This window comes from Zingiber officinale, chromosome 11B, assembly GCF_018446385.1.
Source record: "Zingiber officinale cultivar Zhangliang chromosome 11B, Zo_v1.1, whole genome shotgun sequence".
NCBI lineage: Eukaryota > Viridiplantae > Streptophyta > Magnoliopsida > Zingiberales > Zingiberaceae > Zingiber > Zingiber officinale.
Window position 1 is genome coordinate 11,163,705 of NC_056007.1, and position 60,948 is coordinate 11,224,652.

The 60,948-nt window shown below is 42.0% G+C and overlaps 3 protein-coding genes across 3 annotated transcripts; 2 read left to right on the forward strand and 1 right to left on the reverse strand.

Moving 5' to 3' along the window:
* The first annotated feature begins 28,677 nt into the window (after positions 1–28,677).
* On the forward strand, positions 28,678–36,494 carry LOC122034314 (probable nucleoredoxin 1). Its single transcript, XM_042593511.1, has 4 exons — positions 28,678–28,909; positions 31,225–31,707; positions 31,787–32,266; positions 35,626–36,494. Exons 1-4 carry the CDS (start codon positions 28,784–28,786, stop codon positions 36,286–36,288), a joined length of 1,752 nt encoding a protein of 583 aa, XP_042449445.1. The 5' UTR covers positions 28,678–28,783; the 3' UTR covers positions 36,289–36,494.
* Positions 36,495–36,903: 409 nt separating this feature from the next.
* LOC122034770 lies at positions 36,904–37,575 on the forward strand. Its single transcript, XM_042594112.1, has one exon. It carries the CDS (start codon positions 36,933–36,935, stop codon positions 37,449–37,451), a length of 519 nt encoding a protein of 172 aa, XP_042450046.1. The 5' UTR covers positions 36,904–36,932; the 3' UTR covers positions 37,452–37,575.
* Positions 37,576–55,080: 17,505 nt separating this feature from the next.
* LOC122033772 (putative pectinesterase 63) lies at positions 55,081–56,316 on the reverse strand. The gene is made up of 4 exons (XM_042592934.1): positions 55,900–56,316; positions 55,612–55,818; positions 55,319–55,554; positions 55,081–55,246 (listed from the first exon to the last, which is right to left on the reverse strand). Exons 1-4 carry the CDS (start codon positions 56,314–56,316, stop codon positions 55,081–55,083), a joined length of 1,026 nt encoding a protein of 341 aa, XP_042448868.1.
* Between the last annotated feature and the right edge of the window lie 4,632 nt (positions 56,317–60,948).

A 60,948-nucleotide genomic window follows, 5' to 3' on the forward strand; every position in this document is an offset into this window, starting at 1 on the left:
GAAGAAGTGTTGTGGAGAAGAAGCTCGCCAACAGCTATATACTTCGCGCTTCTAGGGCTCCCAATCGATTGGACATGCTCCCAATTGATTGCCACGTCAGATCCACGCCATACCAGTCGTCCATCGCTCACTACCTACGCAACGGTCACATCCCAATCGATCGACTAATTGATTGGGGAGGCTAAATCGATCGGCTGATTGATTCAGCCTTCTTCTGTGCTCTCGTGTTTGTGCGAGAAAACTTGCCCCAATCGATTGGGGAGCCCAATCGATTGGTCGATCTATTGGGGAGCATTCTGACCTCGCGATTTCACTTCCCAATCGATCGATTAGGCCAGCCTTCTTCGCAGCACACCTTCAATCGATCGGTTGATCGATTGACTTCCCTTTGACTTATTTAAGTCAAGTCTAGGGTCCCCAATTCCAACATCTGGTCAACCGTAACCTATTGGAACTCCTCGTTCCTAGCATCCGGTTAACCTTGCTTGCTGGGACTTCTTCACCAAGTGTCCGGTCAATCCTTTGACCCACTTGGACTTTTCTCCTCATGCTAAGTGTCCAGTCAACCTTGACCCACTTGGACTTACCATCTCGTGCCAAGTGTCTGGTCCTTCATGACCCACTTGGACTTCCACCAGATGTCCAGTCACCCTTGACCCATCTGGATTTCCTCGTGTCAAGTATCCGATCAGTCCTTTGACCTACTTGGGCTTCCCAATACCAGGTGTCTAATTAACCTTGACCCACATAGATCTCCACATACCTGGCTTCACTCACCAGGTCTTTCCATCTGCCTAGTTTCACTCACCAGGACTTTCCATCTACTTGACTTCACTCAACAAGATTTTCTCAATACCCGGCTTCACTCACCGAGACTTTCATCTGCCTAGCTTCACTCACTAGGTCTTTCACCTGGCTTCACTCATCAGGATTTCCTAACTGCCTAGCTTCACTCACTAGATCTTTCACCTAGCTTCACTCACTAGGATTTCCAACTGCCTACCTCCAGTTAGGACTTTTCCAGTCAAGTATCCGATCAATCTTTACCTACTTGACTCTTCTTCACATCAAACTGGTCAGTCCTTGACTAAAGGGAAATTGTATCAACAATTTTTTCAATCGAACGATTACATCTGCAATCTCCATGTATTGTCAAACATCGAAACCCAAACATTAAGACTCAAGCTTGAGCCAACTCAAGCTTAGTCAACTTGGTCAACCTGACCCAGGGGATATTGCACCAACAATCTTTCCCTTTTTGATGTTTGACAATACCTTTAAGTTAAACTAATCTCATAGTTGTTAGGACCAAAAGTAGCTAGAGGGGGGGGGGGGGGGTGAATAGCTCATCGCGTTCGCTCGTTGCTCGGCGTTGCTTGGCGTTGCTTGTTTCTTCAAAGATGTGCAGCGGAAATACAAAGAAACAATCACACAACGCTAACACGGTTGGTTTACTTGGTATCCACCTCACAAGAGGTGACTAATCCAAGGATCCACACCAACACACACACCCTCCACTAAATAAAACTCTCCTTTATGGTAACTACCAAGGGCGGAGAAGCCCTACAAGACTCAATACAAGAAGAGAGGGAAAGGATACAAGAAATACAAGCTTACAAGCTTACAATGAGTATAAACCCTAACCCTAGCTTCTCTTCTTGGCTTTGATCCGCCTCTTGACTTGGAGAACTTCCAAGATCCTTCAAGAACTGGCGATCTGAGCTTTGTGAGTGCTGTGGAGGAGCTGGCGAGAGATCTGGAGTAAATCGGAGAAGAGATGCCGAAGGAAATCGCCTGCGGCCTTTATCGACGCCAGCGGTCGGATCCCGATCGATTCAATGTTATCGCGATCAGGAGCTTCCCAATCGATCCACTGATCGATTGGGACCTCTGGATCGATCGACTGATCGATCCAGCAGGCTACTATGCGCTCGCGATTGCCTCCTAATCGATCCACTGATCGATCGGGACGAAGGCTTCTCGCGGGGACACCCCAATCGATCCGATCGATTGGGCTCCAGCCAATCGATCGGCTGATCGATCCAGCTGCTGGGTTTTGCCCAAAACCAAGTCCCAAAGACCCCAAACCAACATCCGGTCAATCCATGACATGTTGGTTCATCATGCCTAGCATCCGGTCACCCTTGACCTGCTAGGACTCCCTCACCAAGTGTCCGGTCAATCCCTTTGACCCACTTGGACTTTTCTTTATTATGCCAAGTATCCGGTCACTCCCTTGACCTACTTGGACTTTTCTTCCTCTCACCAGATGTCTGATCAACCTTGACCTATCTGTATTTCCTCGTGCCAAGTATCCAGTCAATCCTTTGACCTACTTGGACTTCCCAACACCAGATGTCCGATCATCCTTGATCCATCTGGATTTTCCTTGCCTGGCTTCACTCACCAGGACTTTCACCTAGCTTCACTCACTAGGGTTTTCAATCTGCCTAGCTTCACTCATTAGGACTTTCCTTCTGCCTGGCTTCACTCACCAGGACTTTCACCTAGCTTCACTCGCTAGGGTTTTCCTTCTGCCTGGCTTCACTCACCAGGACTTTCACCTACCTAACATCCCAGTTAGGACTTCCCAGTCAAGTATCCGGTCAACCTTGACCTACTTGACTCTTCTTCAATCAATTTCTTATTGTCAAACATCTAAACTCAAACCAAGACTCAGCTTGGTCAACCAGGTCAACCTTGACCTGAGGGATGTTGCACCAACAATCTCCCCCTTTTTGATGTTTGACAATACCACAATAACACTTACAATACCACATGTAAGTTAGGCTAATCCTATAGCCTCAATCTTCATGCCACTAGGTAATGAACACATAAATTAAGCTCTTCATTCTCCTCCTAAGAGGGCACACTCCCTCTAGGTAATGAAAGCCTAACTTACACCCATTCACAGGTCCTTTCATTCTCCCCCTATTGGCACACATCAACCCATCTTTGGGCACACATCAACCCATCTTTAGGCACACATCAACCCATGCCCCAATTTTGGGTACACATCAACAAATCCATTTGTTGACGACTCTCCCCCTGAAGAGTTGCTCCTCGTTGTTCACAACATCACTCGTTGTGATCAACACGATAATGAAGGTCTCATACCCTTCATTTATCCTTAACTTCTCCCTCAATGTAGACAAATACCCAACCTTGAGCATTTTCTAACCACTTGAGTTTCCACTTGAAATAATGAGGATATCCACTCCCCATTTCAAGTTCAAAAGCTCATACATGAGCATTTTCTTTAAAGAAGGTTAACCACCTTCCAAGGTTCATGAAAAATAATTTTTCATGTCTTTAAAGAGTCTCTCCCCCTAAAGACATGGTGGTAACTTCTGTCATTGCACCAACAATGACTTGGAATCCCTAAACCTTTAGGAAACCCAAATTTAGAAGTTTTGAAGTTCAAATACTCAAAATTTGAAACAAACCTCAACCTAAACTTCAATGAAGCCTTCCTTAACCAATCCATCCTTGTTTTCACATGAAAACACCCTTTGTATGTATACAAATGTATTTTGGGGGGTTCGGAATGGTTATCTAGACTCAAAGGGGTTCAAAGATGTTGAAATCAGGCCTTCCCAGCCAAAATCAGCAACTTGGATCGATTGGAGTTGGGTTCCAATCGATTGAACCTTTCTGAATCGATCCACTGATCGATTCAGACTCCCTGGATCGATCGGCTGATCGATCCAGCGAGCTTCTGCTCGCGGGAGACTTGCCTTCCGAATCGATCCACGGATCGATTCAGGCACTCCAATCGATCCATGGATCGATCGGAGCTCTGATAGTTGCTGAAATTCCATTTCAGACAATTTCAGAAACCCCTAGAAAATTCTACAAAAATCTAAAAATCATGAAATTTTGTGTAGACATTATTTAGGGCATACTTAATCATGGAAAAATAGTTTTCTATGAAAATACATCATATTTTCAAAGATTGACACAAGCTTGAAAACTTACTAAACCTTTAGCGTTTTCTTCAAGTTTGTGTCTAACTATTCAATGGTGATTACTATCAAAAGATAGCCTTCACCAAGGTTTTCCAAAATCTCTTTGAAAACATTTTCAAAACCAATATCCCATCATGTTCCTTGGGCTTAATGCACATGACTTGTACATTAGCTTTCCCAATGATGGGAAAACACATAACTATGTGTTTTGATGAACTTAAAAACTCAGAAGAATGCACTAAATCAACATCTTGAGCTTTGTTCATCATCCTAACATCTTACTTGTATCTAATGTGCACTAAAACACATACAAGTCACCTTATAGTCTTTGTGAGATGTAGATTTTGGTTTTGCCCTAATTTAGGGATCATGCATATCTATCTAGGCATTTTAAAGATATTAGACATCCACCTAGGATGTCACTTGTTAATAAGTGTTGCTAAATGTCATTTGTCCTTAATTACAAGGAATTAAACTAATGCATGATAATGTTATGGCATACATCAAAATAAAATAACTTTCAAAAAAAAGATTCCTATAACTACATGATGTATGAATGTCATGACATGGTATTTTTGGATTTTGCATAATAAAACATGAATGCAAAAATAGACATGATGTCATGGCATATGATGGGCAAACAATCATGGCAAGATTTATCATAAATAAAATATACCTAGATTAACTATCTAAGTATCCTTAAAATCTTAGCTAAACTTACAACTTAAACCTAGATTGCCCTAAAGTGCTTCAAGACAATGCCAAAGCCTAAATTGGCATTTCTAATTTCCTTGATTAATTTATGCCAGTCGAAATTAAGCATATCCTCAAATGTTGGCATATTTCATTTTTCACAAGAGTAGCACTTTTAAATTAAGGCCCGGATTGCCTTAAATTTCCTAAGAACATACCAAAATCCCAACTTGGTAGTTCTTCTAAATTTCCCAATATGTGTCATTTAAGATTAAAATCAATTCTTCCACCATTAGGCACATTTTACTCTTTCAAGGAGTAAATAATACTTCCATTTCATTTTCAAAGGTTAACAAAACCTTGAAAATGCTCCTTGAGTGTCAATTTCCTCAAAGTTGGGTTAACTACCCTTCTAATCGGAGTTGACACTCTCTAACCCATTTATGGGGTAGAAAAAATGCTCCTAGGAACCCAACACCTATTGGTGCTCCTTGGATGCTCTAGGTACTCACTAGGGATAACTTCCCTAGATACCTTCCTAGTGACCTTGTTGGGCTTCTTAGAAGCCTTGGTCACATTTTCTAGGTCAACTCTAGGGATAGCCTCCCTTGTGACCTTGTTAGTGACTTTCTTAGACTTCTTAGAAGTCTTAGTCACTTTGGTTGCAAAGAGACTTCTAGGGATATCTTCCCTTGTATCTTTGACTTGACCTCTAGACTTAGGGTTTGTTCCATAGCTATATGGAACCCTATGATAACTAGGCACATCCCTTTTAGCTTTGGGTTTGTATCCCAAACCTCTATGGCCATTGGATGACTTTTGTACCCCTAAACCTAGGTTATACTCATTTTGCCCTTTTAGGATATTTTCCATCCTTTTTAGGGTCTTTTCCATTTTATCAAGTCTTGATCTCAAGACTTGATTTTCTATCATTAAATCCTTAGATTTTGATTTTTCATTACACCCATGAGCATTTTTGTTTTTGGGCTTGTATCTATTATCCTTAGTGTTCTTGCCCAAGTGTCCATCTACCTTCCTAACCTTAGGTTGGGTAGTTTTGGCATGTAGGGCCACATGTTTTTCCTTAAAGCCCTCATGCTTCCTATTCTTATGGTAAATCGCATTAAAATGATAAAAATTTGAACTATCATGCTTTTTACCATAATGTAAAGGGGTAGGCTCAATAAAAGATACCTTCTTCTTTACCTTGGAGGCTCCCCCTTGACTAGTGCCTCCTTGAGCCTTGACCACCTTCTTCCCCTTGGGGCATTGACTTCGGTAATGCCCCTTTTGATTGCAAGAGAAGCATATAATATGCTCCTTGCTCTTCTTTGTGTTGGGGATGATCTCCTTGGACTTCACCTTGCCTTTTTGTGCCACTTGGCCCTTCTTCTTGGCCAATTTAGGGCACTTGCTCTTGTAGTGCCCATGTTCCCTACACTCAAAACATATAATATGATTTTTATTATTAATTGAACTATTTTTACCTTCTTGTGTAGGGATGACATCTTTTCCTTTGGATCCGGAGGTAGAAGTTTCCTCTTGATCGGACCTTGATTCTCCTCCATTTGATTTTTCTTGACTTGTGGAGGTAGAATCTTCTTCCTCCTCTTCGTCTCTTGACTCGGATGTAGAAGCTTCTCCTTCTTCTTGATCCGGGGTCACCAAGGATTGCTCCCCCTCAATCCTAGAGGTGGAGGCTTCATCTTCTTGAATATGAAACAAGGAGTATGCTCCCTCCTTGTTCCCTTCGTTGCATTCCCTTGAGGATGAAGCTTCTTGGATTTCCTCTTCTTCGGAGGTTGAGCATCTCTCAACCTCGGAGTCCTCCTTTTGGTCTTGCTCCAAAGAGTCACCCTCTATGGATACTTCTTGCTCTTGTACAGTGGAGGGGATCTCTTCATGAAGCTTGGCCAATTTGCTCCATAATTCATTTGCATCTTCAAATTCTCCAATTTTGCAAAGGATGGTGCTTGGCAATAAATTGACCAAAAGCTTGGTCACTTTGTCATTTGCATCGCACCTTTGAACTTGCTCTTGGCTCCACTTGCTCCTCTTGAGAACTTTGCCCTTTGAATTTCTTGGAGCCTTGAAGCCTTCCATTAGAGCAAACCATTGCTCTATCTCCATCATAAGAAAATTTTCGATTCTTGATTTCCAAGAATCGAAGCTTGTGGATGTGTACGGTGGAGCCACCCTTGTGTCAAATCCAAGTCCATCTTGGAATTGCATCTTGAAGTTGAGCTTGTTGAAATCTTTGACTTTTGATGAATTTGCTTCAACTTCTTCACCCTCTAGCTTTTCTTGTTATGCTTGACCCTTCCGGCGATGATTCCGGTGAAGAGCGGCCTCGCTCTGATACCACTTGTTAGGACCAAAAGTAGCTAGAGGGGGGGTGAATAGCTCGTCGCGTTCGCTCGTTGCTCGGCGTTGCTTGTTTCTTCAAAGATGTGCAGCGGAAATACAAAGAAACAATCACACAACGCTAACACGATTGGTTTACTTGGTATCCACCTCACAAGAGGTGACTAATCTAAGGATCCACACCAACACACACACCCTCCACTAAATAAAACTCTCCTTTATGGTAACTACCAAGGGCGGAGAAGCCCTACAAGACTCAATACAAGAAGAGAGGGAAAGGATACAAGAAATACAAGCTTACAAGCTTACAATGAGTATAAACCCTAACCCTAGCTTCTCTTCTTGGCTTTGATCCGCCTCTTGACTTGGAGAACTTCCAAGATCCTTCAAGAACTGGCGATCTGAGCTTTGTGAGTGCTGTGGAGGAGCTGGCGAGAGATCTGGAGTGAATCGGAGAAGAGATGCCGAAGGAAATGAACGCCTGCGACCTTTATCGACGCCAACGGTCGGATCCCGATCGATTCGAATGTTCCCAATCGATCGGGGAGGCTTTGGATCGATCCACGGATCGATCCAGAGCGCCTCTGTGCTCTGGGAAAAACGCCTGGATCGATCCATGGATCGATCCAGCGCTTATCGCGCGAAGCAGCCGCGTCCCAATCGATCCACTGATCGATTGGGACATCTGGATCGATCCAGAGGCTCTCTGTTCACTAGGAAAGGCTTGGATCGATCCACTGATCGATCCAGTACTTGGTTTTTGCCCAAAACCAAGTCCTAAGCCTACCAAACCAACACCCGGTCAACCTTGACCTGTTGGTACACTATGCCTAGCATCTGGTCACTCCTTTGACCTGCTAGGACTTCCCACCAAGTGTCTGGTCAATCTCTTTGACCCACTTGGACTTTTCTATTCATGCCAAGTATCTGGTCACTCCCTTTGACCTACTTGGACTTCCATCAGATGTCTGGTCAATCCCTTTGACCTATCTGTATTTCCTCGTGCCAAGTATCCAGTCAATCCTTTGACCTACTTGGACTTCCCAACTGCCTGGCATCACTCATCCATGGATTTTCACCTGGCTTCACTCACCAGGACTTTCACCTAGCTTCACTCACTAGGGTTTTCAATCTGCCTAGCTTCACTCACTAGGACTTTCCTTCTGCCTGGCTTCACTCACCAGGACTTTCACCTAGCTTCACTCACTAGGGTTTTCCTTCTGCCTGGCTTCACTCACCAGGACTTTCACCTACCTAACATCCCAGTTAGGACTTCCCAGTCAAGTATCCGGTCAACCTTGACCTACTTGACTCTTCTTCAATCAATTTCTTATTGTCAAACATCTAAACTCAAACCAAGACTCAGCTTGGTCAACCAGGTCAACCTTGACCTGAGGGATGTTGCACCAACAATAGTCTCAACTTATTCTTTATGTCAATGCCCTTTGGATAATGAAGGCATAATTTAGACCCTATATTCTCTCCTAAACTTTCCTTAAAGGACAAAGGCCTAACTTAAACCCTACATTTCTCCCCCTATTGGCACACATCAAAAACTCTCCCTTTGAAGAGTTACTCAACATTGTTCACAACCTCACATGTTGTTCACAACACTACAATGAAGGTCTCATACCCTTCACTGTATCCAATGCTCACCCCTGAGCATTAAACCAACTTCACATTCACAATGAAGGTCACATAGTCTTTCATTATAGCCAATGTTCATCCTTGAGCATACTCCTTTTCTATAATGAAGACATCTAATCTTCTATTGTCCCCCAATGCTTAAACTTGAACATTTTTCCAAACGAAGGATTTACCACCTTCAATGGTTTTGGAAAAATATTTCCATGTTTTTAAAGAGTAGCTCCCCCTAAAAACATGCTTCAAACTTCTATCATTGCACCAACAATGACTTGGAGTTCCTAAATCTTTAAGAAATCCAAAAATTCGAAGTTTTGAGGTTTAAAGGATTCAATGTTGAAACTAACTTCATCCTAAACTTAAACCTAGTGTTCCTTAACCATTTCTCCTTATTTTCATCATGAAAATTACCCCTAAATATATACAAATATGTTTCAAGGGGTTAGGAATGGTTAAAGGGGCTAAAAATGGCTTAAAGTGCTAAAATCAAACTTTCCCAGCCAAAATCAGCCTTTTCAATCGATTGGGTTCGGGCTCAATCGATTGACACTTGCTCAATCGATCCACTGATCGATTCAACAACCTTCTACTTGTAGAAAACCTGCTTGAATCGATCAACTGATCGATCCAACTGGGGTTGAATCAATCGACTGATCGATTCAACGAGCTTCTACTCGCGATATTTCCTTTCTCAATCGATCGATTAGAGTATCTCAATCGATTAGGCGATCGATTGAAGTTCTGATTTCCTAAAATTCAATTTTAACGAAATTCAGAAATACCCTAAAAATTCTACAAAATTCTAAAAATTATGAAAATTATTGTAGACATTATTTAGGGTATATACTATCAGGAAAAAATAGTTTTCTAAGAAAATACTTCCTATTTTTAAAGATTGACACAAACTTAGAAACTTGTAAAAACTTTAATATTTTTTTCAAGTTTGTGCCTAATTTTTCAATGATGATTACTATCAAAAGATAGCTTCACCAAGGTTTTCCAAAGTATATTTAAAATATTTTTCAAAACTAATTTCTAATCATGTTCTTTGGGCTCAATGCACATGACTTGTACATTAATTTTCTCAATGATTGGAGTACACATATCTATGTGTTTTGATAAAATTAAAACTCAACTAGATGCCCTAAATCAGTATCTCACTTGTATCTAATGTGTACTAAAACACATATAAGTCACCTTATAGTCTTCGTGAGATGTAGATTTTGGTTTTATCCTAAACTAGGGATCATGCATATCTATCTAGGCATTTTGAATTATGAATAGTCACCTAGAATGTCACTTGTTAGTAAATGTCATTGTCATTAATTATATGAAAATTAAAATAATGCATGATGATTTTATAACATACATCAAAAAGAATAATTTTTAAAAGAAAATATATCATAGCTACATGATGTATGTATGACATGACATGGTATTTTTATATTTTTCATAGTAAGCATGAATGCACAATATGATGTCATGACATATGAAGAGCAAACAAAGCATGACAATTTTTTTACATAAATAATATACCTAGATTATCTATCTGAGTTTCCTTAAATAAATGCTAAACCTAAAATTGATCCTAGATTGCCTAATTGTCTTCAAGAAAATGTCAAACCCCAACTTGACATTTCTTTTGTTCTTTCCTTTTTGTGCCAATGAAAATCAAATTAATTCCCTCAAATTATGGCACATTTTACTCTTCTAAAGAGTAAACATATGATTTATTTCATTTTCAAAGATTTACAAAAACCTTGAAAATGCTCTCCAAGTGTCAACTACATCAAGGTTGGGTTAACCACCCTTCCAATTTGAGTTGACACTCTCTAATCCTCTAGGGTGTAGAGAATATGCTCCTAGGAACCCAGCACCTATTGGTACTCCTTGGATGTTCAAGGTATTCACTAGGGATAAGTTCCCTAGATACCTTTCTAATGACCTTTCTAGGCTTCTTAAAAGTTTTGGTCACTTCCTCTAGGTCAACTGTAGGGATAACTTCCCTTATGACCTTTTTAGTGACTTTCTTTGACTTCTTAGAAGTCTTAGTCACATTTATATTGGCAAAAATACTTCTAGGGATAACTTCCCTTGTATCTTTGACAACCCCTAGACCTAGGGTTGGTTCCATAATTATATGGAACCCTATGATAAAAAGCTTCATCCTTCTTAGTTTTAGGTTTGTATCTCAAACCCCTCCTACCATTGGATTATTCTTATCTAATTATCCCTAGGTTATGCTCCTTTTGACCCTTAATAATATTTCTATTTTCTTTAGGGTCTTTTCTAATTTATCAAGCCTTGACCTCACGTCTTGGTTTTCCAACCTTAAATCCTTAGATTTTCGATTTTTCTTGATTTCCATGAGTATTTTTATTTTTAGGCCTATAATTAAAATCCTTAGAGTTATTGCCTAGTTTATCTGCCTTCCTAGCCTTAGAGGTGGTAGTTTTAGCATAATAGGCTACATGATTTCCTTTAACACTATCATGCCTCTTATTTTTATAGTAAATAGCATTAAAATGATATAAGTTAGAACTAGCATACTTTTTACCATGATTTAAAGGGATAGGCTCAATAAATGATGCCTTGGATTTTACCTTGGAAGTTCCCCCTTGACTTGTGCTTCCTCCTTTAAGCTTGACCAATTTCTTCCCCTTTGGACATTGGCTCCAGTAATGTCCTTTTTTGTTGCAAGAAAAGCACACAATGTGCTCCTTGCTATTATTTGTTGTAGGGGTGGTCTCCTTGGGCTTCTCCTTGCCCTTAGGTGTCACTTGGGGCTTCTTCTTGGCTAATTTAGGACACTTACTCTTGTAGTGCCCATGTTCCCTACACTCAAAGCATATAATATGATTTTTATTATTAATTGAACTAATTGTACCTTCACGTGTAGGGATGACACTCGATCCTCCAATTGATTTCACTTGACTTGTGGAGGTTGCCTCATCCTCTTCTTCTTCACTTGACCCGAAAGTAGAAGTCTCTTCTCGCTTCGATGTCAATGATCTACACTCCCCCTCAATCCTAGAGGTGGAGACTTCATCATCATCATCCTCATGTACATAAAACAAGGAGTATGCTCCTTCCTTGCCTTTTTCTTTGCATTCCTTTGAGGATAAAGTTTCTTGGACTTCTTTTTAAGAAATTAAGCATCTCTCAACTTCGGAGTCCTCTCCTCTTGATCTTGCTCTAATGAGTCACCCTCTTTGAATTTCTCTTGGTTTGGTGCAATGGAGGGTTCTTCATGAAGCTTGGCCAATTTGCTCCATAGTTTATTTGCATTCTTGTATTCTCTAATTTTGCAAATGATTGTGCTTGGCAATAGACTAACCAATAATTTGGTTACCTTGTCGTTCGCCTCGCACCTTTAAGTTTGCTCCTTGCTCCATTTGTTTTTCTTCAGAATTTTGCCCTTTAAATCTTTTGAAGCTTCAAAGCATTCCATTAGAGAAAGCCATTGCTCTATCTCCATCATGAAAAAAAATGTTTATCCTTGATTTCCAAGAATCGAAGCTCATTAATATGAATGATGGAGGCACCCTTGTATAGAATCCAAGTCCATCTTGGAATTCCATTTGAAGTTGAACCTTTGATGAAGTCTTTGAATTATTGAAATTTGCTTCTATAGGATCGAAAAGAATTTAGATATCTCCACAATGATATGATATTGTCCACTTTGGGCCTAATTCTGCATGATTTTGCTCTTGGGCTCTCCCCAAAAGGCTTCATGCCAATGGAGATATCTTTTTCTTATAAACTCATGATCTTTTTCATGTGTTTTTAATATGAGACTATATTTACAACCTTGTAACCCCAACAATCCCCCCTCCCTCAAACAAAGGACCATTGGGTCCCCCTCAAGCATCGGGTCACTTTTAACCTACTTAGGGCCTCCCCTCGAGCATCGGGTTACTCTTGACCTGCTCAGGGTCTCCCCTCAAGTATCGAGTCACTCTTGACCTACTCAGGGCTTCCCCTACTTTGTTCAAGGTTTCACCCACATGGTTTAATCTTGGATCATGGCTTTAGCTCGTGCTTCTTCCTGTTAGGATCTCTTCGTACGGCTAGAGAGGGGGTGTGAATAGCCGACCCCAATCTTTCGCCTTTCTTCCTACGATTAGGTTAGTTGCAGCGGAAATACAAGGAAGAAACTAAGAAGAAGAAAGCAAACCTCAAACGCAAGGATGTAACGAGGTTCGGAGATGAACTCCTACTCCTCGGCGTGTCCGTGAGGTGGACGAGCCCTATCAATCCGTCGGTGGATGAGCCCCCGGAAAACCGGCTAATACAATATACTCCTTGTGGGTGGAGAAACCTCGCCACAAAACGTTTGCAACAGCAGACTAGAATACAAGGAATACAAGTAGAAAGACAAGAACAATGTATAAACACTAACTCGCCTTCTCGTCGATTGCCTGTGAAGCAACAACTTCTCGGACAACAGCGGAAGCTCACCGTCGACTGGAAGCTCAACAAAGCTCGGATCGCAAGCGGAAGCTAGAAGCGAGAAGTAGAAGAAGAAGAAGAAATCACAGAAGCTCTCAATATACTGCGAAGAAGACAGTGAAGAAACTAGCCGTTGCGTCAGCTAGAACCTCGATGCGTGGACCGATCAGTAACATCTGATCGGTCGCAGACCAATCGGGAAGAAGCCTATGTTTGGTCCCCGATCGGTCCATGGACCTATCGAAACCTCTGATCGGTCCACGCCGATCAGAACCTGATCGGCCTACGGACCGATCGAGCTTCTTTCTCCGCCATCGTTCTCCTTCCGATCGGTCTCCCGATCAGATAACCATCGATAGCATCGATCGGTCACCGATCGGTCACCGCACCGATCAGATGAGCCATGTATCATTGGATCGGTCTGCAGCCCGATCCAAACTTTTCAGCCCTAAACCTAAGGCTTCCACACCAACATCCGGTCAACCTTGACCTGTTGGTACATCATGCCTAGTATCCGGTCACTCCCTTGACCTGCTAGCACTCCCCGCTAAGTGTCCGGTCAATCCCTTTGACCCACTTAGACTTTTCAACACCAGAAGTCCGATCATCCCTGATCCATCTGGATTTTCCCTTGCCTGGTTTCACTCACCAGGACTTTCCAATTGCCTAACATCCCAGTTAGGACTTTCCCACTGCCTGGTTTCACTCACCAGGACTTTCCACACTGCCTAACATCCCAGTTAGGACTTTCTCACTGCCTGGCTTCACTCATCAGGACTTTCCAACTGCCTAACATCCCAGTTAGGACTTTCCCTCGTGCCAAGCTCCCTGCTTGGACTTTTCCAGTACCAAGTCTCCATACTTGGACTTTTCGCGTGCCAAGCTCCCTGCTTGGACTTTTCCAGTGCCAAGTCTCCATACTTGGACTTTTTCCCGAATCAGGTCAACCAGGTCAACCTTGACCTACGGTTGCACCAACAATCTCCCAAGTTCGTATTCTTGTCAACACATCAGAATACAACTTTTCTACTCTCGTCAAACATTGTCAAACATCAAAATACAACTCGAGTCAGGTCACCCTTGACCAACTCGAGTCAGGTCAACCAAGTCAACCTTGACCTAAGGTTGCACCAACAATCTCCCCCTTTTTGATGTTTGACAAAATCCAAAATCAAGTTAGGTTAACCTGATAACCTAACTTAGGTTTTCCAACCATCTTCCAATGTCCAATGTTCTTTCCTTGAACATTCTCTGGACATTCTCCCCTTAGGTTAACCCGATAACCTAACTTGAGTTTTCCAATAATTCTCCCCCTTTTTGACACACATCAAAAAGAATTCCAATGTTCTTCCTTGAACATTCCATGACATTCTTCCCTAGCTTAGGTTAACCCGATAACCTAACTTGGGTTCTCCAATAATTCTCCAATGAACACTCTCCCCTTTTTGACACACATCAAAAAGAAAAAGGAGGGTATCAAGGTCAAGAGTTTCTTTCTAATGAAAGTCCCATACCTTTCATTTGAAACTCTTAATTTCCCCCTTGATACTAAACTCAACAATCAACTTAGTGATAATCCCATATCACTAATCCTTAAAAGTCTTTTGGAGTAAAAATTCCCCCTAAAAGTCAACTCCCCCTTGACAATTAGGTAAAACTTCCCCTAAAGGTCAACTCCCCCTTGACCATTGCACCAACAATGTCTTGGCGAGTTTCAAACCTTTAGAAATCCACAAAACCCAACTTCCAGCTGAAATTTCAGACTAACAGCTGAAAATCAGAAACTGGCACGCACTGATCGGTCCCCAGACCGATCAGAATCCCCCTGGATCGGTCCCCAGACCGATCCACGCTTCACTGATCGCACTGGATCGTCACTGATCGGTCACCAGACCGATCAGAACTTCCCTGGATCGGTCCGGTGACCGATCCACACTCTGAAATCAGAGATTTCTGATTTCCTTTCCGGAAATTCAGAAACTCCTAATAAATTCCAGAAAATTCCAAAAATCGTAAAATTTTGAGGATACACTCCTCATACCATATACTATCACGGAAAAATAATTTTCTATGAAAATAGTTTCCATTTTTCAATCTTGATACAAAGTTCAAAAACTTTGAAATAGTTCAAGTTTAACTCAACTTTGTATCACAATGTTCAATGATGAATGCTATCACTAGGAAAGCTTCATCAAGGTTTTTCAAATCAATTTTAAAATGCTTTTAAAATCATTTGAATTTAGGACCATAATCTTAGGGCTAGATGTACATGACTTGTACACAAGCTTTCCCTATGATCCTCCTTTTCTTGAATTAGGCTCATCTAGGTACAAAAACTATGCATCTTGATCCTAACTCATGATCCTAATATCTCACACACATCTAAGGTGTATCAAACCACATTCAAGTCAATTTGATGTGAGATATGGGTTAAGGTCAACTTAGGCTAAGTTCTCATGCATTTTCTAAACATCAATTTGATCTCAATATCAAATTATATGTTTGTCCTTAAATCAATTTTATTGATTATAATGCAAGAGATGATGACATGGCATATAATGATATCATAAGTAAAAACATGTGCCAATGTCATGATGTCATGGCATAAAGTTTGAAACTAAACTAACACATGACATATAATAACCTAAGCATTATCATGGCATTTCAAATGATCATAAATTAAATATGATGTCATGACATGGCATATGGCAAACAACCACGGTAAGTTAACACAAATAAAATACCTAGATTTCCTATCTAAGTATCCTTAATCACTTAGCTAACTTAAATTCTAATCCTAGATTGCCCAAAGTGCTCCAAGAAAATGTCAAAACCCAAATTGACATTTCTTGATCTCTTGTTTGATTTATACCATTTAAAATTCTACAAGAGTAGCACTTCATTGTTAAGGCCCGGATTGCCTTGATTACCTAAGAGAATATCAAAATCCCAATTTGATATTTCTCTAGGTTTTTCCAAATTGTGTCAATTTAAAGTAAGATTAATATATTCTCACTTTGGCACAACTTACTCTTCTAAGGAGTGAATGACAAAGATTATTCCATTTCATTTTCAAAGGTTCCCAAAAACCTTAAAAATGCTCCTTGAGTGTCAATTTCCTCAAAGTTGGGTTAACTACCCTTCTTATTGGAGTTGACACTCTCTAACCCATCTATGGGGTAGAGAAAATGCTCCTAGGAACCCAATACCTATTAGAGCTCATTGGGTTCACTAAATATTCACTAGGGATGACTTCCCTAACAACCCTCCTAATGACCCTCTTAGGCTTTAAAGCCTTGGTCATTTGGGTCTCATCAAGGTCAACTATAGGGGTGACTTCCCTTGTGACCTTGGTGGTGGTCTTCCTAGTCCTAGATTTTGTTCCATAATCGAATGGAACATTATGGTAAGTGGGCTTGACCAATTGGGACTTAGGTTTGTGACCCAAACCTTTCTTGTCCTTGGGCTTTGAAATTTGACCCTTAAACCCTAGAGATGACTTCTCCAAGTTCTTAAGAGCCTTTTCCAAAGTATCAAGTCTTGACCTCAAGACTTGACTCTCCTTCTCTAATACCTCAATTTTTGATTTGTCATTTTTCTTTGAGGCATTCCTAGGCATGTGTCTAGTTGATTTGGGATTCCTACCTAGGTTCTCCTTAACCTTAGATGAGGTAATTCTAGGGTTGGCATTCCTAGTAGTATCCCTATCTAGGTTAACATGTTTAGCTCCTAAGCACATGTATTGGTTCCTAAAGTTAACATGCTTATCATTATTAACAATTGCAACAAAACTACTAGCATGAGTTTTATTAGAATTGCAATAATGAACCTTAGAGATTACCTTAGGGTTTGCCTTAGCTCCCCCTATCGATGTGCTCGGTCTCTTGTCCTTGTGAGATTGCCTCCCCCTCGGACATTGGCTCCTATAGTGTCCCCTTCGCTTGCATTGGAAACACACCACGTGCTCCTTGCCCTTGCGTGTCGGGACTCCGGCTTCCTTGACTTTTGGCGTCGGTGGAGTCTTTCTAACTCTCTTTGGACACTTACTCTTGTAGTGCCCAAATTCCCTACACTCAAAACACATTATATGCAATTTACTTGAATTTAAAGTGTTTGAGTTACCTAGGGTTGAGGATGAATGGATGCTCTCTTCTTCATCCCTCCCGGAGGTAGAAGCTTCTTCTTCGTGCTCCGATCTTGAAGAAAAACTCACTTCCTCTTCTTCTTTAGATGTTGAGTAACCCTCAACTTCCAATTTGCTCCCTTCATGATGTGAGCTACTTGGCTCACTAGGCTCCTCTTCATGGCTTGAAGTGGAGCTCTCTTCATGAAACTTGGCCAAGTTGTTCCACAACTCCTTGGCGTTGTTGTACCTACCTATCTTGCACAAAACATTATTAGGTAACGCAAATTCAATAATTTTTGTTACCTCGTCATTGATTTCGGATTGTCGGATTTGCTCTTTCGTCCACTCCTTCTTCTTGATAGGTTTTCCTTCCTCATCCATCGGAGGGGAAAATCCTTCTTGTACACAAAACCAATTTAACATATTAGTCCTAAGAAAATACATCATCCTTACCCTCCAATACGTGAAGTTGTCGTGAGACTCGTAGAAGGGTTGAATCGTGATATCTTCTCCATAGAGATCCATCTCTAGCCCGTGCTCCCCCGGGTGTTGATCCGTCGAAGAGCGGCCTCGCTCTGATACCACTTGTTAGGATCTCTTCGTACGGCTAGAGAGGGGGTGTGAATAGCCGACCCCAATCTTTCGCCTTTCTTCCTACGATTAGGTTAGTTGCAGCGGAAATACAAGGAAGAAACTAAGAAGAAGAAAGCAAACCTCAAACGCAAGGATGTAACGAGGTTCGGAGATGAACTCCTACTCCTCGGCGTGTCCGTGAGGTGGACGAGCCCTATCAATCCGTCGGTGGATGAGCCCCCGGAAAACCGGCTAATACAATATACTCCTTGTGGGTGGAGAAACCTCGCCACAAAACGTTTGCAACAGCAGACTAGAATACAAGGAATACAAGTAGAAAGACAAGAACAATGTATAAACACTAACTCGCCTTCTCGTCGACTGCCTGTGAAGCAACAACTTCTCGGACAACAGCAGCAGCTGACCGTCGACTGGAAGCTCACACGAAGCTTACTGGGGAGAGCTCAACAAAGCTCAGATCGCAAGCAGCAGCAAGCTAGAAGCAGGGAGAAGTAGAAGAAGAAGAAACTCTGAAATCTCTCCTTTATACCTGCGAAGAAGACAGTGAAGAAACTAGCCGTTGCGTCGCAAAGCCTGATCGGTCCGTGGACCGATCAGTAACATCTGATCGGTCTGCGGACCAATCCAGAAGTATTGTCTGTGGTCCCCGATCGGTCCATGGACCGATCAGAACTCCGGATCGGTCACGACCGATCGACTCTCTGATCGGTCTACGGACCGATCAGGCTTCTTTCTCCGCCGCCATCGTTCTCCGATCGGTCTCCAAACCGATCGATAACCATCAGAGATCGATCGGTCACCGACCGATCGATGAGCCATATCATTGGATCGGTCTGCCCGATCCAAACTTTTCAGCCCTAAACCTAAGGTTTCACACCAACATCCGGTCAACCTTGACTGTTGGTACATCATGCCTAGTATCCGGTCACCCTCGACCTGCTAGCACTCCTCGCTAAGTGTCGGTCAATCCTTTGACCCACTTAGACTTTTCAACACCGGTCCGATCATCCCCGATCCATCTGGATTTTCCTTGCCCGGTTTCACTCACGGGACTTTCCAATTGCCTAACATCCCATTAGGACTTTCCCACCGCCTAACATCCAGTTAGGACTTTCCCCGCCTGGTTTCACTCACCGGGACTTTCCACACCGCCTAACATCCCAGTTAGGACTTTCTACCAGGCTTCACTCATCGTGACTTTCCAACCGCCTAACATCCCGGTTAGGACTTTCCCTCGTGCAAGCTCCTGCTTGGACTTTTCCAGTACCAAGTCTCCATACTTGGACTTTTCGCGTGCCAAGCTCCCTGCTTGGACTTTTCCAGTGCCAAGTCTCCATACTTGGACTTTTCCAGTGCCAAGCTCCCTGTTTGGACTTTTTCCCGAATCAGGTCAACCAGGTCAACCTTGACCTACGGTTGCACCAACAATCTCCCAAGTTCGTATTCTTGTCAACACATCAGAATACAACTTTTCTACTCTCGTCAAACATTGTCAAACATCAAAATACAACTCGAGTCAGGTCACCCTTGACCAACTCGAGTCAGGTCAACCAAGTCAACCTTGACCTAAGGTTGCACCAACACTTCCGGTGGTTAGTCCGGCGAAGAGCGACCTCACTTTGATACCAATTGTAGGATCGAAAAGAATTTAGATATCTCCACAATGGTATGATATTATCCACTTTGAGCCTAAACTCTCATGGTTTTGCTCTTGTGCTCTCCCTAAAAGGCCTCATGATCTATCATATGGGTTTTCAATGTGGGACTATGTTTGCAACCTTACAACCCCAACAGCTTCAACTTCTTCTCCCTCTAGCTCGTTGCCCCTTCTGGCGATGATTCCGGTGAAGAGCGACTTCACTCTGATACCACTTGTTAGGGTCGATTTGTAGCTAGAGGAGGGGGTGAATAGTTCGTCGCGTTCATTGTCTTGATGCTTCGTGATGATGTGCAGTGGAAAAGAACTCGAAGCAAACACTCACAACGCTAACAAGAGGATTTACTTAGTATCCACCTCAAGATGAGGTGACTAATCCAAGGATCCACATACACGATCACTCTCCACTAAGAAAATATTCCTTCTCGGTAACTACCAAAGGTGGAGAAACCTCGTACAAGACTCATACAACAAGATATACTCAAATAAGAAGAAAATACACAAGTGTATAAATAAAAACCTTCTCTTACTTGATCTTGTTGATGTAGATCGCCTCTGGACCCTTTGGAAAGTGTAACAACACTTCTCTTCCAAGCTCGAAGTCCGGCGGTGAGTGTCAGAGAGAATCACAGTCAATCGGGGAAGAAGCATTACAGAGAAGAAGCTCGCTAACGGCTATATACCTCGCACTTCTAGGGCTCCCAATCGATTGGGCATGCTCCCAATCAATTGCCACATCATATCCGCGCCATCCCAGCCATCCATCGTTCGCTACCTACGCAACGGTCACATCCCAATCGATCGGTTGATCGATTGGGAAGGCTGAATCGATCGGTTGATCGATTCAGCCTTCTTCTGTGCACTCACGTCTACGTAAGAAAACTTACCCCAATCGATTGACCAATAGATTGGGGAGCCCAATCGATCGGTCGATCTATTGGGGAGCATTATGTGCTCGCGATTTCACTTTCCAATCGATCTGTCGATCGATTAGGCCAACCTTCTTTGCAGCACACCTTCAATCGATCGGCTGATCAATTGAACCATAGTTCAATCGATCGGCTGATCAATTGAACCATAGTTCAATCGATCGGTTGATCGATTGACTTCCCTTTGACTTGCTTAACTCAAGTCTAGGATCCCCAATTCCAATATCTAGCCAACTGTGACCTATTGGACCTCCTCGTGCCTAGCATCCGGTCAACCTTGACTTGCTGGGACTTCTTCACCAAGTGTCCGATCAATCCTTTGATCCACTTGAACTTTTCTCCTCGTGCTAAGTGTCCGGTCAACTTTGATCCACTTGGACTTACCATCTCGTGCCAAGTGTCCGGTCCTCCATGACCCACTTGGACTTCCACCAGATGTCCGGTCACCCTTGACTCATCTGGATTTCCTCGTGTCAAGTATCCGATCAGTCCTTTGACCTACTTGGGCTTCCCAACACCAGGTGTCCGGTCAACCTTGACCCACCTATATCTCCACGTGCCTAGCTTCACTCACCAGGTCTTTCCATCTACCTAGTTTCACTCACCAGGACTTTCCATCTGCCTGACTTCACTCACCAAGACTTTCACCTAGCTTCACTCACTAGGGTTTTCACCTGGCTTCACTCAACAAGATTTTCCCACTACCCGGCTTCTCTAACCGGGACTTTCACCTGCCTAGTTTCACTCACTAGGTCTTTTACCTGGCTTCACTCACCAGGATTTTCCAACTGCTTAGCTTCACTCACTAGGTCTTTCACCTGGCTTCACTCACTAGGATTTCCAACTGCCTACCTCCAGTTAGGACTTTCCCAGTCAAGTATCCGGTCAACCTTTACCTACTTGACTCTTTTTCACATCAAACTGATCAGTTCTTGACCAAAGGGGAATTGTATCAACAATTTCTCCAATTGGACGATTGCATCTGCAATCTACATGTATTGTCAAACATCAAAACCCAAACATCAAGACTCAAGCTTGAGCCAACTCAAGCTTAGTCAACCTGGTCAACCTGACCTAGGGGATATTGCACCAGTAAGATAACTACCCAAAATTAAAGAGCAATGACAAGGACAAGGAAAAGAATAAGAAGGCAACCCAGAACAAGTATAAAACTCTAAAGGCAACGTGGGATGAAACGTCGTCCGAATCATAGATCGAAGCAATCGCCGGACTTGTGCTAGTGGCAAGTCACCAAGAAGATGAAGACAAAGCAAGCTCGTCCGAAATGAGCATCGAGAGCATCGATGAAGGGGGAGTGACATCGGAAGAAAATAGCACTTCAGGGGGAGCTTCAAATTACAGGATCGACAAGGTAAGTTAGGTACGGTCTCTTCCTCCTGACAAATTATTTCAGTTTGTAAAAATATTATCAAAAATTTATTGTAAGTTAGAAAAAGAAAATAAGGAATTAAAATCAACATTTATTGGTTCTTGTTGATTAGAAGATTTCGACAAAGTAAAAATTAAAAATGAAAAATTAAAAAAGGAAATAGAAAATTTAAAAACTCATGCATGCTCACATATTCAATATGTTAGAAAATACAATGAATTAAATTGGTACTTTAAATAGAACAAGGGTTAAATTAGAAAAATATCACAAAAATATATTCCTAAGAAATTTTTGATTAATCCTATAGGAAGGAATCTATTTTGGATTTCAAAATCATGTTTAAATTGATTTTTTTTTACCTAGGGCTTTCAGAGAGAAAATTAAATATTTAATTTCTTAAAAAGACTTTATCTAGAAGTGGTTGTTATTCCAATAACCAAGAAGGTCTAATGTCTCGCCACAGCTTTGAAGTCAATTATTGAAATAAGTATTTAATTGACTAACTGTTAAACATCTAGTTGTTATAAAAATGCTTTCAATTGCTAAATATTTTGTTAGAAATTAATTAGAAATTGATTTTTTCCAAAAAAAAATAACTTTATCACTTATCTGTAAGAAAAAATTTTAAATTTTTTTTAATGTTAAAATTTTTTAATTATTGAACAAATTTTTTTCTATTTAAAAATAATTTTAACTTTATATGAAATTTTTTTTACCATATGTTAAATTTTTTATAAAAAAATCAGATTTTTCGAAGCTCAAACTTTAATATTTTTCTGAAATTTTTCCCAGACTTTTATTTTTTTAAAATAGCATTTTTAAAGTACCCCATTTTTAATATGATCAAAAGGGGGAGTAGTGAAGGTTAAGTTTAGGGGAAGAGTAGTATAATTTTGCAAAATATTTTTAATTTTACAAATTTTATAACTGTTATTTTTTAGGTTTACCCTAACTTAACTTGTGTTTGCTCATATCAAAAAGGGGAAGATTGTAAGTATCCCGTGGTAGTTTTGATATGATCAACCAAGTAAAGTTAGGTTATGTTAGTATTTAACTCTTGTGTCTAAGTGTGTAGGAACATAGAAGCACAGGAAGTCGAGCGAAAGACGCAGCTAGCGAGAAGAACGGCACGAGAGAGAGTCAACGGACTCGGTGCGTCCGAGGTACGAGGTGCTGCAAAAGAGTACGTGGGTGGACGAGAATGAGGCGCACAACATTTCCAAGGAACGAGAAGCCGGAGCGAAAGTTTGCTCGAAGACCGGGAAATGGGTTTGGATGAGCCCTATCCAGATGGCTGAAATCACCCAAGCAAGTGGAGCCGGAGTGGAAGACCCAGACCAATGCGAGTGGAACCAGAGCAGAAGGTCTGGACAAAAAGTCAACAAAATGTTGTCTTTCTGAATCCAAGCACCCGGACCTGGTCCAGGTGCCCAGAACCCTTCTGAGCGCTCGAAGCAGGATTTTATCTGAAACACGACATGTCAAGTTTCGTTGCAATGGGATCATAGTTTATCCCCCCCCCCAGGCGCCTAGAACCCTTCCAGGCGTCTCAACCAGGGCTATAAATATAGCCCTGGTCCGAAAAGCTAAGATAAAATACTTGTAATCAATCTTGATTTAGTCTAGCTTTGTAATTAAGTGCTTCAACTACTATAAGAGGCTTCTCCGCCTACACCTAAAGGAGAATTTGATTAGTACTTTAGAGTCTTGGATTAGCAACCTTCACTGTTGTAACCAAGTAAAAATTGTAGCCTCTTCCTTTCTTTAATTAGTGTCTTATTTTTTATGCAAGTGTTAGATTTATTAAAGCTGTAAAAGTTCAAGGAAGATTTTTTTTTATTGTGCAGGCTATTTACCCCCCTCTAGCTAGTCGCCAAGGGTCATACACAATGCACACATAACATTATTATTTTTATAGGCGACGTGACATCACAATGCACACACCATTATTATTATTTCAGGAGATGGGACATCACAATGCACACACAACATTATTATTTTTACAGGTGATAGGACATCACAATGCATACACAAATCTTATACAATGCACATACTTTTTTTCCTATATAATGGCATACTAGACATGACCATCACAATGCACCTTTACTCTTGAAAAAAAATGAGTCCGAATTCTCATTCATCATCATACTCAATTGAAGAAGATAAACATTTATGTCATGTTTATCTTCATATTTCTCATAATCCAATCATATGAATCAACCAAAAGAATGATCAATTTTGGGCAAGAGTTGAGATGGAGTATAATCTAGATCCAAATTTCAAAAATTCAGAGCGACCTAGAAGATCATTACAAAAAGAATGAATACTATCATTGTTGCTATTTCCAAATTGAAGGGTTGCATACGACAAATCAAAGAATTGAATCCAAGTGGAGCATCAGAGGAAGATATTGTAAGTTGTTATCATTATTTTGTTGACTATATCAATTTTGTAATCAATATCTAATTTAATTATTAATTGTGTTTCATAATTGTATTATTTTCTTACAGATAAATCGTGCTCAAATGTTATTAGTACAAGACCCTAATTACTTAAAGGGCTTCAAATTTGGACATGTGTGGATTATTCTTCAAGGTATTGAGAAATTCAACAGTGACAACGTCAAAATTGCAGCTATAAGAGTGCACGACAAACTACTCAAGATGATTATTCTCAATCATATAATCTCGAGAAAGATTTTTATTCACCTTCATCTCCACATGTCTCTTCATTTAATCTTAGCATCACTAATTCTGATAGTTGTAATACTTCAACTAAATGACATATTGGGGTGCAAAAAGCAAAACTGAAGAGAAAGAATGAACGACAACTCACAAAAATGGTTTCAAAAAATGATGAACTTGTTGCGATGCTGAATTGAAGTACTGATGCTGCTATATTCAAGGAAGAGAATAAAATTTTATTCAAAGATTTGAATATCATCGCTGATTCGATAATGCGTGAATTTATTCACGATGAACAAGTCCAAATTATGCAAAACAGGACTGAAAACTAAAAATCTCAATCAATTCTACGTCAAGGAGAAGGATCTAAATTCAATTCGTCTCAAGAAGAAAGACAAGGATCTCAATATCCTTTAAATGGTTTCAATCAATTTCATGATTATTTCAGTGATTTATTAGGAGTGATTTTCCATAATATTAAACAATGATTTGTTTAGTATTGCAATGTTATTATAGTTATTTTAAATGTATGTTTACTTTAGTGTTTGTCGCATTTTTAAATTGTATTCTGGGTTATTATATATTTTATATTTATGCAATTTGAAATTTTAAATATTTAATTGTGTGTTTGTTATGAAATTACCACTATTATAAATTTTAAAATATTTATAATCTGGAGTAATATAATAAATATTTTTAAATATTACTTATTTAAGTTAATAGCTAATATAAATTTATAATATATAAAATTTGCATAATAAATTTAATTAAATTAAATAATATTAATTTATAATATTTAAAAATATTTTAAATATACATTAAATATTATAATATATTATATTTAAAAAAAAAAACACTTGCATAAAAATGGTGCAAATTTTGGTATTACATTGGAGTTTATTTGATGTTCGTTTTACACTAAAATGGTGTAAAAGAGTATTGGTTAGAGATGGTCTAATCCTCCATCGGGAGACCATCGGCCTCACTAACTGGTGGTGATGATTTCCTTCCGCCGTAATAGGGTCATTGGCCACTGGAGATAACAACAACATGGTCGTGGTTATCACGACTTTTAATACCGTAGTCTCAGGAGGAAATCGTGACACAGTCGCGATTTATAGGCGACTTGCTCTACTCCTTCATGGCTCGAGAGCTCTGCAACGACTGGTATCTACCAGTCCTCGGCGATGGCAGAAATCGCAACTACGTCACGATTTCAATGATCTTCGACATTGAACAGGGTTGTTGAGGCATACAACAAATTTCATAGGGATTTTCGAGAATTTCATGCTTTTAGAATGTATACCGCTCTGATACCAATGTTGTACTCTAAATGCATGAAATTAAAATGTAAACTATTAACACTTACGGCGATCTCCCATAGATCTGCCATCGGTAATAGTAGAATGTGATCTTCGGACTTGCTGTTGGAAGAGCAATTACAAAATCGAAAAGCTCTCCGTAATTTCACAAGTCAAATCCTGCAGCCTCGGATATTCTTCTTCCTCTCGTTCTTCCACACCCTATGAAGCACCCTTGGATGCGCTCTTTATAATGAGAATTATCGTAGGGGTAAAAAAGACTTTTCCCAAAAGAAAGTGGGCAATGTGGGCATGCCCACATTCCCATTTCCTACAAAACCACTGTTGAAAGAATCAATTTGGATGAGATAGTAGATATTTGTTTGACTTATGTAATATTCATATCATTCTCTTTTATACTGTCAATGATATCCTTAGAACCTATTGCATCACAATGATCATTTGCATCTTGTTTTTGAAAAAATTACGAACAAGTTTTAGTGGTGCATTTTTCTTCGATATTGCAAACAACAATACCATCCGTGTCATAACCTTTAATTTGTTTTGCTTCTTCCTCAATTTAAAAATCCCTATCAAGTTCATCCACTTCTTCATCATCATAAATTGACTCCCTAGTTAACTCAGTCTCATCTTCATCATAAATTGGACCACCAACTATTTCGATCTTATCATCTATATATTTTTTAAGAAAAATTTTATTCAAATTAAAATAGCATAACTTATAACCATTAAGATCTCGAGCACTATGATCACAGTGTGAGACATCCTCAGCTGGAACCTATCTATCACGACCTCGACCATTCACCTCACTATCTTCAAGATCTTGCACCGCTAGACACTGAGATAACTCTGCAACTTGCTTCTGTAAATCCTCAATCATCATTACATCCTGGATATTATGATCATAGTGTTAGGCTTCCGCATTCAGAATCTGCCTACGTCCATGATGACCTCTATTGGATCTTAATGAGCTCTGATACCAACGTCAGAGGGATTAGCAAGAAAACAAGAGAGAAGCAACAAAAAAAAAAAAAGAATAGCCTAAATTAAGCTTAACCCTATTATAAAATCAAAAGGACAAAGAAAAGAGTTGCCACAATGAGATCTAGGGTTCGAATCTCGGTAAAGTCGAGGTAAATGCCTCCCTTATGTGCTAGTCACTATTCCAAAGGCTAGTAGCCGCTCGTGATTTACCTCCTCCGTGTTAGCCCTGGGACGGGTTGGCGGGGGCGCTGGGGCGAGCGTATTCGCCTTTTGCCACAAAAGAGGACAAAGAAAAGAGATGTGACCGTAATATGACTTAAGAGAAACCAATTGATTCAATATCAAAATAACTTGTCATAACATTATTTAAGTGTACGTTTATATAGCTCTCAAAATATTCAAAAAAATCTAAACGAAAAAAATAAACAACTAAACTTATTTTTTAAGATTTTAGATAAATTAACTAACAAGATTTAGTTCCCTAAATTTTAGGACCAAATTAAATATAATTAAGAAAAAATAAACTAAACTTAATTAACTGATTACTAATTAAAAAAACAAAAGATGTAAATCTGGATATTTTAGATTCCCTCCCGCATCAGATTGAGGCGTCTGGGATGAGATAGAATCAACCAGGAGGAGCTCTACTCAGCGCTCGCCACATTAGCGATTGAGGCTCTTCAAAGTGATTGAGGTGTCTGGAAGTGGATAAGCTGCAACGAGCTCAGATCAAATCAGCTCTGGTCCAAGCGCCTTAAAGGTATAGAGGCGCCTGGATTACCATTTATAAAGAGGCTCAACCTGCATGTTGATACATTAATTCTCTACGACTTCCGTGCTTGCATGCTACTTTGAAAAGCTCTTCACAGCGCGAAAATGCTGCTCCAATGACGACGCTCAATCTTCTACTCTAAAGTCATCGATATACTTGTTTTTATTACTTGTACTTTAAATTCTGTATTCTCTTGTAATATTCGAATTATTAATGAAATGTCTAACAAAAGCAATCGATGATCGTAGATATTGGAATAGGAGTACTTACAGGTTTCAAAATAAGTAAAACTAAACTGTGTTAGTATTGTTTTATTTTCTTTATTTTCGGCTGCGTACTCCCAAGTTTTACAAAAAAAATGTGAAAAAATTACGAGCGATATTCACCCTCTCCTCTCTTTAACATGCTTTTCGATCCTTGAGTAGAACGGCAAAATAGTTTCTCAATTTTTTAGACATATAAGGTTCAAATCCTAACTTTATGAATTAATGGATAAGTTATTCATTGCAAGTGTTTTTTTATTTATAAAATTTTTTATAAGATCGGATTAATCATGATTAAATTAGAATTAATCTACATAAATTAAATATACGATGACAACTATGAAAAAAATATATTAAGTAGATTCACGTGGCTTAAATGAAGAAGGGACAATGAAAGTATGGACAAAGGCAAGCAACATTCCCATGCAGACGACCGCGGAAGTAGGAAAAAAAATGTTGAAAGAGATGCTACAAGGTTGAAAGAGATGCTACAAGGATATGAAGTAAAAAAATGTTGATCAATGAATGTCAAACATTAAACATTAAAGAGACGTAGATCGGAGTAATATTTGCGTATTAAAATTATTACATATGAAGTATTATTATAGTAAAATATTTTTATTAATTTAGCTAAAATTATTTAAATTTTATTAAAATGATGTAGTAGTTATGTGGTAACTATTGTAATAATTTTAAAATATTTTAATTGAGTTTAATAATTTTAATTAAATTAATAAATAATATTTGTATATAAAATACTTAATGTTTAGCTTAAATGGCTTTTATTTAATATTTATTTTCCCGAATAGTCAAAGATTTATAATGAACTAAGTCAATACAGCAATGGAACTGCTTCGATCTGAAGCATCACAAGACGTCGTCTCCTTTCTATTCCTTCCGTAGCAAGAAACGATCGGTTGACAGAGCTTGAAGACGCATCGATGGCGGAGCACGATAACGGCGTGGAATCCGACGGCGAGAGGAAGGCCGCTGCAGCCACCCACAACCTCGGATCCCTCCTCGCCACCGACCGGCGGGACTTCCTCCTCCGAAACAACGGCGATCAGGTTTCTGGCTACTCCCTGCTTCCGCTTAGTTTTAAAAAATACTCACAAATTGCGCACCCAATTCCGAAAATATCACTCCGTTGCTGTTTATTCTGAATCGTGTTGTCGGGGCAAACAATTTTTGAATTAGCGAAGCTACTTTCTCCCGATCGCAAAAGGTCCATACCACTTTCCTTCGATTGTTTTCATTCCGATACTCTGTTTCCTTTTTCCCGACATTATCTCAAACATGGCGAGGTTGAGTGATTTTTAAACTGATTTCATTCATTTACTACTGAAGTCTAACTCATTCTAGCCCTTTTTTTAAAAAACTTAATCTTGTTTTTTTGTAAATTTTCCAATGACCTTGAGATGTTCAATTTCTCAAAAAAAAAACATCAGATCAATTTTTGTCAATGCTGATCTGATAGCTGATTTGCCATTTTACCAGATCTTACTATGATCACCTTTTCATTCAGACTTGGTTGAGGTTTGCTATGACATGATCAATGTTTGTGGTTTGTACTAGAAATTTGTATGAGATATAATTGTTTACCTTTTAATCTTGAATTCGGAATTTCTTATATTTGATTCTGGAGATAAATAGGATAACTAGTTAACTGGATATGATAGGTGTTTTATAGAACAGTTTATTGTGAAGCATACGCTGCAGGCATATACTTCCACTTCTTCTACCTTTTTTCTGGTAATTTAACACTCACAAATTGTGCACCCAATTCCGAAAATATCACTCCGTTGCTGTTTAGTGTTTATTCTGAACCGTGTTGTCCGCGAAGCTACTTTCTCCCTATCACAAAAGATCCATACCACTTTCCTTTGATTGTTTTCATTCCGCTACTCTATTTCCTTTTTCTGACATTATCTCAAGTGATCCGGTGGTAAGAGCCCGGGACCCCTAACGAGGGGTCAACGCCCCGTGGAGGTCAAAGGAGGGGTCAACGCCCCGTGGAGGTCAAAGGCCCAGGTGGTCCGTCGAAGAAGGGTGAGCCGACCGGACTCATGAGAAAAGGGCAGGCCGATCGGTCTATCAGTAAACATCTGATAGTAAAAGGCGCCCTGACAGGGATCGGGGTTCCGACGCTCAATGAAACAGTAAATAATGACCGAGCGGAAGGCTTAAGAGAAGGCAGGACGTAATGGGTGCGCCGCCCGGCCGGCGCAGGGAATTATGGTCGTCCGGACGGCGCTCTTCGTCTAGCCGGTCGGACGGACGTCCTGGCCGGCGGTGGGTAAATAGGGACAGGAACATCTGCTGACAGCCGTCAAGTCGTATGGCTAGGCCATACTCCTAGACTGACAACGGGGTGTTCTGTTGTCCCATCGAAGGCGCGATGGGACTGTTGAAGTATGGCGTCAGGTAAGCTTTCTGACAAACCCATACCGAGGTATGGGCTGCGGACACGTACGCGCCTCGGTGGGCATGTAGAAGCTCTTTCACCGCTCTATATAAAGAGCCGCAGACTTCGCCGGAGGTACGCGTTCTACAAGCTTTGGAGCTACTTTTTCCACCACTTGCTTACCTGACTTGAGCGTCGGAGGGTCGCCGCCGGGAACCCCTTCCCGGCCCGACTTCTGTGCAGGTTCGCCGGAGTTTCGTGAGACTAGCCGGAGATCTACATCAGCAACCCGGAGAGCGCCACGTGCCCAGCGTCCGTTGATTCAGCATTCGGACAGGATCATCAAGCATGGCGAGGTTGAGTGATTAAAACTGAGAGCCAAACAAGTAAAAAAAATCTAATCCAAACTGATTTCATTCATTTACTAGTGAAGCCTAACTCATTCTAGCCATTTTTCTAAACTATTCTTGTTTTTTTTTTTTGTAAATTTCCCAATGATCTTGATCTGACAGCTGTTTTGTATTAGCGTTAGTCGACTTTGACAACCATTTTACCGATCTTACTATGACATAATCAATGTTGTGGTTTGTACTAGATATTTGTATCAGATAACATTGTTTACTTTTTAATCTTGAATTCAGAATTTCTTATATTTGATTCTGGAGATAAATAGGATAACTAGTTAACTGGATATGATAGGTGTTTTATATAACAGTATGCTGTGAAGCATATGCCGCAGGCATTGCGAAACAGATTTTGTACTTGAACTGAATCTATTTCCCTAGGTAGCTTAGCGTGATTGTAATGCCTGGTACTTGGGTTGTAGGTGATGTGTTTTTTGCCACTACATTCTTAACTCAACTAGCTACAACTTCAGTCTCTTAACATGGAATATGTTACACCTACACTAACACTCTTGAAGATTTAAACAAAGTTAATTATATTTATGACATCGTGTCTCCATGTATAATTTTCCAGGTAAAGATTAGCGAACTAGATGGTAAAGCTGTTGGTCTTTACTTCTCAGCTTCTTGGTGTGGACCCTGCCAAAGATTTACTCCAAAACTAGTTGAGACTTACAATGAGCTATCATCAAGATGCTGCAAGTTTGAGATTGTTTTTATCTCGGCTGATGAGGATAAAGAATCTTTTACTGATTACTTTTCTGAGATGCCATGGCTTGCTATTCCCTTTGAAGACTCTGATGTCCGTGATAACCTCAACGATTTGTTTGATGTTGGTGGGATACCTTATCTAGTGGTCCTTGATGCTGATGGGAAAGTTCTGACTACTGAGGTTGTTCAGATTGTGAATGACTACGGACCCGAGGCTTATCCTTTTACAGCTGAAAGGATTCAAAAGTTGAAAGAAGACGAACAGGCTGCAAAACAGAATCAAACTATTCAAAGCTTGCTTGTCACCTCCTCTCGTGATTATGTCATCTCAAAGGATAATCATAAAGTATCTACTCTTTACTCTTAGGTTGATCTGTAATATCTTAAATGCATTCATTTGACCTTTTTTTTTGCATTTGAAACAGGTGCCTGTTTCTAACCTTGAAGGAAAAATTGTTGGTATATACTTCATGATTAGCTCTTTCACTTCAGGTGATGATTTCACAAAACTACTTGTGGAGATGTATCAAAAGCTGAAAGAAAATGGTGAGAACTTTGAAGTTGTCCAAATCAACTTGGATGACGATGAATCATCTTATGACCAAGGATTCGAGGATATGCCATGGCTTGCTATTCCTTTCAAGGACAATATCTGTCATAAACTAGTCCGCTACTTTGCGCTAGAAACAATTCCTACGCTGGTTATAATTGGTTCTGATGGAAAGACTGTACACTCTAATGTAACTGAACTTATAGAAGAACATGGGATCGAGGCATATCCATTCTCTACTGAGAAGTTAAAGGAGATTGCAGAAAAAGAGAAGACAAAGATGGAATCTCAAACTCTCCTATCGCTTCTTGTTTCAGGGGAGCAGGATTATGTCATTGGAAAGGATGGTGTTAAGGTACTACCTAAATACTCTTTCTTTCTTTTCAGTTGATCTACTAGAAGATACCTTCTTCCCAATGGATACAAGGGTAAACCCTTAGTATCTATCTTCTAAATGAACATTACATTTATTTACAACCCCAAATAAACTTAACAGTATATTGGAACAGAACTCTTTGTCATAGGGATGGCAATGGGCCGGGTTTAAACCCGTCCCCGTATTAAACCCGCCCCGTTCAAGGCGGGTTTAAATCCAGTCAAACGGGTTACGGGGCGGGTCTAAACCTGTTGACCGGGTTTAGAAGTGGGTTCGGTGCGGGTTATGAGTTTCAATGAACCCGTCCCGAACCCGCCCCGTATATAATAATAATAATAATATATATATATATATATATAGCGTGTTGGCGGGTCCAACACCCCCCGAACCCATCGAGTTTTGAGAGGGGTCGGGGCGGGTTGAAAAAGTAGGCGGGGCGGGCTCAGATTTGGATTCATTTTTTTCTAGCTAGGCGGATTCTGGGATTGGCCAAACCCGGCGCGAACCCGACCTGTTGTCATCCCTACTCTTTGATCAACTTCCACAAACTATTTACGAGACTATGATAAACTTAATTCATATCTACCAACTTAAGTCATAATCTATACATGACAGGCTTTTGGATGTGTGTTGCATACTAACATTCTAAATTCTGTACCTGGTGATTTCTAGTTTCTACTTGTATGTGCATTTATAAATATGTACTTATATGATATGATTATTTACTCATAATTTAACAGAAACTTGCAGTGACACTGGCAATATTTTTAGTTGACCTAAGTTTTAGGTTGATTAAAGATCTTTGGTCAACCTAAGCTTTAGAGCAACTGTCTCAGTGGTGAGTTAATGTTTTTTTTATTTGTTAGACCTTCCAACTACTAAGGATCAATCTTGAACATCAAAACAACCTATCGAATAGCCTCTAGAGTCTAGGATAAAGCTCCCTAGATAACAAACTTTAGCTGAAAGTTAAATCTCATCAACGCAACAATTTACATGAAATAAACTCAAGGTTACAACATCATTCACGATACAATATATGCATACATTAGGTCCATCTTCAATCTTGATAACTATCCACAAGTTCCAAGTGTAGGATCGGTGTGCACGTGAGAGAGAGAGAGAGAGAGTGAATCATGTATATTTTAAAAACAATTATCTTTTTGAAATACCAGTGTGTAGCGGAAAAATAAAAGCAATTAAGTAAAGAGAAACAGAATTCGAACCCAAGGAGTTACTTGGTTTGGAGTCTTCGATGACTCTTACTCCAAGACACACGATCTCTCGAACTGTATCGACGAGCAATCCACTATGAACCTTTTCCGGAACCGCCAGAAGAGATAATCGAATACAAGATATCGAAGAAAGGGAAGTGTAACAGCCTACACTCCCTTTTTGCAAATAATAAAGAGATGCAGTAATTAACTTCGTTACCAACTCACAGAAAGAGGATCCGGAATTGCTGAAGAGTTGGTGTCAATCTGCTAGCAGCAGTTGGAAGTCGTGGAGCGCACAGTAGCAGTCGGGCGTGTTTGCCATAGTAGAAAGGTCTTTGCAGCTCGTAGAGAAGATCTGTGTTGATGGCTGCTCGAACAGGGCTTATATGGACTGTGAGGGCACCTCCAGCTTCGTCAGAGGCACCTCTAACAGCAACTTTTATTCCCTTATCTTCAGAATCGATAAAACCCACAACTTGAGGATTTTATTCTCTAGAGGGCGCCTTTAAAGCTCTTCGAGGCGCCTTCAACGTCAAGCTTCAAGGTGCCTTCAGCGTCAAGCTTCAAGGCGCCTCCATCTGTATGGGAGGCGCCTCCGCGCCCTTCTGCACGGGGACTTTGACCAAAGCATTTGAGGCGCCTCCACTCAAACTGGAGGCGCCTCGGATCATTGTTCACCCGAGGCTTGAGGTGCTTTTCACCCCTACAAAATGTGTTAGCCCAAATAATAAGTTATACCCTACAAACAGAGTTAACATGATAATATAATAGCATTATTAATTAGATCCTGTCTGTCTAAGACTAGGATCTAATTATGGTCTCAGTTTAAACATCTAAAATAGACTTAAACTGGATCAACGCCTAAAGTTGTCCTCATTGGATCACTCTCCTCCAGTGCTTCACTTACTTGCTAAACATTTGGTCCTTCCAGACCTGTTTGGACTTTCTCTGATTATGCTTAGTGTCTGATCAATCTGATCCACTAAGACTTACCTACAATACTGAGTTAGCACTTAGATATAAAGCAAGGTAAAACAGTGTTAACAGCTCTCAGGATTCGCTGGTCCGGTCGACCGTGCGTGATCGACCGGAAACCAGACGGTCACACATGCTTAGAGTTTATTCCTCCAAGACTTCTCATTACCTAGGGTTACCTCTCCTTAGGGTTGCCTAGCTTCACTCATTATGACTTCCATTATTTGGCTTCACTCACCAGGACTTTCCCCACCTAGCTTCACCCACTAGGGCCTAGCTTCGCTCACTAGGACTTTCATTGTCTAGCTTCACTCACCAAGGCTTTCACCATCTAGCGTCACTCACCATGACTTCTATCGCCTAGCTTCACTCGCTATGGTCTGGCTTCACTTACCATGACTTCCACCACCTAGCTCCACTCACTAGGGTCTGACTTCACTCACTAGGACTTCTCCTTGCCAACTTCCGGTTAGAACTAGTTCCTCAGTAGACTTCCCACCTGTTTATCTTTTGATTAAGACTTACCCTTGCTAGTCATCTAGTCTGACTAGACTTCTCTCTTCCAAACATCAAGTCATATTTGGATCAACCCTGATCAAACTTACCAAACTTATGTACATTGTCAAATATCGAAACCCTAGAGGTCAATTCACCAACACCAAGTTCCTCACAGTTCCACCTTCAATTCATAAAGTTCATCTTCAATCTTTAAATCAATCATGTAGACTGCATACTCATTATCACATGCATAGCTAACTTAAGTTGTATTGTGAACGATCAAAACACTATGGTTAAGTCTAACTACAAGGCAGGAACTATTATTATCAAAGCAAAGTCTTCATTAACCTTGTCAGTTCATGAGGATGGGAACTTAGATTCACAAACTAGATTATTATCCGGAAGCAAAGTGGTTATTGATACACCTTTTTCATTTGATGGTCAGTTGAAAAAAAAAAATTAGGGTTAGATTACCTTTCGGTAAATCACTTCTCATACCTGAATATTAGTGTTGAAAGCATTACCCATTGCCTTCTATTACTTGTATCACTTTTTTCTCTTTTGGAAATAAAGTACAGTTGTTTATTCTGCTTAAGAGGTATGATTCAAACAACCATTTACTTTTGCCTAATTGCTCTTATTGATTAGGTTCCAGTGTCTGAACTTGTCGGTAAGCATATACTCCTTTACTTCTCAGCACAGTGGTGTCCTCCTTGTCGTGCCTTCTTACCCAAGTTAACTGAGGTATACCACAAGATCAAGGAGAAGGATAGTGCTTTCGAACTTATATTTGTGTCAAGTGATCAGGATGAGAGCTCCTTCAATGACTTCTACACAGAAATGCCATGGCTAGCACTGCCCTTTGGAGATGAAAGGAAGAAGCTTCTGAGTCGCACATTTAAGATCTATGGCATTCCATCACTTGTGGCCATTAGCCCGACCGGTAAAACCATCACCACTGAAGCAAGAGATCTGGTTTGGGCTCATGGCGCCGCTGCCTATCCTTTCACCAAGGAGCGAATCCAGGAGATTGAGTTGGAGGTCGAGGAGACGGCAAAGGGTTGGCCTGAGAAGCTTAAGCACGAGCTACACGAGGAGCATGAACTCGTGAAGAGTCGTCGCAAGAGTTACATTTGTGATCGTTGCAATGATGAGGGAAATGATTGGTCCTTTTACTGCAATTCTTGTGACTTCGATTTGCATCCGAAGTGCGCACTAGAGCATGATACAGAGATCACCAACACTGGTGATGGTGGTGATAGTGTCAAGGAAGGATACATCTGCGATGGCGAAGTGTGCTATAAAGTTTGAAGTCGATTACTTCTCTCTGGCTCTATGGGAGCTGTTTAAGATCTTTATTTCTTGTGTGAGATCTTGCTGGTGTTCTACAACTTTATTATCCCTTGTAAGTTATTAGAATTCTCTTTGAATAGCTATACTACGGTATCATACAGAAGGCATATCTGTGTATCTGCTATAAAATTGGTAATATCACATGTTCTGCATTTCTTTCTGTTTCAAGAAATCTTATAACTCTTCATTTTCTTTTTCTTAGTTTTCCTGCTTAATTACCCGATCCGAATCAAAATTATTCCCCACGAATATACGCCATGTTTCTCTAGAGGCGAATATACCCGTACGATTATACGTATTAAATCCACGTAGCCAGAAACCACATACGCATGCAACGCATCGTGCGGCGTATTCGGAGAGATTTGGCGTCTCGGCGGCCCATTCTCACACGTAACCGCCGATTCCGTTGTCCACGTGTCCGATCAAGTCGGGGCCGGGGCCCGCCGCTCACCATCTGTGAAAGGATCCCAAAGGCATCTTCCGCAGCATCTTCCGCCCGTTGCGATTTCGCCACTCAAATCGTACGGCCACGATTAACCCGCTCCGGCCCTATATTTATCCTCTTCTTCCGTCGCCTTCCCCATTCCCACTCTCTTCTTCCGATGGACTTGCTCGAGGTCCCTCTCGATGTCTTAGCGCTCCGGCTCTACGCGCTTTCGGTCGACGCCGCCGTGACCTACCTCGCTCTCCTCGTGGCCGCAGCCGTCGCCCTCGGCCTCTGGAGCATCAGGGGCGCCGCCGCCGCCGCCTCCATTTCTCACTCTCCTCCTCAGGATGCCTCCCTTTCAGAGCCCGAGAAGCCCAAGCTCGACCTCGCCTCTCTTCCGGCGGCCTGCCACCTGAGCGATCCGAGCAGCGGCACGCCGAAGTCTCGGTTCACCGCCTACTACTCCGGCGAGCGATCCGACCCCATCGACCACGATTTCGACGAGATCGACCGGCGGTCGAGAGGGGCGGCGCCGTGGAGCGGCAACTGGAGCTTGGAATGGACGGCCGTTAAGAGAGCGGGGCACCTCGGGTGGTACAGCCACCAGGACATGACGGAACTTAACGGCAGCGTCGTCAAGCTCTGGGACGCCCGGCCGACGCCGGCGGCGATGCTGTTGCGCCGGCGACTGTAGAAAATTAAGAAAATTGAATTATTAAAATTAGGCTGTTGTCTTTCCAATTTGCCCGTGAATTAAATCAAATTGGGCCAAAAATAAAAAGGTAATTAATGAGAAGAAATGGAGTCTTGGAAGAGAATCTATGAGCTTGTTTGAAGAATTTGGCATGAAAAAAGAATGGATTTTTGTCGAGTTTGGTGAGTGTGGATGTGAATTTCATCAGTCACATCTAATTAATTACGACGTCTAATTAATAATGGTTTCACGTCACCAACCCTCATGGAGCAATCAATTTAATGTGGTGCAAATTCTTTTGCCATCTCACATTTGATAGGAAAGCAACAAATCTCCAATTCACCTCCATTGAATTTAGGGTTCAAATTTCATCTTTTGTGATTGGATTTTGATGGAAAAAACAATGCCCTTGGATTTCTGAATTTGTGATCACATGGTTATGTCATATTAAATCTTGAATCGTTGTATAAACAGAATAAGTAATTATTAAATTATAGTTGCTATAATATTATATAGGCATTAAGTATAATTTCATAATTATTAGGTGAATATTGTTGAATAAGATAATTTTATAGTGTAACAATTATAAAATTATTTAAATGGGAAATTGACATGAGGTGAAGGAAAGGCCATCGATGATACCCATGAGCTTGGACACACACACACAGAAATCACACGGGGCATTAGAGCGAGAACCAAGGAAGAGGTCTCCGGTGCAAATCCTCATACGCTCAAGCCAGGGGTAGCACAAAGCAAAAAGTGCAGAAAGATAATGAACAGTAGTAATGTAGTAGATGTGTATGTGTGCATGTATGTGGCAAATGGAGAGAACCTTCCTTTTTATACTGCCTCTCATAACCTCCGCGATGATGAAGCATTAGAGAATTTCGGGTGTCAAGGTATGTCAAGTGATGACTGAAGTACGATGGATTCTCATTGGGTAGAGGAAGATTCCCTGCTATGCAGGTGGCAAAGTATCAGAATTTTCTCTGATGAATAGTCGTTATTCTCTGACAAATTATTACGATTCTTAGACAATGTTGTCTCCCGATCAACTGAGAAGTCGACCAAGTATAAACTAGGGCGGTGCCTAGAAAAAATGAGGGGACCAAGCCCTGGGAGCCCGACCAGCTAAAAAGTCGACCTTGTGTAAACTGGGGCAGTACCCATGAGGAAATTATCAGTGCAGAAAGCATCAGACGATCGAACCTAAGTTTCGATTATAGCAAAGAGCTCAAAGTTAAGGTTTCTTGTTGTCTAACAAGGTTGACTGAGTTTGCAGGAAAGTCCTAAGTGATCTTAGATAAAAGAAAGTCATAGTTGATACTAGGTAGGTGGAAAGTCCTAACTGCCAAAAGTCCTAGCTGCGGAAAGTCTTAGTTGCGGTTAGTCAACAAAGTTTTGGTCCGAGGGACTAAACGAAGTCTTGGCGGGTCGAGGACTTTGGACGAAACCCTAGAGTCGAGGACTCTAGGTGAAATCCCGGGGGGCATAAACACCAAGTGAAAGACTGGACGGGTTGTGGATCGGATATTCAGCATGAAGTCCTGGAGTCTCGGATGTTGAGCAAAAGTCCATATGGTCTGGAGGATCAATATGGTAAAAGGTAATTTCTCCTTAGAGGAGTAGGTGAGGCTTGAGGGGATGTTCCCCGTTGAAGAAATAGTAGGTGTCGGTTCTACCTAGGGTTTCCGAGAAAACTGAAAGTCAGAACCGGACAGTCTAGAGACTATCAAGTAATTTTATTATTCAAATTTTATTTGTGCTAACTTTGGTTTGTAGGTATATTTGATATTTTGGACTAATGTATCTTGCAGGTAGTGAAAATCACATTTCAAGTTTGGATGAACAGTACTCAAGGCCCTTCCGGGGTAGTTGGAGGCGCCTCGAGTGGCTTGGCTAAAGGCCCACACGAAGAGGCGTGAGGCATATATGCCTGAAGGTGCCTTGGAGACTGGATGGAAGGCACCTTCCATAAGCTTGAAGGTGCCTTCAAAGGGATAAATTTCGCAGATTGTGGAAGTTATCGTCTTCAACGCTGCGGGGATAAGTTGCACGGCTAGAGGCGCCTTCAATGGGTTGAAGGCACCTTCAACCGTCAATAAAATGAGACCACAAGTAGATGCCTGAATACAACTTGAATTTGAGATCCTTCTCACATGCGTTGCTCCAAAGATGATCTGACGAACACTGCTCCGACAACCAAAAACTCTACTTTCATAATTCTAAGTTTTCGGTATAATTTCAATTATTGTAATTAATTATTGCACTTGTAATTCTCCGGATTGATAGTGAATTGCCGAGAGTAAGCACTTAACAAATGTGGGCCTTAAAGTAGGAATCATCACAGATTTCGAACCAAGTAAAAATAAACTGTGTTAGCGATTGTTTTTTATTTAACTTATATCCTGTTGTGTTTTACTCGATTATTTTTTAAATGAACGTGAAAGCTACGAGCATTATCCTCCCCTTCCCTCTAGTGCAATGATCCTACAAAAATAAGAGGATTGAGCCCTGGGACCCGGCTAGCTAAGAAGCTGACCGAGAGTATATCGAGAGTTGTGCCTATGAGGTAGGAGAACCAAGTCCCCGAAGAACTTCTCGACCTTAATTGTTATTTCCTTTTTGGACCAGATCAGGAACTTCCCGTCCTTGACCACTCTTGCTTTACTTTTGACCGTCACATGATCTTAGCTATTAATCATCTTAATTATTGACTCCCTGACCTTCCATTATACTCCATATCACTATATAGATCACATTAAATGATTGAATAAAAGTTATTTATCACCTGATACAGAGATGGTTTAATGGCAGAGATAAAATTAGGAGGGAAAGGCAGGGGCAGTTAGGTCTTTGCACAAGTTAGGGCTTTAAGGGGAGAAGCACTGTTCATATTGAGAGAGGGGGGCTTCGTGTTCTCTAAGCCGCCGCTACCACTGGATGGCCAGGCCGCCTCCCAGCGCCCCTCGTCACCTAGTGCCTCTCGCCGTCGGTGGTGGTCTCTCACGCGTGCTCATGAAGTCACCCATCTCCTCTCTTCCCCTCTCCCTCTCTCCGTAGACGTCAGTTCACCGAAGGAGAGTCGTCTCCTCCTTCAGTCTCCAGGCGGACGGTGACGAGGAGCACCACCACCGTTGCCACCAGCGTGCGTCGCCGCCCCCAGCGAGCACTGTCACCGCCTCCTGCGACCATCGCCATCGCTTCCTGCAGCCACCATTGCGCGCTGCCTCCTCCCGCGGCCACAGTCGTCACCTCCAGCGGGTGTCACTGCCGGCAGCCACCGCTGCCTCCTCCTGCGGCCATAGTCATTGCCTCCAGCGGGTGTCGCCATCGGCAGCCACCGCTGCCTCCTCCCGCGGCCATAGTCGTCGCCTCCAACGGGTGTCGCTTCTGGCAACCACCTGTTGCCTCCTCCCACGGCCACAACTGCCGCCTCCGGCGGGTGTTGCCTCCAGCAACCGCTGTCGCCTCCTCCCATGGTCACAGCCGCCATCGCCTCCTCCCGCGGTCACAGCCGCCGTCTCCAGTGGACGCCATCACCCTCCGGGCAGTAGTCGTCAGTGTACTGTTTGTTTGCTCCAATATTCGAGTCAAGATGGGGTTCCGACCATCGAGTCGTGTTATGTTTCGCTATTTATATTGTTATTATGTTCGTGAGCTACTTGTATCATCCGGCCTACGAGCCGCTATCATATCCGGCCTGTGTGTCGTGTTCCGACCTGCGAGCCATCATCACATCACGGCCTGTGAGCCGTTGTAGTATTCCGGCTCAGGAGCCACCGTCATATTGCGGCCGACATGTTGCCTCTTGGATCCATGCTGCACTGGATTCCATGTCGTCGCCCTCAGATCCGGCTCCTCAATTGGCTCACACCCATCTACTTGTCCGGGCCGTTACGACTCGATCAACACCGCGACCAGCTCACCGACCCATCCGAGAGCGCCCCCCGGGGCCATGGTATGTCATTGTACTCGTCTTATATTTATTTAGTTGTGCTATCATTATTTGGTTGCTTATATATTCGTGGGGCCCGCCTCGAGCATCGGGATTTCAGAGACCGGGGTAACCCGGTCGCTGGTTGCAGGTAGTGTTGACCAGAGGACATCGGACAACTTGATCAACACAGAAGACAGCTCACCATCTGGATCAACCCGCCTCGACTTGAAACATTAAAGTTTTCAAGACTTTTCAAGTTTGTGTCAATCTTTGAAAATAGGTAGTATTTGTTAGGATCTTTCGTACGGCTAGAGAGGGGGGGTGTGAATAGCCGACCCCAATTCGTTCGCGTTTCTTCCTACAATTCGTTAGCGCAGCGGAAATAAAACAATAGAAGCGACAAAGAAAGAGATCAAACCTCAAACTCGATGGATGTAACGAGGTTCGGAGATTAGGGCTCCTACTCCTCGGCGTGTCCGTAAGGTGGACGAGTCCGGTCAATCCTTCGGTGGATGAGTCCCCGGAGAACCGGCTAATATAAACTCCTTATGGGTGGAGAAACCTCGCCACACTCTTTTGCAACAGCAAACAAAGGAGTACAACAATGGAGAAAACAAACAAGAACAATAGAAATTGTAATACACTCGCTTGCCTCTTGTTGTCGACTGGAACCTTGATGAAGCAGCAGCTTCTCGGATCCAGCAGCTAGAACACCAGCAGGAAACTCACGCAGAGCTTCGACGAGTTCAACAGAACTCAGCACAATGAGAGCTCAACCAAAGCTCAGCAGAAGCGAAAAGATTCAGAAGAACCGGAACCTTGTGGCTCGCGGTAGCCCTCCTTTTATAACTGCGAAAGCGAAGAAAACACGGAAGAAATCTGGCGTTGCGGCGCGGCTAGTACTCGATCGGTCGGGGACCGATCGGGACCTATTCGATCGGTCCCGGACCGATCAGCTTTCTTCACGTAAAGCGCCCACCTTCGCGGGTTCGATCGGTCTATGGACCGATCAAAGCACCTGGATCGGTCTGCCGATCCCAACCTCAGCGACATCGTCTCGATCGGTCCCCGATCGATCGGGACGTAACTGATCGATGCGTGGACCGATCACCGCCTCTCTTTGCCTCGTTGCTGGCGATCGGTCACCGATCGATCAAGAACGAGAGCTTGATATCGATCGGTCACCGACCGATCGAGCAAACAGATCCGGATCGGATGCGGTGACCGATCCGAGCTTGGTTTGGCCCAAACCAAGTCCCAAGACTTCAAACCAATATCCGGTCAACCTTGACCTATTGGTACTTCATCCCTAACATCTGGTCACCCTTGACTGCTAGAACTCCTCGCAAGTGTCCGGTCAATCCTTTGACCTACTTGGACTTTCCAACACCGAGTCCGATCATCCTTGATCCATCCGGATTTCCTTGCTCGGCTTCACTCACGGGACTTTCACCTGCTTTACTCACCAGATTTCCACATTGCCTAACATCCCGTTAGGACTTTCACAGCCCGGCTTCACTCACCGGGACTCTCCATGCCTGGCTTCACTCACGGGACTTTCCACACCGCCTAACATCCAGTTAGGACTTTCTCATTCACCCTAGCTTCACTCACTAGGATTTTCACCGCCTTCACTCACCAGGATTTTCCCGAATGCCCGGCTTCACTCACCGGACTTTCACCTTCACCTAGCTTCACTCACTAGGATTTTTCCCGTGCCAAACTCCTGTTTGGACTTTCCCGTGCCAAGTCTCCATACTTGGACTTTTCGCCAATAGCTCCCTGCTTGATCTTTTGCCAAGTCCCCATACTTGGACTTTTCCCGTGCCAAGCTCCCCTGCTTGGACTTTTCCGTGCCAAGTCTCCATACTTGGACTTTTCTCGAATCAGTCAACCAGTCAACCTTGACCTACGGTTGCACCAATAATCTCCCAAACATCTATTCTTGTCCCACATCAAGAATAGAACTCTCTCACGAGTGTCAAACATCAACATGCAACTCAACTAGGTCAACCTTGACCTAAGGTTGCATCAACAATCTTCCCAAGTCAAACATCAAAATACAACTCGAGTCAAGTCAACTCGAGTCGGGTCAACCAGGTCAACCTTGACCTAAGGTTGCACCAACAATCTCCCCCTTTTTGATGTTTGACAAAATCATAATCAAGTTAGGTTAACCCGATAACCTAACTTAGGTTTTCCAACCATCTTCCAATGTCCAATGTTCTTTCCTTGAACATTCTCTGGACATTCTCCCCTTAGGTTAACCCGATAACCTAACTTGGATTCTCTAATAATTCTCCCCCTTTTTGACACACATCAAAAAGTATTCCAATGTTCTTCCTCGAACATTCCTTGACAATCTTCCTCTAGCTTAGGTTAAACCGATAACCTAACTTGGGTTCTACAATAATTCTCCAATGAGCACTCTCCCCTTTTTGACACACATCAAAAAGAAAAGGAGGGTATCAAGGTCAAGAGTTTCTTCCTAATGAAAGTCTCATACCTTTCATTGAAACTCTTATTTTCCCCTTGATACTAAGCTCAACAATCCACTTAGTGATAATCCCATATCACTAATCCTCAAGGAGTAAAAACTCCCCCTAAAAGTCAACTCCCCTTGACTAATAGTTTAAAACTCCCCCTAAAGGCCAACTCCCCCTTGACCATTGCACCAACAATGTCTTGGAGAGTTTCAAACCTTTATAAATCTAAAAACCAACTGTCAGCCGAAATTTCAGACATGCAGTCGAATTTCAGCACATTGGCACGCTATCAGACCTCACTGGATCGGTCACCAGACCGATCCACAGCACTCTGGATCGGTCCAGTGACCGATCCAGCCCTCCCTGGATCGGTCCAGCGACCGATCCAGACACTGATCACAGGGATTTCTGATTTTTCTTCTCCCGAAATTCAGAAACCCCTAATAAATTCCAGAAAATTCGAAAAATTGTGAAATTTTGAGGATACATTCCTCATAACATACATTATCATGGAAAAATAGTTTTCTATGAAAATAGTTTCCATTTTCAAATCTTGATACAAAATTCGAAAACTTTGAAATAGTTCAAAGTTAAGTCATCTTTGTATCATCTTGCTCAATGAAGAATGCTATCACTAGGAAAGCTTCATCAAGGTTTTTCAAATCAATTTTAAAATGCTTTTAAAACCATTTGAATTTAGGACCATAATCTTAGGGCTAAATGTACATGACTTGTACACAAGCTTTCCCTATGATCCTCCATTTCTTGTGTTAGGCTCATCTAGGTACAAGAACTATGCACCTTGATCCTAATTCATGATCCTAATATCTCACACACATCTAAGGTGTATCAAACACATCCATGGCAATTTTGATGTGAGATATGGGTTTATGTATCTTAGACTAAGGTCTCATGCATTTTCTAAACACAAATTTGATCTCAATATCAAAATGTGTTTTTCCTTAAATCAATTTCATTGATTATAATGCAAGAGATGATGACATGGCATATAATGATATCATAAGTAAAAACATGTGCCAATGTCATGATGTCATGGTATAAAGTTTGAATTTTAACTAAAGCATGTCATATAAATAACCTAAGCATTATCATGACATTTCAAATGATCATAAATTAAATATGATGTCATGACATGGCATATGGCAAACAATCATGGTAAGTTAGCACAAATGAAATACCTAGATTACCTATCTAAGTATCCTTAATCACTTAGCTAATTTAACATCTAATCCTAGATTGCCCTTATATCCCTAAGGGAAACCAAAATCCCAGTTATGGTATTTCCCTAGGTTTTCCTCAAATTGTGCCACTTAAGATTAAAAATGATATTTCCACCATTAGGCACATTTAGCTCTTCAAGGAGTAACTAGTAATTCTATTTCATTTTCAAAGGTTAACAAAACCTTGAAAATGCTCCTTGAGTGTCAATTTCCTCAAAGTTGGGTTAACTACCCTTCTTATTGGAGTTGACACTCTCTAACCCATCTATGGGGTAGAGAAAATGCTCCTAGGAACCCAATACCTACTTGAGCTCATTGGGTTCACTAAATATTCACTAGGGATAACTTCCCTAGCAACCCTCCTAATGACCCTCTTAGGCTTTGAAGCCTTGGTCATTTGGGTCTCATCAAGGTCAACTATAGGGGTGACTCCCCTTGTAACCTTGGTAATGGTCTTCCTAGCCCTAGGTTTTGTTCCATAATCGAATGGAACATTGTGATAAGTGGGCTTGACCATTTGGGACTTAAGTTTGTGACCCAAACCCTTTTTGTCCTTGGACATTGGTTTTTGACCCTTAAACCCTAGAGATGACTTCTCCATGTTTTTAAGAGCCTTTTCTAAATTATCAAGTCTTGACCTCAAGACTTGATTTTCCCTCTCTAATACCTCAAGTTTTAATTTTTCATTTTCTCTTGAGATATTCCTAGGCATGTGTCTAGTCTTCTTGGGATTTCTACCTAGGTTTTCCTTAATTTTAGAAGCGTTAAACCTAGGGTTGGTATTTCTAGTGTTATCCTTACCTAGGCTAACATGTTTAGCACCTAAGCACATGTGTTGATTTCTAGTGTTAACATGCTCATCATTATTTGCAATAGCAATAAAACTACTAGCATGTTTCTTATTTGAATTGCAATAGTGTGCCTTAAAAGGTACCTTAGGGTTTGCCTTAGCTCCCCCTATCGATGTGCATCCCTTGTCCTTGTGAGGTTGCCTCCTCCTTGGACATTGACTCCGATAATGTCCCCTTCGCTTGCATTGAAAGCACACCACGTGCTTCTTGCCTTTGCGTGTTGGGACTCCGGCTCCCTTGACTTTTGGTGCCGGTGGAGTCTTCCTAACCCTCCTTGGACACTTACTCTTGTAGTGCCCATGTTTCCTACACTCAAAACACATTATGTGTAATTTGCTTGAAATCACAGTGTTTGAGTTACCTAGGGTTGTGGATGGAGATGAGCTTTCTTCTTCAACCCTTCCGGAGGTGGAAACTTCCTCTTCTTGCTCCGAACTTGAGCAAGAGGAACTCTCCTCCTCTTCTTCCTTGGATGTTGAGTAGCCCTCAACTCCCAATTCGCTCCCTCCATGATGTGAGCTACTTGGCTCACTAGGCTCCTCTTCATGGCTTGAAGTGGAGCTCTCCTCATGGTACTTGGCCAAGTTATCCCACAATTCCTTGGCATTGTTGTATTTACCTATCTTACACAAAATATTAGTAGGTAATGAAAATTCAATTGTTTTAGTTACCTCATTGTTGATCATGGATTGGTGGACTTGTTCCTTCGTCCACTTGTTCTTCTCTAGAGGCTCTCCTTCTTTATCCATTGGAGGAGAAAACCCTTCTTGTACACAAAACCAGTTCAACATATTAGTCCTAAGAAAATACATCATCCTTACCTTCCAATATGTGAAGTTGTCGTTGTAGAAGGGTGGAATCGTGATGTCTTCTCCGAATTGATCCATCTCTAGCTTTGCTCCCACGGATGTTGATCCGACGAAGAGCGTCCTCGCTCTGATACCACTTGTTAGGATCTTTCGTACGGCTAGAGAGGGGGGGTGTGAATAGCCGACCCCAATTCGTTCGCGTTTCTTCCTACAATTCGTTAGCGCAGCGGAAATAAAACAATAGAAGCGACAAAGAAAGAGATCAAACCTCAAACTCGATGGATGTAACGAGGTTCGGAGATTAGGGCTCCTACTCCTCGGCGTGTCCGTAAGGTGGACGAGTCCGGTCAATCCTTCGGTGGATGAGTCCCCGGAGAACCGGCTAATATAAACTCCTTATGGGTGGAGAAACCTCGCCACACTCTTTTGCAACAGCAAACAAAGGAGTACAACAATGGAGAAAACAAACAAGAACAATAGAAATTGTAATACACTCGCTTGCCTCTTGTTGTCGACTGGAACCTTGATGAAGCAGCAGCTTCTCGGATCCAGCAGCTAGAACACCAGCAGGAAACTCACGCAGAGCTTCGACGAGTTCAACAGAACTCAGCACAATGAGAGCTCAACCAAAGCTCAGCAGGAAGCAGAAAAGATTCAGCAGAAGAACCGGGAACCTTGTGGCTCGCAGCCGTAGCCCTCCTTTTATAACCTGCGAAGAAAGCGAAGAAAACACAGAAGAAATCTGGCTGCGGCGCAACGGTTAGTACTGATCGGTCGGGGACCGATCAGACCTATCGATCGGTCCCCGGACGATCAGCTTTCTTCACGTGACGCCCACCTTGCGGGTTCGATCGGTCTATGGACCGATCAAACATACCTGGATCGGTCTGCCGATCCCAACCTCAGCGACATCGTCTCGATCGGTCCCCGCATCGATCGGGACATAACTCGATGCGGACCGATCACCGCCTCTCTTTGCCTCTGTTGCGATCGGTCACCACGATCGATCAAGAAAACGAGATATCGATCGGTCACGGACCGATCAGAGCAAACAAGTATCACTGGATCGGTTTGGTGACCGATCCAGAGCTTGGGTTTGGCCCAAACCAAGTCCCAAGACTTCCAAACCAATATCCGGTCAACCTTGACCTATTGGTACTTCATCCCTAACATCTGGTCACTCCCTTGCCTGGCTTCACTCACCAGGACTTTCACCTGGCTTCACTCACCAGGATTTCCACATTGCCTAACATCCCAGTTAGGACTTTCTCAATGCCTAGCTTCTAGCACCCGGTCTTTTCCACTGGCTTGCATAACTCACCAGGATTTCCACACTGCCTAACATCCCAGTTAGGACTTTCCCACTGCCTGGCTTCACTCACCAGGACTCTCCACACTGCCTGGCTTCACTCACCAGGACTTTCCACACTGCCTAACATCCCAGTTAGGACTTTCTCATTCACCTAGCTTCACTCACTAGGATTTTCACCTGGCTTCACTCACCAGGATTTCCCCGAATGCCTGGCTTCACTCACCAGGACTTTCACCTTCACCTAGCTTCACTCACTAGGATTTTTCCCCGTGCCAAACTCCCTGTTTGGACTTTCCCCGTGCCAAGTCTCCATACTTGGACTTTTCGCGTGCCAAGCTCCCTGCTTGGACTTTTCCGTGCCAAGTCCCCATACTTGGACTTTTCCAGTGCCAAGCTCCCTGCTTGGACTTTTCCGTGCCAAGTCTCCATACTTGGACTTTTCTCGAATCAGGTCAACCAGGTCAACCTTGACCTACGGTTGCACCAATAATCTCCCAAACATCTATTCTTGTCCCACATCAAGAATAGAACTCTCTCACGAGTGTCAAACATCAACATGCAACTCAACTAGGTCAACCTTGACCTAAGGTTGCATCAACAATCTTCCCAAGTCAAACATCAAAATACAACTCGAGTCAAGTCAACTCGAGTCGGGTCAACCAGGTCAACCTTGACCTAAGGTTGCACCAACAGTATTTTCATAGAAAACTATTTTTCCTTGATAAAGTATATTCTAAATAATGTCTACATGAAGTTTCATGATTTTTAGAGTTGTGTAGAACTTTTGGGGAGTTTCTGAATTTCGCTGAAATTGAATTTCAGAAAATCAGAAATCCAATCGATCAGCCGATCGATTGGGCTGGTTTCGATCGATCAGTCGATCGATTGGGAAGTCCATTCCTGTGAACAGAAGGGTATTGAATTGATCAACCGATCGATTAACCCAGTCTGGATCGATCAGTCGATCGATTCAAAGGGAATTTCTGCGAGCAGTAACTTATGGAATCGATCAATGGATCGATTGAAGTGATTTCAATCTATTGAGTCCCAACTTCAATCGATTAGGAAGTCTAGTTTTGGCTGGAAAATCCTGATTTCAGCACTTCAAGTCACTTCGAGTCCCGTTAACCACTCCAAACCCCTTGGAATACATTTGTATACATTTAGGGAGGGGGGGTTTCATAATGAAAACAAGTATGGATTGGTTAAGAGAAATCAAAGTAAAGTTTCAGATAAGGTTTAGTTTCAATTCTGTATTTTGAAACTTTAAAACTTCAAGTTTTGATTTTCAATGGTCATTAACCATTCCTAACCCTTTGGAATATATTTGTATACACTTAGGGGGAGTTTTCATGATGAAAACAAACATGGTTTGGTTAATGTAGACTTAGGTGAAGTTTAGGTTGAGGTTTAGTTTTATTATTGAATTTTGAAGCTCAAAACTTCGAATTTTGGTTTTCCTAATTATTTAGGAACCCCAAGTCATTGTTGGTACAGTGATAGAAGTTTGACCATATTTTTAGGGGGAGTTACTCTTTGAAAACATAAAAAAAATCTTTCCAAAGACCTTGGAGGGGGGTTAAACCTTCGTGATGAAGTAATACTTAGGGTCGAGTATTGGGAAGCAATGGAAAATTGATTATCTTCATTGCTAGGATGATAAATGCTCTCAGATGAGCATTATGGAGTAGATTGCTGCTCAAGGGGGGGCATTGAGTTAATGAAGGGGATCAGACCTTCATTGGTAAAGTGAAAAATGCTCTTGGATGAGCATTGTGGAGTAGATTACTACTCAAGGGGGAGCATTGGATTAATGAAGGGGATCGGACCTTCATTGGTAAAGTGAAAAATTCTCCTGGATGATCATTGAGAAGAAGATTACTGCTCAAGGGGGAGCATTGAATCCAATGAATAAGAGTTTCATTGGGAAGTTGATGCATGTTCTAGGATGAGCATTGTGAAGTGAAGTAGAGCTCAAGGGGAGCTTTGGAGACAATGGAGGCTATGAGATCTTTATTGTGGGGTTGGTAACAATATGAGGTTATAAACAACGTAGAGGTAACTCTTATGGAGAAGAATTTGTTTTCAGTTTTTGATGTGTGACAAAGGGGGAGAATGAAAAGTTAAGTTAGGCCTTCATCATCCCAAGCAAGGGAAGTTTGCCCTCTAGGAAAGGGAGAGAATGAAGGAAACCTTCATTCATGCTTTGTCATGAAAGGGCTAAGGCTATGAGATTTAGCCTTGGTTTAAAAAAGATGTAAGGCTATGACATTTAGCCTTGTGATAAAGAAAATGGTTAAGGCTATGGAATTTAGCCTTGGTGTAAAGAAGAGGTTAAGACTATGAGATTTAGCCTTAGTGTAAAGAAGAAGCTAAGGCTATGGGATTTAGCCTAACTTAGTGGTATTGTCAAACATCAAAAAGGGGAAGATTGTTAGGGTAATTTCCCTAGGTCATGTTTGACCAGTTTGACTAAGCTTAAGTTGAGTCAAACTTGAGTCGGGATTTGAGTTTTGATGTTTGAGAATATAAGAAGATTGACAATATATGGAGATTGCTAGGGCAATCATCCGGTTGTGGAGATGGTCAAAGAGTTGACCAGGTTGATGAGAATACAAGTCAAGTAAGTCAAGGATGACAGGTGACTTGACTGGGTAAGTCCTAACTGGAGGTTAGGCGTCTATAAGTCATAACTGGAAGTTAGGCGTCTGAAAGTCCTAGTAAAGAGCTAGGCAAGGGAAAAGTCCTGGTGAGGAGCCAGGCAACAGGAAAGTCCTAGTAAGGAGCTAGGCAAGAGAAAGTCCTGGTAAGGAGTCAGGCAATTGGAAAGTCCTGGTGAGGAGTCAGGCAGTCAGAAAGTCCAAGTGTGATCTTGGCAAAGGAGAAGGTCCTAGTGAGGAGCCAGGCAATTGAAAAGTCCAAGTGTGATCTTGGCAAAGGGTGTAAGTCCAAGCATGTGGTCTTGGCAAGGTAAGTCCTAGTGTGACTTGGCAAGAAGAACTCGACAACTAGGATGAGGCCGAAGGAAGCTTCTGAAGGCAAGGCGTGAAGGATGGGAGATATCTGAGGGACGCAAGGCTGATGGAGGAGGCTAGAAGGCTAGTTCGAGGTTGGTCGGGTGTGACCAAATGCTAGGCATGGAGACCCAACAGGTCACGGTTGACCAGGAGTTGGGTTGGAGATTTTGGACTTGAGTTTGAGTCAAGTCCAGGTTGGTCAATCGATCGGGCGATCGATTGAACTAGAGCCCAATCGATCAGTGGATCGATTGGAGTGTGCCGTGATTGTGGGAAAGCCCAATCGAATGGTCGATCGATTGGGATGTGAAATCGCGAGCACAGAAGCTTTTCCAATCGATCGGGTGATTGATTGGGAGCCGCCAATCAATCGATCGATCGATTGGGCAGGGGAGTACTCGCGCGATCGCGAGAACATAGAAATCTTCTGAATCGATCCACCGATCGATTCAGATGTTCCCAATCGATCGATCGATTGGAATTCGACCGTTGGGCAAGATGTCGGTGATGGACGACTGCGATTGAGCAGTGCTGATGTGACAATCGATTGGGGATAGATTGGATCGATTGGGAGCACTATTTAAAGTCTTGGCAGAGCGTTTTCTCCGGAGTTTTTATTTGCGAGCTTTCTTCCTGCGATTTTGCTGCGATCTTCAGCGACTTTCTCCGATCTTCACCGCCAATTCTTGAAGGCTCTTGGGAGTGTTCTCTCAAGATTCAAGAGACAACAACAAGCATAAGTAAGCAAGAAGAGAGTGTCTTTCCGTGTATTTGTATTACTTCTTCTTGTATTTTTGTATGTATTGTTGTGTGAGTTTGTACGAGGCTTCTCCGCCTTCGGCTGCGACCGAGAAGGAGTGTTTCATAGTGGAGATAGCGTGTCGTGTGTGGATCCTTGGATTAGTCACCTCTTCTTGAAGTGGATACCAAGTAAATCTACTTGTTAGCATTTGTATAGTTTGTTTTCGAGTTGTATTCCGCTGCAAACCATCAAGACGAAGCAAACGACGCAAGCGCGCGACGAACCGCTATTTACCCCCCTCTAGAGGGCACAAAGGTCCCTACAGAGATGTCTTCATTGGTCACGGAGCATATCATAGCAGCTTATCTTCCCTGTTCAGGGTCGAACTATCTCCAATGGTCGCGAACAAGAGTGTCCCCACTGGTTTTGGACCAGAATATCTCATAGGATATACGCCCGTTCGGCTCACGACTTTCGCTTCCCTGCACCTTCGACTCACGGGCTACACTCCAGTTCAGTTCACATGCGATGTGCCCATTCGGCTCACGACTTTCGTCTCCGTGCGTATTCGATTTCACGGGCTATGCTCCCGCTCAGTTTTCAGGCTCCACTCTTGCCCAGCGCTGCTTCGCCTCTCGCTCAGTATTTGTCCAGGAGCTCACTTGGCGTTCGCCCGATAGCTTGCCTGGCTGTCGCTCGGCCCTATTTTCCGTCGCTCGGTTGACACTTTAGTAGCCGCCCGATCGTCCACTTAGCCACGCGCTTGTTTTGCTCAATATCCTGGTGGTCATCAGGTTTGCATTTTATAGTCACCTGGTTGACATTTTCAGGTCGCCCAATTGCATTTTACAGCAATCCGATCGACATTTTACAATCATCTTGTCGGCATTCTCTGGGCCGCTCGTTTAGCATTCTCATAGTCGTCCGACCGGTATCGCTCAGCCGCCCGTTCGGCCATACACTTGAGCTGCTCAGTCGAACACTCGACATTCTCTTGATGGTCTGGTCAGCATCTATTGGTCGGCTGGCTGACATTTTCTCGGTCACCCGTTTGGCATCGCTTGCTCGTTCGCCCGGTCAGCATCTTATGGTCACCATGTCGACATTTCGAGATCGCCGGATTACATTTTACAGTCATCCGACCGACATTTTCCGGGGCTCGATTTCCATTCTTCCGGTCGACATCCTTCTGATCGCCTAGTCGACATCTTCGTAGTTGCGCGCTTGGCATCACTAGTCCGCTCAGTCTGCTCATTATCCCGCGTGTCGCTCTGTCTACTAGCATTTTACTCGTCGCCCGCTTGACGTTCTGCCGCTTGCTCGGCATCGGTTCGGTTGTAGACCTGGTATTATTTCTTGTAGCTCGCTTGCATCGTTACCATCTCTCGCGTGACGCTCGTTCGATACTACTTGAGTCACTTGCTCGGCATCACCATAGCTACTTGTTCGACGTGATAAGACGAGCCCAGTGGTCTGATTTCACGTTCGGTAGCGATTCTATTTTGGGACTTGGTCTAGTCAGTCGGACTTGCGCCTCCTTCGACTAGACTTGAAGGGGGGTTTGTGATACGGAGATGGTTTAGTGGCAGAAAAGAAATTAGAAGGGAAAGGCAGGGCAGTTAGGTCTTTGCACAAGTTAGTGCTTTAAGGGGAGAAGCGCTATTCATCTTGCGAGGGGGGCTTCGTGTTCTCTAAGCCGCCACCACCACTGGATGGCCAGGCCGCCTCCCAGTGCCCCTCGCCACCTAGTGCCTCTCGCCGTCGGTGGTCGTCTCTCACGTGTGCTCATGCAGTCACCCCTTTCCTCTCTTCCCCTCTCCCTCTCTCCGTAGATGTCGGTTCACCGGAGGAGAGTCGTCTCCTCCTTCAGTCTCCAGGTGGATGGCGACGAGGAGCACCACCACCAGCGTGCGTCGCCGCCCCCAGCGGGCACCGCCACCGCCTCCTGCGACCATCGCCATCGCTTCCTGTAACCACCACCGTTGCCACCATTGCGCGCTGTCTCCTCCTGCGGCCATAGTCGCCGCCTCCAGCGGGTGTCGCCGCCAATAGCCACCGCTGCCTCCTCCCGCGGCCATTGTCGTCGCCTCCAGCGGGTGTCACCGCCGGCAGCCACCGTTGCCTCCTCCCGCGGCCATAGTCGTCGCCTCCAGCGGGCGTCGCTTCTAGCAACCACCGCTGCCTCTTCCCATGGCCATAGTCGCCGCCTCCAGCGGGTGTCGCCTCCGGCAACCGCCATCGTCTCCTCCCGCGGTCACAGTCGCCGTCTCCAGTGGACGTCGTCACCCTCCGGGCAGTCGCCGCCTGCGTACCGTTTGTTTGCTCCGATATTCGAGTCAAGATGGGGTTTCAACCATCGAGTCGTGTTGTGTTTCACTATTCATATTATTATGTTTGTGAGTTACTTGTACCATCTGGCCTGCGAGCCGCTATCATATCCGGGCTACGTGTCGTGTGTCGGCCTGCGAGCCGTCATCACATCCCGGCCTGTGAGCCGTTGTAGTATTCCAGCTCAGGAGCTGCCGTCATATTTCGGTCGACATGTTGCCTCTTGGATCCATGCTGCACTGGTTTCCATGCCGTCGCCCTTAGATCCGGCTCCTCAGCTGACTCACACCCATCTACTCGTTCGGGCCGCTCGACTCGATCAGCAGTGCGACTAGCTCACCGACCCATCCGAGGGCGCCCCCCTGGGCCAGGGTACGTTACTGTACTCGTCTTGTATTTATTTAGTTGTGCTATCATTATTCTGCTACTTATATATTTATGGGACCCGCTTCGAGCATCGGGGTACCGGAGACCGGGGCAATCCGGTCGCTGGCTACAAGTAGTGTTGACCAGAGGACATCGGACGACTTGGTCAACATAGAAAATAATTTACTATCCAAATTATGGAGATACGGTCAATATTTCAAATACGTTACATCGACAATTCCGTCTTTTCATATTTTCGATAGGAACATCACCTTTATTATCCTTGTTTGAAATTTTAAAACCGTAATTGGTACCCTGCAGACGTAATACAACTGACTGATTTATGATTAAAAAAATGATGCTCTTTTAATTTGTGCCCTTTTCTCCTTTTCTTTAAAACAGTTACTCCTCAACCAATTGTTAAGGATGACTATGAATAAACTTAGAACAACTAGAAACCAAAAGATATATCTATTTATTGGATTACAGAAATGCGATCGAGAAGCTAGGCAAGGCAAATTTCAGCTAGCTAGCTTGCTACATGATCAGTCTCGGCGGAGGAAGAAGCCATGTCCGCCCTTGAACGAACCTCGTCGTCAAGAAAGGCTTCGCCTGCTCGTCGTTCAGCTCTCTCCCGTAGCTCACCCGCCGATTCCTCACCGCCCCTGGCCCCGTGCACTCGTACTCCCCAAAAAACACCGTCCTACCATCAACAAACACTAATTCATCAGACCAACAACAACAACAACGAAGAAGAAGAAGATGATGAAGCTACTTTTGGACAGCAGGGTTGCCCTTGTCGTCCCATCCTCTCGGATCAACATTCTTCCCCATGTAGGTGCGAGCGAACACCACCTTGGACATGTTCCTCCATGCTCGGCCAAGGTACGCACTCCCTGTCCCGGTTATCCTACAGTCGACGAAGGAGAATCCGCCATGGTCGTCGCTCCTGCTCCTGCCCTGTGCTGTAATGTACGTCACCCCGTCGGCCACCGACTGGATCTCACAGTTCTGCGAATTATATTAATTAGTTTCTGAAGTGAGAAATCGATAGCTACGTGCGTATACCTTGTAGAGAGATCTCCCGTAACCGAAGATGAAATCGACAGTCCCTCTGATGAAACAATCCTTGAAGAAATGCCGGCCTCTGTCGTCGCAGAGAGTGTCCTGAAATCCGTAGAACTTACAGTTGAAGAAGGCCGCCTTGTCGCCGGATATCCTCATCGCCACCGCCTGAGCGTTCTCCATCCCGACACCAGGCCTCGGCGCCGTGTTCTTCGCTCGAGCATTGGAAATCAATTGAATTCAATCATGACTGAAAGTGCAGTTGCAGAGCAGAGAGAGTGAGCTAGCTACCTCGAATATGATATTGGCGGCGACGAAGTAATCGGACTCGACGGCGACGGTGGCGCTTCTCCAAGTCCCGTTTTTCGAATATGCCGTGGCGCCGTAGGATATCGTCGGCATGGCCCGCGGGTGGCCGTAGAAGGTAACGTACGGCTTCGACGCGTGGAGCAGGAGCTTCTCTGTGTAGACTCCGGGACCGATTTTCACGATGACTCGTCGGGTGTTGCCTCTCGGGATGCTCCTGAGGGCGTCTGTGACGGTCCTGAAGTTCCCTCGGCCGTCCTTGCTCACCGTTATCACTCTCCTATTCCGCTCTGCCAATACAAGGCCAGGGTCGAGGCGGCGGCGGCGGTGGGCAGAGTCGGCAGCAGGGATGGTTAGGAGGAGGGCGGCGATGAGGAAGGTGGCGAGGAGCTTTGCGTCCATCTCCGGTGGAGGAGAAACATAGGGAACTAAACCGATTAAACTGTCAAGCTTCTTGTCTTGATCGATCTTAATTTAGGGAGGATCGTGATCGTGTAAGGAATTCAGTTACTTGGAATTGTTCTTTAATGTTGTGGAGTTCAACAGCCGCTTTGGAGCCGGGAATAATTAAGTTGGACATTAATTAGTGAGGCTCAGTTAACGGATGAATTTGGTGGTGTAACTGAAGATGAAGATCTGAAGAGTTTGCTAGCTACTTTTATGATTAAGATAACTGAAGAGCTCACAAAACCTTGATTATTATGATTACGGGTGTAAACGATAATTTCTTAAAAAAATAAATAAATAAAATAAATGATGTTAGGCGCAATGCTTATTATTATTATTATTATTATTATACTCGATCGATGTTAGCTAGGTTGCATTAGGGATGACAATAGGTCGAGTTCAGATCGGATTCTATATCCTCCGTTCCCATACCCATCGGGTATAGGATCTCCGATGGGTATACTCATACCCATTAAATGATCGGATATCTTCTATAGTTATAATTTTTTTTCTTTCAATCCAACTATTATCATTAAAAAAATATATATTAAAATTAACAACCTATTAAAAATATATATAATTAAAAAAATAGATTAAACATCTATATAGTCTCCTCCTAATATCAAAAAAAATAGTAAGTTGATTTTGAAAAAAAAAATTCTTTAATATATGTATATATATTATTTAATCGGATATTCGGATCGGATATCAGGTATTAATAGTCCCTCCATACCCTCCTCCATTCGGGTCGAATGTCAAATTCTCCATCAAATTCAGGTGAAATTACAATCCCTAGGTTGCATGCCTCCGCATGGACAATCCTATATTCAGTTGGAGTTGTACTCAGTCATAAATGAAGGTATATATATATAATTTTTCTTTATTTTTTTTAGTTTAAATATTATATCCTAAGCCCTGAACCTTTATCCATAAACCCTAAACACTAAGTTCAAAAAAAAAATTACACTAGGTGCTCAACATAACAAAATTACCTAATGTAATTTTTTTAAAAAAACTTAGGGTTTAAACCTTAGGATTATGATTTATTAGTGTTTTAAAAATTTTAAAAAATACACTACAACATAAAGTAGACAGCATAACATTCATTTTAAAAATAATAATAATAAATTGTATGCTTTTGTAAAATTTATTAGATTTTTTAATTTAAGCATAATTTTTATTATATTTTAATGAGATAAATCAATTAGATGGTGAATAAATCTATTTAAATTATCCTATTTATGTTTGGAGTAAATCACTATTATCAGTCGTCTTGTGTGCGCTCGTGCATCCCACCACTGTTGTCGTGCTTGCGCCCATGAACTGCCATGCTGGGGAGCACATCTAACACTATCTGATTCCTCTAGTAGCAATAAGAAGCAACGACGTTGAGAGATGTTGAGAAGCCGAAGCCTTTTTCTTCCTCCTCCGTTTAATTCATTTCTCCATATCATTTTTTATCATTATAACGACTAAGAACGTAGTCTCATAGCAAGAAATATTATTTATCTGAATTTTGGCACGACATGGGGTGTTCTTGTGTTGGAACGCCCATCCCAGCAGTTCCATGTTAGTTTTGATGAACTCTACTTACAAGTGACTTGTAAGTTAAACTATCAAACTTGTTTTTTCTTCAAAAAAATTTGATTTGAATCTGTTTAAATTAATATTTGAATAATTTAAACAGAACTCAAATTCGAAGACATTTTGAGTTATAGTTTGATTTTGCTAGAATTAAAATTTCAACAACTCAAATTATACTTGAACTCGAATTTTATTTTGAACGGAGTTAGAGTCAAAATTATTCATATTAATATTTTAGGTTACCCTTATAATTACCATGATTGCAAATATAAGAAAAAGACTCGCTAACTTTGGCTGCCGAAAGAATCACTTTAATGTGTACTACTTACTTGAATCCTTCTGAAGAAAAAAAGTTTAGAAGAATATGTTAGATATTGGGGCTTTAAATGGACCAAAACGATTTTGAGGAAGGAAATCATCAATTGTTGAAAGTCGTATTTGACTTCAAAATTGAAATCTACGATTCGCGTAGATAGATTTAGACTATTAATTTGCTCAAAACCGATTAAGGGTGAATGAGAAATTAATGTTTAAAGTCGGCCCAAAATAACATTTATTATTCATTAATAAAGTGCATGGGAGAATAGTCCCACATCGGAAATTCTCGATGTGTATTCTCTACTTATTAATGAAGATGTGTTAATGGAATTAACATAAAAAATAAAAGGACAGGTGCTCCCTTAGCCCAGGGCGAGTAGGTGCTCGCACATGTGAGCCCGCCACGTGCGCAATGGGCGCTTTGTAGGCGCACTTTACACTTCTGGCACTCGGGTGGCGTGTCAGGCTTGTACCTAACGTGGTGCTCGTTAAGCACCGTAGCGGAACAATATCGTTTACGGAGATAGTGTCGAACACTAGCCTCGACGATCAGTTTACATACTCCAGAAGCTACTCGGGAATAACAGAATACGCTACATATAGGTTAAGGGGTTTATTTCAAACCGTGTAGTTTTTTTAATAAAAAATTTAAAATCTAAATTTAAAATATAATTATTTAAAACTTAGTGATTTCATAAAAAAGATATTTTCTTAAAAAAAATTAAAATGATATCTTAATATATTTTAATTTTAAAAATACTTTTATTGTACGTAGTAGCTATAAATTAATTTAATATATTTTTTTAGTTTAACTTGATCAAAATTATTATCCATTGAGTAGTGATGTGGTGGAGAAGGCAGGACCATGTGATAAGTTTAGGATTCAATCATCGGTATCCAACTTGTCGAATTGATCCGAGTTGTTGACTCGCCTCGGGTCAGACCTTTAGCGATGTGAAGGGATACGATAATTATCATAACATGACGGGATATGACAGATACAATGGAGCTTTTAGTGAGGTACGCCCTTGGATTTTTTTTTTTTTCTATATGAGATGCTACCCTTGAGCTTCTCTCCATATAAAAGGAGGTGATTCTCACATAGGACTAGAGGAGGATTCTCTACTTATATGATCTCATTTGCTTTACTCCCTTCTTTATCATTTTCTTTCATTCTATTATATTATTTGTTAGGCTCTATAATAGTTTAGGCATCGAAGGAACCCGGAGAGTTAGCTACTTCACGAGAAGAAAATGACAAGAAAACTTTGACATCATCATTCCATGATGTAGGATAAATTCCTATCGTCGCTTTATCACTCTGAGATGGAGGGTAGAAATCCACTGCATCAAATTATTTTGTCGGAGCATCTCCCCAATTGAAATATGTAGTTATTTTTTTGTGTCTTTTTTTAAGGGTTGAGCTAATTAGATTTTGACTTTATGTGGTTTAAAAGTTGGGTTATAGTGTTTGAGTTTAAAAAAAAATTAAAACTAAATAGAATTCAGATGGTCACATATGTATTTAGAATGTTTAAAGTTTTGGATTTAAAGAATTTTTTATTTAAAAAAATAAAAAGAAATTGAGGCGCTTAAATTTAGGTGCCTCAACCAAGCAATCAATCGATCCACAACGAATGATCTACGACATTGTGTATATATGTAGCCTTCGGCGTAAATCCGTATCAATTTTTTTGATAAAATTTATTAAATACAATTTTTTCTCAATCATCGTAATTCTCCCTCACGTCATTCTCCTCGTCGAAAGCCTCTCGCCATGCCCTCCCTCACCTCGCCAATGATATATATAGTGATCGATCTAGATCCTTTCTGTTCTAATAGTTACGCTTCTGGATCGATCCAGTGATCGATCCAAACCCTTTCTGTTCGAACAGAAAGGATCTCGATACCCTGGATCGATCCAGAAGCATAACTATTCGAACAGAAAGGATCTGAATCGATCCAGAAGCGTAACTGAGCTGATACAAAGGATCAAGATCTGTTTTGGTGTTTTAGCTAATTCGATCCAAACACAAATTTTGTCATTATATATCGAATGGAGCGACATTTAGCTCAAACTCATAAAGAGGTTGCACCTTGTGTTAATGTTCCGGATTATATTAAGAAAGAAATTAAAGAATGACTTGACAAAATTAGAGCATCTAAAATCAAACAAACCGAATTGTTACGTTAAATTGATGAAGGTCCCCAAAATATGAATACACAATCATCAAAACTGAGCAATTGAATCACATTGAATCAGTTCATCAAACTTTAAGATAGACCAACAATTGAATTACTAACATATTGAGAGTGATAATTAACAAGTATTAAGAAAAGAAAAAGTTAAACAAGACAAAGTGGAACCACCACAAGCTTCACCATCATCACACTTGACTTGAGCAAGTAAAACATGTAGCTAGCAAATATATGCATTTGGTCAACCATTTCAATTTACATAGTCAAAATTATTAGCAAATGCAACAACCAAAATGGTGCTTATACGGTTGAAGGCCACCCCTAGTTTGATGTAGACATCTCAATGGAACTCAGGTGTTTATGTCTTCTTTTGTTCTTCAGCAGACACCTCAATAGAACTTTCAGGCCAAAGGTGAGAAGATCGACACAAGCTGGAAAAAAAAAGAGAGTAAAAACTTGAATCAGATCATGTAGTCAATGAAATTA

What these genes read in the sequence shown, in the direction of transcription:
- LOC122033772 (XM_042592934.1), bottom strand. Translation starts at nt 56,316, where the DNA reads ATGGACGCAAAGCTCCTCGCCACCTTCCTCATCGCCGCCCTCCTCCTA. An exon ending in ACGGGAGATCTCTCTACAAG is followed by an intron (nt 55,555 to 55,611) that starts GTATACGCACGT and finishes TATAATTCGCAG; the next exon opens with AACTGTGAGATCCAGTCGGT. An exon ending in GGCAACCCTGCTGTCCAAAA is followed by an intron (nt 55,247 to 55,318) that starts GTAGCTTCATCA and finishes TGTTGATGGTAG; the next exon opens with GACGGTGTTTTTTGGGGAGT.
- LOC122034314 (XM_042593511.1), top strand. Translation starts at nt 28,784, where the DNA reads ATGGCGGAGCACGATAACGGCGTGGAATCCGACGGCGAGAGGAAGGCC. An exon ending in TCCGAAACAACGGCGATCAG is followed by an intron (nt 28,910 to 31,224) that starts GTTTCTGGCTAC and finishes ATAATTTTCCAG; the next exon opens with GTAAAGATTAGCGAACTAGA. An exon ending in TCTCAAAGGATAATCATAAA is followed by an intron (nt 31,708 to 31,786) that starts GTATCTACTCTT and finishes CATTTGAAACAG; the next exon opens with GTGCCTGTTTCTAACCTTGA.
- LOC122034770 (XM_042594112.1), top strand. Translation starts at nt 36,933, where the DNA reads ATGGACTTGCTCGAGGTCCCTCTCGATGTCTTAGCGCTCCGGCTCTAC.